We start from the raw sequence: 71,532 nt of genomic DNA on the forward strand, positions 1-71,532 counted from the left end.
CCAAATTTTATACTTCTTCAATTTGAGTTTAAGTCCAGTTAATCGATTTGCGAATCTCGATTTAATTAAATTAATTTTGTTTTGAGGGATTTTTCCTGAGTTAGTTAAGCTAATTATTATTTACGAAATTCTTTTACAAATTTAGGCTTGGGACAAAACTTCGGGTGTGACAATAATGCAAGTATAGGCAGTAGAATAGACCAAAAGTGTATCTGAATATATTAATAAAACATCTTAAAACATACAGAATTAATAGTTAAGTAAAATTTGGACTAAAAGAAACTTATATACCATAAAAGTTTAAAGAAGATTATCATACTACTTTTTTATTAGATCTACGCCTTCTAATAGCAATGAAAGTGTTCATTATATCTTTTTCATCCACTTTAAATAAAGTATCCCGCTCAATAAAGATGATCCCGTTTGGATCACTTGCGTGAATACCAATCGACAGAATTATCATTTTTTTTTTGGGTATTAGAGGTTTGTCGTCGTTTTTTTTTGGATGGTCCGCTCCCAGGCCACCCCTTGGCTCCGCCGTTGGATGTAGTTCCCACGGTAGGTTTACTGAACCCATGTGCAAATGGCAGTGCACCGGCATTCTGTCGATAGTAGCTCTGTGTGCAACGACGGAGCCAAAAACTGATCAAGCCTACTACTGAATTAGTCAGCTTTTGTTAGGGTTTCAATGCAGTTTGGGAGCCAAGCGCTCAAGTCTTGAGCCCATGTTGATAAAAAGGTGAAAATTGCTGTTTTGTTTGAATGAGTATCTTTCTTGTACATTTGACAAAAAAAAAGTTAAGCAAAAATTGGTTGTATATAGACTGAATAAAGTTAGTGGCAAAACGTGGAACTGGAAAAAAGTCAGCCTAGATTCTCTCTTTTATCAATGCATTGAGTTTAGCATAAATTCCCCTGTATCTTCCTCCACTCACTTCATCTGGTTCAAACTAACTACTAATATGCTCATATTATCAATGTGGTATGCATATTGTACCTAATTGCCTGTATTTTTCCTTCCTTCTTGTTCCGTTGAGATGCAGCTCGATTGGTTGAGAGACCATGAATAACCTTGGGAGCGCTCTAGAAAAATTAAGCGTAAATCGCATATGCCGATCGATGTAGATCTTAATAAAAACTGTAACAACTATCTTACCATGGACTACCTCAGTTCCTCCAGATCCCTCCCAAGCCCTATTTGATTGCTATAAGGCAGCACTGTGGGTATAATCTTCCATGTCGTACTTGTATCCTCTAAAATTATCATGGTTTGTTTTACGAGAATTCAAAGTCCCAAGTTTCTTTGTTGTTACCGAACTGGATCACATTCGTGTCTATTTATACTGGTTTTGTGCCTAGCATGCTAAGGTGGTCATGTCGAAGTAAAAGGTAAAAAGATATATTTGCGAAAGAATAATATTTTATGAATAAAACTTTTATATACGTGTTCTTAGCAATTCAAAAGTAAAGTCTGAAAAATATACTACGATAAAAAACTCAAAATCAACTCTAAATTTAAGATTAAAAATTTCTATTTTGGTTTATAAGCAGAAACAAAAATATAAGTCCATAAATTTCTAAAAAATTATAGACATAAGTCCCACGCTGGGTTTACTGAACCCATGTGCAAATGGAAGTGCACAGCCATTTTGTCGATGGTAGCGTGTGTACAAGGATGGAGGCAAAATCTGATGAAGCTTAGGACTAAATAATCCTGCTATACATACGATGCCTTTTTACGATGGTTGTGCGATCAAACGGCATGTAAAAGTCAGACGTCTTAGGGGTTGTTTAGATGGGGCTAAACTTTTTAGCTCTACGTCACATCGGATATTTGGACACTAATTTGAAGTATTAAATATAGATTAATAAAAAACTAATTTCATAAATGAATGGTAATCTGCGAGACGATTTTTTAAGCCTAATTAATCCAAATTAGAGCATGTTTACTGTAGCATCACATAGGCTAATCATGGATTAATTAGGCTCAATGGATTCGTCTCGCGAATTAGCCTAAGATTATGGGTGGGTTTTATTAATAATCTACATTTTTATAATAAGTGTCTAAACATTCGATGGGACAAGGGGCTAAAATTTAGCTCCTTGTCCCAAACACGGAAACACCCCCTTAGGACTAAAGAACCCTGCTGTTTGATCGTACTACTATCGTACGTAACCATCGTACGTATAGTATTTTTCAGGACTAGGTTTCGGGTAGGGTTTCAATACAGTTTCGGAGCCAAGTGCTCGAGCCTTTGAGCCCCAGGCCGCGCTAGTCCACTGTCCATGCTGATAAAAGGTGAAAATTGCAGTTTTATTTGAACAACGAGTACCTTCTTGTATATGTATATTTGACAAAAAATATGACTTATTTTTATAACGTTAATTCTGATTTTTCGAGTTGATAAAAAATGTTTTAATAAAAACCCGACTTACGAAAATCTTGGTTCTTTGTCTGTGAGTCTGTAACTAAGGACGTAAGTGGCAAGATCTTGATTCTCTTTGCTTGAAAATCCTCCCAAACACCTTGTAAATTTTTATTCAAATTCAAATCTTAGAATTTGTATTTTGTAATTCAAAATTCCTCCAAAACACTACCAAATATTCTCAAAAAAAAAATCCTCAAATGCTCCTCCAAAAGTTTCCAAATCCAGAGTTCATATTCCAATTTCAAATTTACAATTCCCCAAATAAAAAATTGCTAAAAATTCCTTTGTGGGCCAAATCCCCTCTTCATTCTCCTTCTGAGTCCAACTCATCCCTTTTACTTTTTCTCTCTCCCCCTCCTCACCCTCTTATTTTCTCTTTTCCTCCTCTCCTCTAGCCTACGTGACAGCCACCCCGTGGCCTTCCTCCTCTCTCCTTCTTCCACCTAGCTTGTGTACGATTTGAGGGGCCCACTTGCCAGCGTCTCCCTCCTCTATCTTCCTTCTTTGCACCCTCACTCCCTCGCGCACTCGACCATGTCACCTTCGTCTGACATTGTGCCTTGCCGCTCTGCCTCTCTTGCATCTTGATTGTTGTGCTGCCCAAGTTGCATACAGACTATATTTTTTATGTTCTATCTATGTACCGAGAGCTAACGAGATCACCTTTTTCAATGGATCTGGTCGCATGTCAAAATTCTTTCATATTGAATGGGAATTATCAAAAAAGAAAGTGTCCATAATCTGTTAGGTGTTGTGTTAACATCTTTTGGCCCATGGGACTCTTATGGTATTGGAGTCCGATGGGATGCGTTCAGGGGTCCTTGAACGATCCTAGACACTTAATATTTAGTAGCGTCATTGAGTTATGGTTGGGTTATTTTTAGATTATTTATTGTCTAAATTTGTGAGCTTAATCATTTATCTGCAATTTTAGATTGCGTTGTTCTTGTGAAGTTCTTTGATCGTCGTGAGGTCAATTACGTGACAGCGTGGTGGATAACGGATGTGTGGGCATAGCAGTTGCGAGGTAACGATCGACTCATACGAAGCCTCAGAATGTGAACATCTTTACGTCGCTAAGTAGAATCTATGGAAGATCAGACAGCTAATCTCGTATCACACCGAGTATTTCTCCATTTGTAAAGGTTTTTAGCGAATTGTAAAACTGTAAATATATATGGGGTACCTTTTGTTGGACAATCCTAAATTGTAATTGGGCCGGGCCACACATATAGAAAGCCCACGAGCCCATGGCCCAGTTGCCAACCACGTAGAAAGGCCCACCCCTAAAACCCCATCTCCGAGTCTCCGAGAGCGGGAAGCAAACCAACGAGGTAGGCGGCGAAAGTGAAAAAAAAAAGGAAGAAAAAAAATAATAGAAAACACGCGAAAATGGCGGAGCCACCTCACACCGTCGCTGGCGGCGGCGGCGGCTCCGGCGGGCCGACGAACTGGAGGAAGGAGGCGGACGAGAGGCTGCGGCGGCTCCACTCCCTCCAGTTCGGCGCGGACGTCGCGCTGGAGGGGGAGGCCGAGAAGAACAGGGACCCCGCAGCGGCGCAGGTGCTGGCGCTCCGCCTCCTCGGCTTCCTCGACTCCCAGGCGGCCCCCTCCGGCGACGCCGCGGGCCACGAAGCCTTCTTCGTCGCGCCCATCCGCGCCGCGGCGTCGTCCACCCTCGCGGCTGCCGTCCGCGCCCGCGCCGAAAAGTCCGACAGGTATAAAACCCTACCCACCGGCCACCACGCGCCGCGCGAGCCCCCCCCCCCCCCCCCCCCCCCCCGCATTTTTTGCCCAAATCATGCGTTGGGACGGTTCGTCCTATTTAGGAGAGACTCTTCGATTCTGGGTGCAGCGGTGCGGATGGATTTGCTTTTGCTACTATTCAGATTGTGCTAATATAGACCATTAGCTAGTATTTACCAAATGTGGTGCTCCAGTTATATAGCTCTAGAAATCTATAAGTTTAAGAGAATCTCGGTGAGTAATATGAACTGATACTTTGTGCACAAACAGACAAGCTAAGCATAGAGTGTCTCGCTGTTTGTGTTTGGCGGTTCTCTAGATCTTGCCCTTTTTGTTTCCATATATCCTATCAGTAAGCCTTAATAGTATGCTATGTATACATTGCACTCTGCGGTGGAATTAAGTGCTGTTCTTTCTTTTAGCATATATGTTCTTTCTCAAAACACATGCTCTATGAAGCAAAACAATGTTGACCAAAGTCACTTGTAATAGTGGGGATAGTAGTTTTTCAATTAAAGGGTGCTCAAAGGTGATGGTTTGTCTTCAACCATGATTAATATGTCGAATCGATACGCACCACAGAATTCAAATTGCATATCCTGTTTAGGATTCACTGCTAGCTATAGTAGGGAAACAACAATATGCTGCCTTAGGTTCACTGGACCTTGACTTGAGTTTATAAAATGTTCCTATACATAAATATGGCCAAGAACATTTTTTGTCTTCTGTTGCACAATGCAAGTTCGATCCAGATACAAGTAGGGTTCTGGTTAATAACAATTGTGGTGTTGCGGGGATTGTATGACAGAGCTAAACATGGAAGTTTGGAAGGAGAATGTCAATTGTGAAATTTCTGCAATATCGGGCGAAGTTTATTTAAATTGTGACCTTGGTTCTAACTTTCTAGGGTAGATGATACCAGTAGCGGATGTTATCAGGGTTGGGACTATTAAATGTTTAGAATGTGATTTCTTTTTTGTGGTGGTACTGGTACTTGCACGAAATGCATTGAAGATTTAGGGTAATCATCACTGATGAAAACTGAGTGGCTCCTTGGGTCTAATCTCAAACAAATAATTGTGTGTTGGACCAAAATACTTTATTTCTAGCTGTCTTCTGAACTGCTCAATTTTATTTCTGACACTCTGATGCATACTATCGTGAACAAATATCTCTATGTGGTGCCGGTCCTCACTTTGGATGTTTTCGACTTCAGTGCTGCGTTTAAGCTTGCAGAAAAGGATGTTGGTTGTGTTTTTTCAAAGCCAGGAGAAGTTAGTATTGAAAAGATCAAGTGTTCAAAGTATTTTCAAGCTCTTCTTCAGAAATCCAAAGGATATGCTGCTGAACAAATGGTACAATTCAATTTATGTTAGGCTTCATGTACTGAAAAAACCATCTTGTTTCTCACTTCTCTTTCTTCTCTTCCTTCTTCAAGGGCATCCAACCATCGCTCCATTCTTAATTCTTTTTTGCATCATTTCTGAAAGGTGTTTTAGTTCTTAAATGTGTTATTATTTTTATTGGAGCATCATATGGAGAAGCACATAGATTTCAGTGTTAATTATTTACCATTTGTCATTGTTTGCCGACTAATTTTATCATCTCTTTTCCCTTCCTGTGACATGAATCAAAATACAGAAGACAACAGTTTGCCATGAACCCACCATTGAGGAAGGTCCACTTGAAGAGGAGAGTCCAGCTGATATAGAAAATGAAAATCTTAGCATCAGGGCTTCAAAATTAGTGACACAAAGAAAATTAACATCATTGCTTAGCCATAAACCTCTGAAGGCAAATGGTGTGCCAGACGGGAATATGTTCAAAGCAGCGAGTAATATATCTAAAGAGAATGCTGTTGCTGAAAATGGAGTCAGAACAAATCATACTGATAACAGGCATACTGCTTATATGGATCTTGAAGAAGATGACAGACCCCGTGGGTTGTTGCATAATGCGAAGCGAAAGCATACAGGGTTCAGAAGTCCAATCTGCGAACGTCCAAATTCTCCGTTAAGTAATGATGAGGCTGATGCCCCTGTCAATGAGTTTGTTACTGCCAGGACAAAATTGGTACGCTCAGTGCTTTTGTTTCTTCTTATGGATTTTTGATAAATTTATTTAGAGTGCCTCTATTGATCTATGGTCCTGCAATAAAAAAGCACATATCTTAAGCACTAGTGGCACTGATAGGTAGGTGTATTCAGAATTTTACCACTCAGTTTTGCTCTCATGTATTTGACTTTTGTCTCTATTATTCTTCCCAACACTGTTTATGTGCTTTTAATACTGCATAATTTTGAACATAGTTAGCCTATCTTCTACGATCATTTGACAGCCGCCACTGTGTCAACCAAAGTCCTATGCGTTTCTAAATGGTCATCGACTGATGGCAGATCCAATTTAACTGCTCTATGTTTTTTTTTACTTTTCTATGTCCGTTACATGCACTACAATTCTGAACATTCTACGCAACACCTAAGAAAGCATCATTAGTTAACATTAGTTAATTTAGAGACAAATTTCTATGTATGGTATAGCTTGAAGCCGTGCTTTGTATTGAGGCATATTCTGTGCAATTTTTTTTTTTTGGTCAAAATGACTATTTGCCAGATCCCCATGGCGTATCATCTGTAATAGTGACTTGCTCAGAATCTATGAGATTTGTGAAGCTACAACTTTACAGGCAAACTTTTTTACCAAGACAATTATAATTTGTTTTTGATGCTACATACATAATATTTGTATTCTAATGAAACCATTTACCTTGCTGTGGTATCATGGGCATGTTGAATACACTGTTATGCAATTAATTAGGAGGTTTACTGTGGGCAGCACTCTGGTTAAAGATCAATATTTTGTGAGTTAATATGACCTTCGTTAACTTTGCCTCTATTTCCTAGGAGATGGATTCGGTGCAAAAGCATCGGCATAATGGTTCTCAAGGTGCTTCTGTATCCCCACAATGTGATAACAACCTGAGTAACCGGAATTATGGTGTGAGGCCAAGCTGGAATTCTCGTCGTGGACTACGTGGTAATTTTGTTCCCCCTATCAGAAACAATGGAGGATCTTCTGGCAACATGACCTCACGTATCGGAAAAAATGATGATTCAATGGGAGATTCAACAAGAAAATGGTTTGCATTTTCATCTTGATCATATGATACCATTTGCATTTACATTTATCTCTGGATTCTTCTAACAATTTACATGACACCTCCATAGCTATTTATCTTGTTGATGTTTATGTTTAGTGTGGCTGCATCTTATCCTTTTCTGAAGACTCAAATTATTGATATTAGAAGCAAAGTGCATGAGTCAAGGATACGTTGTCTAGACTACATTGCCATAGGGGTTTTTTATTGGGCAGTTCAGCATGCTTGTCTTTCTTCCTTTTGTTTGGTCCACTGGATTGCACCATTGAGTTGTTGCATTGATTTTTCTGGGTATCCTTGCAACTTTGTTGTTAGAACATAGCTTCAAAGACAATCTAGTTTGTTAAGGACTAGGTAAATTTCTGGTTGGCAATACTACGAGTCCCTTGACAATTTCAGTGTGAAATGAGCAGGTGGGACGGCAGCATTAAGTATGATGTTAGATATTTGCTAAATGTAAAAGTGTAAAAACTAGTAGTTTCTATAAATGCACCGTGTTTGATATTCCTCGACCTGCAAGCTAATCTTGAACTCCCAATGTGAGACAACCATGTGGAGTGTCCATTATTAAACTCTCTGTAGCCCTGATATAACTGTGACTATCCAGGGATAGTTGTGTCTGCATAACAGCTGTCTCTAGCTCTATGTACAATTACAGGTCCACCGAGGCCCTCTATGTCTGGCTACAATCTACTACACCTCCTGTAGAGTATGATATGTAGCGCTTTAAATATACTTTTGGTTTTCATATGATTGATTTGTTTCCTTTATTTCCATTTCCGTTGTAAATCATTACTCCTCAGCTTAAGATCTGCATAGAAACATGGGATTTTTTTTGCCACGAAGGAATGATTGCATCTTGCTTTTGCTCTGTGCATGTTGTTTTTGCCACTGGGGCTAGTACAATAAGTCGCAAACGTGAGATCTTCATACAATGTAAAGTCATTTGACATCATAAATGACTAATCTAACTTTGTTTGCAACTAGATGAGAATGTTACATCTTCTGTTAGCCCTATCTCCTATACAAAAAGCACTTTGTTGCACTCTCACAGCACACTAGTCACCATACTCACCAATTATTTGCTGGGATGCTGAACGAGTGAATGATGTCTTCCAAGTTTATTTGTCGTAAGGATCAGAGTGAAATGCTCTCAGCCATTGCTAGTATGCCAACTCACGAATTTGAATTCTCATCTTCTGGTTACTGATCCAGTTAAATTTTAACCTATTTCTGGAAGTTTGTTTGTCTGCATTACTGAAGGTACATAGTTGAAATGTGCTAAAAATAGAAGCATGGAAAAAATTGCATTCTAGTTTTGCGTAATCCATTCTAGTTTGTCTGATGTGCTCAACAAGAAGGATGCAAAAAATTGCTAGTATTATTTCTTCCATTTAGCTTTTTTCATCAATCATTCTAGTTTGTCTGATGTAAAGTATATATGCATAAATCAAGCCTAATCAATTGTCAATATTCCACATAATTGGTGTTATTTATGTTCAAATCTCACAAATGAATTTCACTATCATCAGTTTAGAAATGCTTTGTGGACCTGATGGTGAGCTTCCTGAGAAGCTGAGAAATCTGGAACCTCGCCTTATTGAGCATGTCAGTAATGAAATAATGGATAAAGATCCTAATGTTCGCTGGGATGACATAGGTACATAATTGCATTATAGTACATTCAGAACATTTGTCTTGTAGCTAATTCATGCCACCCTGCAACAGCTGGTTTGGAACATGCAAAGAAATGTGTGACAGAAATGGTGATATGGCCACTACTACGTCCAGACATCTTCCGTGGTTGTCGATCTCCTGGAAGAGGTCTTCTGTTGTTTGGACCTCCTGTGGGTATTATCCATCTGATTATGTTGCTCTTCCCCCATTTTATTCAATTTTAAGATAAGGGCATTAATTTCCACAGGGAACAGGAAAAACCATGATTGGAAAAGCAATAGCTGGTGAAGCCAAGGCTACATTTTTCTACATTTCTGCAAGTTCACTGACAAGCAAATGGGTCTCCTCTGGCACTTGTTTTAGTTTTCAACATAGTTCCATTTGTATCCTCTAAAGTCAAATCATGTTACATCTGGTTACATATGTTTAGTCAGTCATAAAGTTGCTGTGGAAACCAAATTTATTTGTTTATGTGCTAATAAATTTATCTTATTGACATTTCTCGATTGCTCATTTTGTCATCCCATCTGGTGTATGCCCTCTCCTTTAGAAAGTAGAAGTCCTAATCTCTGTCAAACTATGTCCTTTGCCCATCTTGTGCACAGTAGTTACCCTTTTTTCTTAGGAAAAACATTGGGACTAACAGACTGCTATGGCATACCTTTAGCATTTGGCGACAAATAGTGAAACATCCTAGTTTAAATTGATAGTGACTTTTACTTCTTCTGTGCAGATTGGTGAGGGAGAAAAGCTAGTTCGAGCACTATTTGGAGTCGCCTGTTGTCGTCAGCCAGCTGTCATATTTGTGGATGAGATCGATTCACTACTATCTCAGGTTTTGCTCAGTGAGTTGTTTTTGTTATGCACATACGTGTTGCATCTGTTGACACTTAACAGCCTCAAACATGCTGCAGCGCAAATCAGATGGTGAACATGAGTCAAGCAGGAGGCTGAAAACACAGTTTCTAATCGAGATGGAAGGTTTTGACAGTGGAAATGATCAAATATTACTTATAGGTATCATGTGCATAACAAATGAAAATATTGTGTAATATGCATTAATTTGTGCCATGGTCAGTATATTATATCTATGGGTTCAAGCATCAATGAAGTATGTTCCTTTTTACTTCCATGAGATGCATTATTGCATATGCTTTGAAGTTGTGTTGCCTAGTCAATGAGGTGGATGTTAAATGTGGGGTTATGGCCAGTGATGGAGCTTAGTTTGTGCTGATGTCCTGGTGGACAAATTATTGCAGGAGCAACAAACAGACCTCAAGAACTGGATGAAGCAGCACGGAGGCGACTTACAAAACGTCTATATATTCCTCTTCCTTCATCAGGTAATGCTCTATGTCTGTTCCTACAGGATAACTGCAGGAATCTCATTGTTCCATGGTTTATTTTAAAGAAGCACGGGCCTGGATAATTCGCAATCTTTTGGAGAAGGATGGTCTCTTTAAACTCACAGAGGAAGAAACAAAGGTCGTCTGTAAGTTAACAGAAGGTACTAATAATCATCCAACTTTCTTCATGTGGCTGCTAATTCTGAGGTGTGATGTCATCTTACTGGATATTTCTGCCTCATTGATTATTTGCAGGTTACTCAGGATCCGACATGAAAAATCTTGTGAAAGATGCCTCAATGGGCCCACTAAGGGACGCTCTTCAGCAGGGTGTTGGAATCACAAAGCTAATCAAGGAGGATATGCGGCCGGTGATGCTCAAGGTACTACTGTTGTAGTCAAATTAAGTGCTGGAATCTGGATAGCTGCGCACTTATGATTGCTAAAAAGACATAGGGCTGGTTTAGTTTGTGGCCTAAATTGGCCTTACCAATATTTTAGCAATTTCAATAGTGTTTAGTGTCTTTTTGGATTGACCCTAAGATTTGGCAAGCCTAAAACACAGGCCACTTTAATAGTTAACTTAGGCTGCATTTGGGCTCCTCCAACGGCGCGAAAAACAGGTTGGCTTATTAGCGTATGATTAATTAAGTATTAGGTGCAAAAAACTTGAATATGGATTAATATGATTTTTAAAGCAATTTCCCTATAGAAAATTTTTAGAAAAAATACACCGTTTAGCAGCTCAGAAAGCATACACATGGAAAATAAGGGAGTAGAAGTTAGGAAGGACTGCTAAACGCAACATTAGGTTATTTTGGATAAATCCAAATATAACTTGCCTTGCCATGCCAATGTCAAATTGCCAAAATTGGACATGCCAAAATTTAACATTGGCAAAAATTGGCAAGGTCGATTTTGGCCCCAAACCAAACCAGCCCATAATGATTAATGGTTGATAGCATTATCTATACTATTATATGTTTATTTTGTAGTCTTTTATTATGATGAATTATTCCCAAAATGTAGCATTCTATTTGTAAAAGCTTATCTGGAATTTTGGATTTGCAGGATTTTGAGACTGCTCTGCAGGAGGTGAGACCTTCAGTTTCCTCAAGTGAACTAGGAATTTATGAAGAATGGAACAGGCAATTTGGCAGCTTAGCAAATTAATTTGCAGGGAGATGTTTAAAGTAAGTAAAAAAACGAACAGTCATCCCAACAGATAATTAGGTTGATGTTTTTACCCAGTACATTGGACCTTCACTAGTACTTGCACCGTTGCACTTGCCTCTTGTATCTCATATTGAGTGTATGAGAACCAAGAAAAATATGAGAAAAACTAAGTGCTTAATAGAGATTGGTGATCTGTAACTAGTACTCCCATCGTTTAATATTGTAAGACTTTCTGACTATGTCTAGATTTCATGTCTTACATCATGAAACAGAAGTAGTAATATATAATACGACCTCCAGTCCCTAATACATGATGCTTTGGACAACCAAATTAATTATTTTGGCCTAAATTTGTCCTAACGACAAACTTTAATAACCAGAGGGAGTTTTCAAATAAAGATACATTGGTTAGCTTCTATACTCACATTCTAAACCATAGCCCATGATCGGTTTATTAATCGGTTGCTGCTTGCTTAGATCAGGTACTCATGTAGTGGAGTGTATAAGTATTTTTCAACTACATATAGAAAAATCTTTATGTTGCTCATTCAATCAGTCTTCAATTTTTACACTTTTGACTCTTAGCTGGCAGCCTTGATGCACTGTAGAACATCACAATTTTCCTCTATACTCTGTCTTGCTTTTTTTCTCTCTCCCTTTGAGTTATCTCGTAGACATTTGTAAGATAATCTGCTGCATCCTACCATGGCCAATCTAAATGCAAAATGTTTATTCTGTGGTATATTTGAGCTGATGTAAAGGTTGATACCTTGGGGGATCTTACATATGAATTGGGACTGTGCAAATCAAACCTCTTGTAATTTATGAAGCTCTACTGGCAGGCGCTACGATGCTTTTTCCCCTGCAAAGCGTGTGAAACATACGCCTGCGACGGAGGACATTGAAGCACCCCCCGCACCTGTGCACCTACATGCCTTCAAACTACCTCTCAGTAATCACTGACGCAGTGTTCCAAATCTCAGGTGAAATACTCCGAAAGTGGCCAAGGATTTGATTGTTTGGCTGTGTCCTTTTTTTTTTTTTTGCTTAATATCAAATATGTTCAGTTGGTGATGACTGATGTTGTATGAGTTGGTCTTAGGATCTTGGGGGCTTCAAAAGAAGCTGTGTACGAGTCACTGAAATTTTCATCATTCATTGCAAAGCAAGACACCAATGTTTAGTGTATTCTTCTGTTTAGAGTGGTATTTATCTCAATATATTCGGCTATTATGTTACTAACTTCGTTTCATATTTAATACTTTTTAGCCTTATCTAAATTCATTAATCGATGAATATATATAATTTATATATATGTCTAGATTCATTAGCATCCATATGAATCTAAGCAATGCTAGAAAGTCTTACATTATGAAATGGATGGAGTATTGTTTTTTTAAGATAATGAAATCTTTATCGATTTTAGTCAATCACATCAAGATATAAGTTCTAAGAGCACTGTCAATCTCTGCACCACAAAAGTGCACAAAACCAAAACGCTCTCATATGAAAACAAGAGAAACAAGAACCGGCTATGCTCCTGGTCCTGGGTGAAAAACTCTAGTCATCTAGTCCAATAGCAGATAAGATAAGCCGTCATGATAAAACCTTGCAAAGTAGTGTTTTGTAGGATAGTTCACGACCGGAGATAACCTGCATGGGAGACAAGAGCTTTCTCTTTTGGAAAACTACATTTATGTAAAAGCCAAATCGACCAATAAGGGCCGCCGCTCCTAATAGGAGAAGTGTCAAGACTCGAACATACGAGACACATTCCTTGGCGGACTAATCTTTCAAAATGAAATGAATTAAAGACCAACTGAACGAGTAGGATACATTCAAAAAAATAAATGTTATTATTATGATGTTGAATATAATTCGCATGTTAGTATATACGATCTTCATATTTCAGTAGATGATGTTGTTCTTTTTTTTTTGTCACGCATTTGACCCTTCGTCTTTTCAGAAAACTTACATTAGTATCATGTCTTTTGTTATAATTACATTTGTTACTAAATATATTTTAATTGTAAGTTACATTTCTATATATTTACACAAAATTTTGAAATAAGATAAATGGTTAAACAAGTGTTAAAATATCAATGGTGTCATCTATTAAAATACGGATGAAATATTTGTTTTCCTCTTTTCACGGTCAGTTAATTGTGTGAGGTTTGATAAAGTTATCCCATGCTAACTTTGAGAAAGTCAAAGTAGTTTTTTACATGGTCTTTAACAATCTTAACTATGAACTTTGGCTATTGAAATGCAAAGTTCTTTTTATTCTTGAAGATGTGAAATGTAAAGTTGTCATACGCAGATTTAAATGCAAAATAATGCCCTTGGGATGAAAGTGCGATACTACCGTATCCTTCATTTTATCTCTCAGCACATCATCTTCCCAAAATGTTAATTTCACTGCACACCGCCCCATTGACCGGTACTTAGGTTAATTAACTTGAGGGAAGACTCTACGAAATTACAATACTTAGCTAGGAATCGATTGTTATAAGACTATTCTTGCCTACCATGCATACAACCATCTACTGACACGTCAGCTTGGCCTGCTGGTTGTCTCTTTTGCGGTCCTTTGGATGTTATTCATCTTGGTCGTTCCTTCAGATCATGTGTCTGTTGATACTGTTGTCATTGTTATTGTGTTCTCCTCCTGGTTCTCTCTGTTGATGCGGTCTAGCATGTTTGTTAGACCATGCCACATATGTACTCGTCCTACACCCTACCTCACTGCATGTGGGCCATGTACTTCACTTTTCTGCTTAGTTGTGCAAGCGCTGTCGATTTCTCATTTCTTCAATGGTCGGCGGAGTGGTCACATACCTCGCTTCTTTGTTCGTGGGGCAAGTTGTGGGTCTCATCTAACATAGATTACATATAGTTATAAAGTTGTTGCTTTGATAAGCTGACCACTTTCTCATTAGGTGTCCGCGTGTCTCTTTTCTAATAGTGAGTGTATTTTAGTTAGGTAAAAAGTATCCAGATGGATGCTTCTTCTTCCTCTATTTCTCAATCTTCCTGCTATTACTCTCCCCCTCTTTTCTTTTGTTGTTTTCTTTCACTACGATACACTTGTTATTCTTTGGTTTGTTGGGTTCTGATCCCTTCTATGGTGTCTTGCTCGTCGTTTTTTTTATTTGCTCCGCTATTCGATCCAATGGCTGGCGTTGTTTATCCTCTTCTCCCTGCATTGTTTGGTTCTTCTATGCAAGGTTATTTTACTTATTTTGCTGCTCTTTTTGTATTTTTACCATCTGTTCAGTGCGCATGGTTTGCACACGGTGGATGGTACGTTTAATGGCTCCTGATTTAATTGCTCAGCAAAGGTTGGGAGTTGAGACTCTGCATGTGTGTTGTTCCAACATCTTATATACACATTCTAAAGATCCATACACTGCTTTGATTGGTCGGGCGCGGTATCGTCTAGTTACATCAATACCGAAAGATCACCCAGCCTCCTGCACACACGCCCCTACTGCTGCTGCTCCTCCCTCTCTCTGTCTCTCCCATAGGCAGCTGTACATCTTGAGTGCATGCGCTGCTTCTTCGTTGCCATTTTAGGTGTGTTTGGTTCATTTTGGGTGTGTTTTGATTCCGAATGAGATCTTCATCGAGGATCTGCTCCCGTTTGGTTAATAGCATCTGACTCATTCTGCCTCGGTGTATGCATGTGCCACTTGTTCGGTTTCTTGGATTTTTCTTGCTCTCTATTTTTTTATTTAACGTGGTTGACTTTCAACTTTACGTTTAATATTTTGTCGTATTTAAAAATTTACATAATTATTAATTTTTTTATTGTGGTTTGGTTTATTACGGAAGGCACCTTAAGCATATCTTATAATTTTATATATTTTAAATAAGATGAAAGTCAACGGCATCAAATTAAAAAAACGGAGGGAGCAATATTCTATTGAAATGTTGCACTGGATTTTTTGAGGCTGTTTCATTTATCTTTGAATTTTTACAAATATATTAATGTTTGTAAAATGAGGAACCAAGATTCATATGTAAAAGCTAAATGTTCCCATCGATGATTTAATTGTGTCCCTATATTTTTAGACTAGTGGTGAAACTTTCTTTCATTAGACATGAAACATCGTCGTCCGCGAAAACCAACAGTTTTATTCTGTCAACCAAAAATGTTTTAAAGTGTTATTTAATTGTGTTTCATCTTTTTTTATTGAGCCATAATATTTTATATGCGATAAAACACCGTCCAAATTTTTTTAGGTATCATTTGAACATGGTACGTAGGCATGTACGTAGCCGCTCCTTTTGTTATGCCCCAATATCGTTCCCATGGATCCTCCCGGATATGGATAATTTTCACCATTTCTTAACGTCTTGCATGATACCGGAAAGAAATGAGATTGTTGGTAAAAACAACCAGGACCATTTTTTTGATGCAACCGTATTTTATAATTGGTCCTGATGTTTTCATCATTTACTATCGGTATGTTTGAAGAGTTTTAGATTCTGAGAAACAACTATTTGGCAGCCAGCTTCTGACAATCTGGAAAAACTCTGAAACTCGGCTTCTCTAGCTTCTGGTTTCTTATTTATTTTCTAGAATCTATAACTACAGATTCTCTGAGAAGAGACTCCCCAAACATGCCCTATAGCTACTGGCTCTAGACTATTACCTGCACACTTCCATGCTTCTTCTAAATTGTGTGACTTATTAAAAAGGTGTTCTTACTGTACCTTTTCAGAGTAGCGTAGAAGTGTAGTAAATTTATATTCAACTATGTATTTTTATAAGTATATTAAATAATTTACTTGAAACTTTGGCAAGACATATTTATCAATTTATCTATTTTAATGATATATGACACACAAATTTATCGCAAAGTTATATATTTTAGTTCCAATTTTACCTTTATAGAATTTGTACTATATAAACTATCAGTGTAGTATAATAAAATCAGATCCGTTGGATCTAAAGTAATGGACGACTAATAATCATTCGATGGTAGCACCTTACAAAATCCTATTAAAAGTGTTTCTGTGTTTAAATTTCTTAGAGTACTATGTAAAATATGTTTTTACTTATTAATACTTTACTTAATTTATTGGTTTATGCCCTTGAAAAGTTATCACAAAATTAGAAATGGATCTTAGTAGTAGTGCATTGTACCGCTAAACTTACTATTAACTACTATGGTTTTGATTCTAAATTCAAACTGTACTGAATCTATAGATGAAAACCAAACCGAAACTACTAGTTGATTTGCAATTTTATTTACCGAGACCAAAAAATCATTAAATTTATCTTCTATAGGTTCATGCATGGCTACATTCTTTTCCATATTAAATATAAATGATGAAAGACTGTATGATTTTTAAGCTATTTAATAATAATAACGATGAAATTAACTACTATAAACTTAAAAATCTATTTCTGGAAAGATGAGATGATAAACTTATGTATATAAGTTTTTTTTTAAAAAAGTACACCATTTAAGGGCTGTTTGGTTGCTCGTATCATTCTAGCCTAGTCCATCTCTCCCATCCAGGATGGGCCTAGCCTAGCTATATAGATACAAGTGCAGTGTTGTTTAGTTGTTTGCATCATGTTAGCCTGGCTAGCACACGAATGTGTTTGGTTTGATTGTACGAGAAATACGGTTGAGTAGAGATTTTGTTTGGTTGGTTGCATATACCAATTGTATCAGACATAATTTTTTTTGGCTGAGATGCCAAATTAATTATTTTCGATTCTAAATTTAGACGACTCATTCTTATATATAAAACCATGAAAAAATAGTTAAAAGAAAAAAAAAAGGAAAAATGAAAGAAAAACCGGCAGTGGCGGCGGATGTTGGAGCTGGGCGCTGCTATGGCTACCGCCGATGGCAGCGGTGGCGAGTCTGGAGACTGTGGTGGCGGATTCGGAGGAACGCCGTTGGGAGCAGGGGCTGATCGGGATGCTTCGCTTTGGCAGCGGCGGCGGTCTCGCCATGCTTCGACGTTCGTCGGGGCTCGCCATGCTTCGACGCTCTGGCTTGCGCTTAGGCTTGCATGCACGGCCGGGTGCAGCGTGTGCACGCACTGGTGCATTAGTTTGCATCCGTCTAGCCTGGCCGACAGGGAAGCTCTAATCGAGTGTTTTCGCTCGGTCTGGCTGGGAGCCCTTTTTTACATGGGGCCTAGTTGAGAAAAGATGTAGACAACTAAGTAATGACAACTATATATGTTAGGTTTGGCGCATGTAACTGATCTTATTTAGTAATCTAGAAAGCGTGCATTTATAAATCCAAAATAATATGATATAAGCTAATAAAAGCAAGTTTACAATAGAGGTGGATGTTACCTTTAATCTTGTTAATGTAAACAACTTAGCGATGATTGTGCAAAAAACCAAACGTCGTATTTGTAAAAAGAAACTGTGACTAAAAATTTTATATATGTATTTTTAGCGATCTAAAAAGCCAATGCTGGTAACTATATTTCGGTTAAAAAAAATCCTAAAATCAACTTCAAATTTAAGACTGAAAATTTAAATATTGGCTTATAAGTAAAAGTAGAAGCGAAAAGATTTGAGTGTCATTAATTAAGAGTAAGTATAATAAAGATAAGTGTACTGGCTATAAACATGACATATATGATTGGATATTTATGTGCACGAGAAAAGTGAAGATGGATTACTGCACACGAGCTCTAAGAAAATAAGTCCTATCACTAATGCACGTGATATGCAATATATGTAAATAAAATTGTAATTGGAAATATATTAATAAAATATATCTATCGTGTATTGTGTTAATCCTATACGATATATCGAGGTTTCGGTTTGTGTTAAGATATTTACAGTACTTGCTATAAAAGAATCTAACTTATTCCCATGTATAGTTTTAATATATGCATCTGTACCCCGTAGTGGTGGTGATGAATCTGTTACTTACCACCGCCGACTTCCTCTAATTTTTTGGAATAAAAAATAGCTGAGACTTATATATTAAAATCATCTTTATTAACTCTATTTTAATTTTAACAAGATGCTAATGATATTTTTTAATATAATCCTATTACGCAGGTGCAATACGCTAGCATTTCAAATTTAATATTGGTAGACGAACGATGTACCTACCAATGCTAAATCACCCGATTGGAAAAAAAAGGACCTTTTTTATTGCGTTATGAGCTCACCAATTTTCTACGATTGTACGACCAGTACACGTACAGGGCTACAGGCCCCACACTGACCTCCCTCATCCACGTCAGCACCCGTGCTCGCCACGCTGTCCAAATGGGCTACTTGCGCCCTACTCTGCCTGCTCCCCTCGTCTCCTTCCTCTCGCCTCCTCCTCCTCCTCCTCCGCCGCCGCCGCCACTTAAACCCTAGCTCCCACACGAGCACCGCCCCTCCCCCCGCTCGCGTCGCCCGAATCCCTCTGCCTCCCGCCCGGATCCCGCCGCGTCGCAGCACCAGGCAAGCGAGGCTCCCCCTCCCCCCGTCGTCGGGTTTCTCCGCGCGTTTCCGGTTGGGATTTGACTTGTGTTGTCTGTTGTCTGTCGCTCTAGTGCAGTCGGTGCGGGGAGTTCGGCCAGCCATGTCGTCCGGCGGCAAGGGTGGGGGCGGTGGCGGCAAGGGAGGCGGAGGCGGAGGTGCGTGTCGTTGGATCGGCCGTGGAATTCATATGGCCTTGTGCGCATTTTTTTTCTTTTACCCTGATGATGAGGGGGGTTTCGTGGGTGCTTGAGTTGCAGGGAAGAAGAAGGAGGTGAAGAAGGAGACCAAGCTTGGGATGGCGTTCAAGAAGGACGACAACTTCGGGGAGTGGTACTCCGAGGTGAGCTTTCACGCTTTTTATGGGTTTTTGGTGAGGTTTAGTTAGCGGATTTGGGTGGATTTTGATGTAATGTGGGTGCCATGAGGTGTTCGTATGTGGAATTTAAGGTGGTGATTCTAGAAGCCTGACAAGATCTGGTAGGATGGTTGCAGGAGAGTTGGCACCTGATAGTTTGAACTTCTGTTAGTAATGGATACCATTTCTGCATCAGTTTGCATTGTTGGTGTGTTTGTTAGTTGTTGTTGCTAGTTTGCTACTCTTGGTTTTACGAAAGACTGAAACTGTTCTGGACCGATCTGCTCAATTCAAATGCTGTTGCTGGATAGAAAGTTAGCAGTCTTCAAGGGTATGATAATGTTGTATTAACTATAATGTCCTACCTTCTATTGGTGAACAGAACACATAGTTACTGCTTCTCATTGATTTATCCATTTGCTATTTGCCACCCAAAAGAATACATCAAGCTCAAATAAATTTTATTATGAATTCAGAATTATGTCATTTTTGCTAAGGGACTTATCGAAGTTTCTTTTACTGTTTGTTCCTTCAGGTTGTCGTTAACAGTGAAATGATTGAGTATTATGACATATCTGGTTGTTATATCTTGAGGCCATGGGCGATGGAAATCTGGGAATTGCTTAAAGTAAGTTTCTCCCATACCTGCTTAAATTCAATCAATCAATATGTTTTTAATTTAAATCCCTTTGCAATCACATGTAAGTAGTCATTGTTTCCTGTTGTACTCTTGTAACTTAAACATCTATTATGATAACAGAAAGTAATCTCTGTGTCCACAAATTGGTCTAGAGTTTTACCTGAAGTATTCTTTTTTTTCTCAAACATATGCATCCTTTTCCCCGACTGACAGTTACTACGAGTATTCCATTATCTAATCAACTTTTTATATTTTAATAGCGATGCCCTGTTGGACAAATATGTTTGCCTCAGTGTTAAATGTCTATTTACATTAATGGATTTGTGGATTCTTTGTTTTCTTTTGTGGAAGTGAGTGTTGCAATTGTTTATGGTGCAGAATTTCTATTATCAGTAACTTCTTGTATTTGTTTCTTTGTTTGTAGTTTATTAAGTAATAATGACATTAATACAGTCATGTTCTTTTTACTAAGTGCTATGTGATTTGGTGCAGGAATTCTTTGATGCAGAAATAAAAAAGCTAAAGCTGAAACCTTATTATTTCCCTTTGTTTGTGACTGAGAATGTTCTGCAGAAAGAGAAAGACCACATTGAGGGCTTTGCACCAGAGGTGTTTATTTTTCCTTGTTTCAGTATTTTGCCCATTAGAATATTAGCTTGCTTTTGTCATTTGAGCCTGTTAAAGTTTGCCAGGAACTTATGTTGAGAAACTATTTGTAATGATTCTTTTTTCCCCTGGGACTTAGCACTCAAATGATTTTGTATAGTATAATGCTGGGTCCTAATTCTGTGCGCTGTTTGGATTTGTCCATCCCATCACTCAGAATCCTATCTTCTTTACTCACTTTATTTTATGTCTTGAGAGTCATTATCTTCTGTTACTTCAGCTGTTTGCTTGATGCTTCCTGGATCATGGAGTCATAGCTTTCTCTTATCATTTTACTATAATTATCATTTACAGCCATGTCATGAACCAAAATTATGAGTCTCATAAACCCATCTCTGACTCACATGAAGGTTTATACCAGTAGACCCATATTAACAGCCCACCCTTTACAAAGTGGTGAACTGCAAACTTGAATCCTGAACCTGGTGAACTTTTAATCTGGTATTAACTCTGTTCTCAAATAGATGATATCCTACAATTTGTGCAGTAAACCTGATTTAAATAATTTAAAAGATGCAAAAGAGTATTAGGATTTGATATGCAAAAATGTTATGGGCATATTTGTAATGAAAAATACTTCATATATAATTATATTTTTATAATTTTCATTTATAAACTTATAGTTAGAATAGTTAGAAAATGTAATGATGATGAAACATGTGTACAGTAGACTGTTATGTCTAAATGTCAAATAGAAAAGAATGTAGATAGTAGCTATGGACATGCCACGAGGTTATGCTGATCACAACTGTTATTTGTTCAACTAGCATCTGGTTTAGGTTTGTTATGAACTGTTGACCTCTAGACTGTGTTAGAACTTGTTGTGGCCAATTGTGTACAAAATTACGAGTAACTGTCTTTTCTATTCACCTTGCAGGTAGCATGGGTCACTAAATCTGGAAAATCTGATCTGGAAGCTCCTATCGCAATTCGTCCTACATCTGAGACTGTCATGTATCCATACTTCTCCAAATGGATAAGAAGTCACCGGGACTTGCCTTTGAGGTGTAACCAGTGGTGTAATGTTGTGCGCTGGGAGTTTAGCAATCCAACTCCATTCATAAGGTACTCCATTGTCTCCTCCCTACCCTGTTTACTCTATTACAAGTTTTGCCCTCAATAGTGTCTTGCCTTCATCCAAACTAATCCTAACAACTTTTGTAATGGCAGAATATAGATGTCCATTTATGTGAAATGAGTGTCATGATATGCTTTCAAGTATTCTGTTTTCCAAGGTCAAGGAAAATGATGAAATAGTTCTAGGAAACTCTTTTCTAATTGTGCTAGGACTTGAAATGAGAGGGGCAAAGGAATGTAAGGAAATCTTGTTTTTGCAACTTTAATATTCATATGAATTTTTCAGGTTAGCTTGCTTACACGTCCAACTCTAACACGGTTCTTCATGATATCCATCCATAATATCAAATATTGGATATGTTCCTATACAGCCCATCACGTTATGTCAATCATCAGTTCATTACCTTAGCAATGAGCCAGTATGGTTTGAATTTTCTTAATGAATGTAAATACGAACATTATCATACACCACCTGTTTCTGTGAAGGGGAATTGGCCACTAGGGAGATATTCATCAGCTCTGGCTGAAACATTCTGTAACTATGATATGCAGGAGCCGTGAGTTCCTTTGGCAAGAAGGGCATACAGCTTTTGCAACTAAAGAGGAGGCAGATGAAGAGGTACTACTACTTATTTCTGCACTACTTTGATGTGGTGCTTGTTATAAAACCACAGTTCATCGGGGTTAACTACCGTATTGAGGTGGGATGGAATGCATGAATGAAAGGGATTATTAGGAAATGGAGGATACTGTTTCATTATTCTGTCTAACCTTAATGATTGCTAAGAAATTAGCTCGCCAATCAAGATGGGCTAAATTAACCTTAAGCTACTTGCCCAACACTAGCATTGTTGCTCCTGTCTTGCTATATGTGCCATCTTCATATTCCATGGAACTCCCAATCTGCTGCCATGTGCAGCCAGCTGACCATAACTTGCACAGGAAAGTGTTGTTCTAAATTGGCAACATCATTTGCTTTTCTTAGAAATGTTTCTGTTGTAAACTATACTTCAGTACTATTGGTCTGCTTGTGGCTAGTTTGAGCAACAACTGGCCCAAAATAATCGTTTCGGCATAAGTAATATGTCAATTTCATGACACTTCCTGAACCTTGTTTTCACATTTTGGAATATGAAAAAGTTTTGTGTATAATCAGTGATTGTCTGGTACAAAACTATTTTGTACAAATGATGGAGCAAAGGAAAGTAATGAATATAAAATGTTACTACTTATTAAAAGAATGATGAGTTATTTTAATCGATGACAATGTTCAGGTTCTCCAAATTTTGGAACTCTACCGAAGGATATATGAAGAATTTTTAGCAGTTCCAGTTTCCAAAGGGAGGAAAAGTGAGATGGAAAAATTTGCCGGTGGACTATATACAACAAGTGTTGAGGTATTGATATGAAATGTTTTTGGATTTGGTTTTTCCATAGTTGCCCTGATGAAGAAGAGTACTTATATCTCTATGCTTAGATGTAATAAAATTGCCATATCTGCAGGCCTTCATTCCAAACACAGGTCGTGGTGTACAAGGGGCAACATCACATTGTCTTGGTCAAAACTTTGCAAAGATGTTCGATATCACTTTTGAGAATGATAAGGGCTCAAGATCCATGGTGTGGCAGAACTCTTGGGCATACACCACCCGCTCGGTAATTCTCATGTGTTTGTAAAATTTGGAATGTACCTGGACTTCTTTGTTTTCCCTTTTCAAGTGGTAATCTTGGATTCTTGGTGTACCCTTTTCAAGTGGTAATGTCTTGCAAAAGAAATGAGACTTTTATAAGCCATTTACATTATTGTGAATGAGGAGCTAGCTTTGGTTGCTAAGCTCTGGTCATTTTGAAATACATGATGCATTAGTTTTTATATTATTTCCCTGTTTTACTTTAGTCTATATATCTAGTATATTCAGTTGCTGAGTTCTCTATCCAAATTTTGTGCACATTTATAGTACTGACCTTGTACTTGTTTTGCAGATTGGGGTGATGGTGATGACACATGGAGATGACAAAGGTTTAGTGCTTCCACCAAGGGTGGCACCTCTTCAAGTCATTGTTATTCCTGTTCCATACAAAGATGTTGACACAACAGCTATTGTAAATGAATGCAAAAAGACTGTCGCCACGCTGGAGGAAGCTGGTATTCGAGCAGACTTAGATACCCGTGAAAACTATTCTCCAGGATGGAAGTACTCCCACTGGGAGATGAAAGGCGTTCCTCTAAGAATTGAGATAGGTCCAAAAGATATGGCTAACAATCAGGTACTAATGTCACAGCACATTAATTACTGTAATACTTCTAGGACTCTTCATAAAGAAGTAATTATAATGCCTTTCATATCTATGATAGAAGATACATAACCTTATCATTAGACCAGTGCACTTACTGTTATTTTGCTCTTGCCCCTATGTTCAAAATGCTAGCGTTAGATGAAATGTAAATTGCTTCTTTGTTCTTTATTACCTATGGAAAATCTGATTACTACTAGTGACATCAAAACAAGAACTACATTTATGGTGAAAGCAAATAGCTGATGAATATAAAAATTAAGGGTACCTTTATTATCATGCATTTTCCTCTGCTAGTGGTGGGGGTGGTGGTCAGTCTGCCATCACAATGGGTTCTGTGCATGCATGTGTGCATGTTCCTTTTATCTGAACAATATTATAGATAATTACATTGTTTGCATATGCGATTCATACTAGAACTATTTGATAATTGATGATCAATCTGAAGTTCTATAAAATTATCTTGAGTTTTAGATTTTATACTTATCCTAGAGTTGCAACGCATGGGTTGGCTAGTTCATATAATAACATATTTCTCTCTTAAAATTTGTTAATTTGATTCAATTAAACATGACCTTTCACATCTTTTCCCATGACTGAATGATGCCCTTACCCATTTCTCATAGAGTTCTGGCAAGGATGGAGTAATTTTCATTTTGATTGTGCTGTTTAATTTGTTACATTTGCTGAAAATTTATTCCAACTAGTAAATGAAAGATATCCCTTTTCTTAGGTCCGTGTTGTGAGGCGAGACAATGGTGCAAAAGCTGATATTCCTACTGCTGACTTGGCTGAGAAAGTTAGTGTGTTACTTGATGAGATTCAGAAGAATTTGTTTGAGACAGCCAAACAAAAGAGAGATGCCTGCCTTAAGGTTGTCAACACCTGGGATGAATTCATAGCAGCACTGAATGACAAAAAGTTGATCCTGGCTCCATGGTGTGATGAAGAGGTACGTGAGAACTATATATGAGATCCCCGCGTCACCTTATTAATTTGTAGCACTGGTTAGCTATTAGGAATATTTCATTCCAGTGTGTTCATGTTCTCTTCTACAAAGTTTGATTGTTGGGGCAAGGCCACGCCATCTTTATTATGTTCTCTGATAGATCGTGGAGGGACAATGGGATGGTAGAGGGTAAAACCAGTGTACAATAGAGTTTGAAAGCTCTGGTTAGTTTAGTTCCAGTATAGGAGGTAAGTAAAGGAGTGAATTGAGATAGAGAGGAGATTGAATGAGAATGGCCATGTCTTTTCTTGGTCAAGGGCCACATCAATAGTTACCATAAAAACAGTTTTATTGTTCGCTAATCACTACCAAATGTATTCTATATTGTATTCACTCTGTTCCATATTATAAGTTACATTGGATTTGTCCAACGTCAAACAATTTTAAGTTTGACAAAGTTTTTTGGAAATGTACTAACATCTATAATATCAAATTAGTTTAATTAAATCCATTATTTTTGTAGTGTGTTTATTTTGTGCTGAAAATGTTGCTATATTTTTCTAAAAACTTGGATGGAGCAGTAACTAATGCTATGAACTATTTACACCGATACTATTGGTTACTAACATTTTGTACACAGCATCTGTATCATTCATTTTTCATGTTTTGCATTTCAGGAAGTTGAGAAGGATGTGAAGGCTCGGACAAAAGGTGATTTGGGAGCTGCCAAGACATTGTGTACACCATTTGAACAGCCAGACCTCCCAGAAGGTATGCTTTCTAGACTTGTTGCTAAAACGCCATACAGCCTAGGTGCAGATTTTTGTTTGGCCTTTTCTCGCATTCCTCGCAAGGTATGCTTCCATGCTCGCGTAACTAACATTGTGTGATGCGGTGCACAAAAATTCAGGAACCACATGCTTTGCTTCGGGGAAGCCAGCGAAGAAATGGTCATTCTGGGGCCGCAGCTATTGATCTGTTGATCTCTGCTGTGATCATTCATTCCTGCTGGCGAAGCCGTTGATTCACCAATAGACATGTATTGCACTTCATACTCGCAAAGGATGATTACACATACATCTATTTACCCGTGCAGTTTTGCTACTTGTCAGGAATCTTGACATGGGACTGTTTACCAAAGGAACATGTTTGTTTCAGAATCTTGTTTACCCAGGAACTTAATTGAGCTAGTTGTTGACGTTGTGTGGTCATCTTGATCGATTACTCGAAAATCTGAAAAACAAAATACTTGCGCGCTGTACGCGGAACCTCTCAAAATCATCACATGCGTGCGTCAAGTATGTAATTTCTGTTAAGTCATGATGTGTAATCGTAAACACAAAGCAGCATGGCATTATCATTGAAGATAAGCCAAAATCGAAATGGATTAGCTTGTTCAGTTGAATCGGCATGTGTGATTTGAACCGGATGGGTGATTAAATTTGATTAAGTCGAATTGAGGACTTCCTGATCCAACATAATCCCGTATTACCATCTACCAGAAAATAAACCCTGCAAGCGCGGAATTCACCTAACCAATTCAACAGACCAATATAACCAATTTTTTTTACAACATCATGCATTCTCTTGGCTGATCAGAGGAGCAGGCAGCATCAAAACTGCAACAAATCCGACTAGATCTTTTCACTTAGTAGCAGCATACAATGCACAGCCAGCATACATCTGCTCAGGCTTAAGACTATGGAATGAGAGCAAGCAAAGCTGCTGTTTTTGGCAAAAAAAATGCATTATTAATCTGTGGCGACATTCAAATACAATGAGATACACATCAGCTATAAGTTCTTGTCATACAAAGGTACTTTTGGCAGCACTCATACAGCAGAGGCTTGAGGGTTTCAGATCTACAAAGGCGCAAAGCCACAAACATGAAAATTTTTGACAGAGATACCAACAGAAATTCAACCTTATGCCTGAGAAAATAGTAGTGTCTCCTGCAAAAAAACAAACTATAACAAATAGTAGACCACGAGTTCCTTTTGGCCAAGATCTTAAGCTCCAGTTGAGCACTTCACAAGGGGATATTTACGCAACCGCAGGCATGTCCTTGAGCCATGCATCAAGCGGCTTGCCAATGGAGTAGACGATGAAGCCAATCTCCCTGAGCTTCTCTGGATCAACCACATTGCGTCCATCGAAGACGAACGCGGGCTTCTGCATGTTGTCAAAGATCCTCTGGTAGTCCAGGGTCTTGAACTCGTCCCATTCAGTGAGGATGCAGAGGCCATGAGCACCTTTGGTGGCCTCATATGCATCCCAGACAACACTCACCTGTTTAAATGCAGTAGGGCTGGTTGGCTGCAGGTGCCTTGGGTGGTCCCAATCAAACTTTGCCATGGAAAGGTCCCGCTGGATTTGATCTTCGGTTACCTGTGGGTCATATATGCTGATTTGAGCCTTGTCACCCAACAGTCCATGGCACACATCAATGGCAGGTGTCTCCCTGGTGTCACCTGTGTCCTTCTTGAAGGCAAAGCCAAGGACAGCAATCTTCTTGCCAGAGACTGTATTGAACATGGATGACACAACGCGGTTGACAAACCGGCTCTTCTGGTAGTCGTTGATCTTGATGACCTGCTTCCAGTAGTTGGCCACCTCAGGAAGGCCATTGCACTCGCAGATGTACACCAAGTTCAGGATGTCCTTCTGGAAACAGGAGCCACCAAATCCAACACTTGCGTTCAGGAACTTGGGACCAATCCTTGTGTCCTTCCCTACAGCATAAGCCACCTCGGACACATTGGCACCAGTGGCCTCACATAGCGCGGAGATAGCATTCACAGAAGAGATTCTCTGTGCCAAGAATGCGTTCGCAGCGAGCTTGGAGAGCTCAGCAGACCACAGATTGGTGGTGAGGATTCTCTCCTCAGGAACCCAGTGGGCGTAAACCTCCTTGAGAGCCTGAACAGCCTTCTTTCCCTCAGGGGTCTCCCGGCCACCAATAAGCACTCTGTCAGGCTTGAAGAGATCTTCGATTGCAGTGCCCTCTGCAAGGAACTCTGGGTTGGAAAGGATCTGGTAGTTGATGCCCTTGCTGTTGTGGGTCAAGATCTTCTCAATTGCTTCTGCAGTCTTGACAGGGACAGTGGACTTCTCAACAACGATTTTGTCAGACCTGGAGACATCGGCAATCATCCGAGCAGCACTCTCCCAATAGGTAAGGTCAGCAGCCTTGCCGGCTCCAAGGCCACGGGTCTTGGTGGGGGTATTGACAGATACGAAGATGATGTCCGCCTCAGCGACATGCTTCTCCACATCAGTGCTGAAGAAGAGGTTTCTGCCCCTGCATTCCTTCACGACCTCATCGAGACCAGGCTCGTAGATCGGGAGCTGGTCGCTGTTCCAGGCATCAATGCGAGGCTTGGCAATGTCAACAACCACCACCTCGATTGCTGGACATTTGAGGGCAATGACAGCCATGGTTGGGCCGCCGACATAGCCAGCTCCGATGCAGCAGATCTTCACCATCTTGCCTGATTACTGCGAACCTGTCATTATATAAATTCGAGTTTTAGGGGGATTGCATAGCAGCAAACAGGAAGAAGTGCACGCACTTGTAAGTCAACATAAGCAACTGGAGTCCATGTGCGCCGGCCATGATCTTGAAAGAAACATGTGAAGAGTGCAGGATTGCCAACTCGATCAGGTTCTGTGAAATTTAAACAACTATATCTAGAATGGAAAACGGCGAAGCCTGTGAAGACTGTCCATTGTCAAACTACTCATAGATGAGGACAGACAGAAACAAAATCCATTACCACAACAATCCTCTCACGACTCTTTAACTAAAGAAAGCAAAATCGACAGGACGCTAAGTTACGAATCCAAGACGTAAAAAGAACGAAACTTTGATACACGCATGGGTGAAAGCAAACAGAGATCTCTGATTTCCCAAGACCGTAAGCATCCACCTCCCGAGATCTCCAGAACAAACAGCTAGATCATGACACCACAACACACAACGGACGATCATATCATCCAAAGTTCCAAACTAGAAACGAAAAGCAGCAAAAAGAAAAAAAGCAACCTCGAGGAGAAGACCCTCACCAGATCACCACCACCACCACTACAGAAGGAAGGCCAGATCTTGTCGCTTCGTATTCAGAGCGGAGGAGGCCACAGCTCCTTATATGCAGCCACAGCTCACCACACACTGGATCTACCCGTCCCGGTGAATTCAAGGCAAAGGTTAATGGTATCTGAAACCACCACGGCGACAGCAACAGCAGGTTGTCACCCACAGTTAAGCACTACAAGTGCAAGCGAAGCAACCTGCATAAATATAAAGCGTTTGCCACCGGACACAGCGCGATCAAACGACCAACCAGGAATCGAATCGGTTGCAACCGCAGCAGATGAGGGAAGCTAGCTAACTAGAGTACTAAACTAACTAACTAACTACCCCCGAAAGCGAGAAAAGAAGCTAAAGCTGCCGCCTTTGAGTGCGTACGAGGCGAGCCGGCGTCAGTAGTGGCTGGGAGGAGGAGAAGGAGGAGGAGGAGGAGGATGGCGTCGATCGGACCGGGGTGCGCACCGTCGATGCGCACGGGGGCGGATCAAAGGCAAAGGGTCGTCGATGCGTGCGGATCGGCGGTGCACGGCGGCGGGCGGGTGGAGCTGGAGCTCGTCGCGGCCTCAACTCCCGTGGCCGTGGGCGGTTCGGGGTTCGTTGTTTGTCGGCGTCGGCGTCGGCGGCGAGAGCAACCGCCGTGTGCGAAGAGAATGGGTCGGCGGTGGGAGGGGAAAAAAACGAAGGACGGAGATTATTACTACTACGCTGCACATGTACTAGGCTGTAGGCTGTGTTCGGGGGGTGATGTTCGGGGGCTGATGGTAAATTAGTAAATGATTAATTAATTATTAGTTATAAAAAAATAAAAAATAGATTAATTTAATTTTTTTCGTAATTTTTCTATAGAAAATTTTCAGAAAAACGTACCGTTTAGCAGTTTAAGAAGCGTGCATGGAAAACGAGAGAATATTGAGTTACAAAATTGGGAAATCGAACGTAGTCTTAGGGCCCCTTTGCTTCAAAGAAAATTCATAGAAATTTTAGAGGATTTTATCTCTATAGGAATTTTTCCTATAAAGTCCTTTGAATCAAAATAATGAATCCTATAAAATCCTATGAAATTCCTATGGAATGCCTCTTTCCATACAAGTTTTGGAAGAAATTTAACAAGAGGTAGAACCTCATGAAAAAAATCCTTTGAATCTATATCTCTCCTTAAATTCCCGTGTTTTTCTTATGGTCTAATCAAACAGTCATTCATACGTTTTTTCTATGTTTTGCAATCCTTTGTTTTACATATACATTTCCGTCAGAATCCTATGTTTTTCCTATTCCTCCGTTTTTTTATTCCTGTGACTCGAAAGGGCCCTAATCATTTTTAATGTATCTTCCTTATATCATTCCTTATATCAAAGTAATGTTTATTTTTAAAAATTTATTGTACATGAAGTTTAGAAAAGTAATACGTGTAGGATAAAATAGACAATATTTTAGTCCTTTTGTTTTATATTGACTAACACACTGCCCATGTAACAAGATTTAATAAAAAAATCATTATTATATTATTAATATTATTTTTGCTTGTATCATGTCTTAATTACCGCATATATTTGGTCTATTCATTACATAATTTTTTTCATACGAAAGAAATAGAGAGCTAGTTGAGGTGATTGATATGTAGCTTTATACTTATTTTCTTTGTTTTTAAAATCAGGAAGTTGGTGGGTGAATGACAAATTCACTACCACCAGTTACCAGCAGTGGAAATGTTTATATGAGTAAAGATATGTGTGAGAAGGATAATAAATAAAGTTATTTTACGACGAAAGGAGTGCTTCAGTTTCACACTATAAAGAAAATGTTTTCTTACATATATATCCAATGAATTCTAATATATATATATATATATATCACTAATATATCGATGGGTGAATAAAAAGAAGAAATAGGAGCAGTAATACTCTCTCTGTCTTAAATAGGAAAATCTAGTGAATTAGATATATTCTAGTATTATAAATCTTCAGTACTATATTTTTTTTAATTTTGAGATAGAGAAATTATCATTTTTTAATTATAATGGGTGTAACAATGCAAACTAATCCTGAAGTACTGCAAATTATATGAACCTGAACACGGACATGATATTCTACTCCTCTAATCCAAAATAACAATGACTTTTCAGTATAAATCTACAGAGTTATTTCTCCAGATTCACGGATATAATACTTACTACTCCGTCCAAAAAAAAAAAAGATTTCTGGGTTTTGTAGTTTGAGCGTTTGACTATCCGTCTTATTTGAAAAATGTATTCAAAAATTAAAAAAAATTAGTTGTATGTAAAGTACTATTTATATTTTATCATCCAGTAACAATAAAAATATTAATTATAAAATTTTTTAAATAAGACGAAGAGTCAAAAATTCCATCCAAAAACTCAGAAATTTGTTTATTTTGGGAGGGAGGTGTATACATTAGGATGAAGATAGTGCCTTGTTATTTTTAGTTTTGTTCCTAAACTTAACTATACTAAACTTGCTCAAGTTTTAAAATAGAAAAATATACGATACAATCATTAGATACATTATAAAATCTATTTTTATATAGTTTACTTATTTGGCGTGGTACATACACATATTATTCCCTATAAACCTTGTCGGAACATTTTAACTTATAATAAACTAAAAATATACTTATTTCGGCACGAAGGGAGTGCACCTCCTAGACAATAGGGCTTTGTGATCAAAAGGAGTTAATTCTATTTCTGATCTTTTATTATCAAAATTTTACTTAGAACCACACTCTTTGATTGGTTTTTTCACATTGGATGAAGGCTACGTTCTTTTTCTAGTAGATATTGTTCTTTTTTACGTGCACGCTTCTCGAACTGTTAAACATCGTATTTTTTTAAAAAAATTGTATAGAGAAGTTCACCATTGTAGAGTAGATTTTCAATTATTTAATTTCATCATGTATAATATTAAATAACTAAAAAAATCAGGCAATCTTTCATTAAAAAAGAACACAACCAAAGTGTTTTTATATTGGCCTTTAGATCACCCCAATTCCCTTGTTTAGCCATGTCTAACTATTCTTTCAGAAAATATGGCTCCTCTTGGTGAGTGGGTTTATCAATGCGCTAAAGCTGATGTGCTTGTGATTATTAATATACGAATAAAGTGGTTTATGGTGGTCCAAATTGTAACGATTAAAACCACCTGTTCCAACGCGAAGAGCTCAGTTAATAGGTGGTTTGAAGTAAATCTTTAACAATAAATAATGACCCACAGCGCAGTCACTCTAAAATAAATAACAAAAGAGTCGTGAAACCTGAGAAAGCTTAGAACAAACCTCACATTGTCTTTTTCTTTTTTAATCTCATATAGATAACCTACGTACGTCCCTTGTGAGTGGTTTCTTTTCCTATTAAAAAGGATTTAATATGAAAATATAATAAAATTATTCTATTTGTTGCAAATATAGACCATTTAAATACAAACATTTTCTAGGTTGTTTAGTATATATCAATATTTAAAACAAAGACTATGATGTTTCTCAATAAATGATAAATGAATAGGGTTTGGAGGGTAGGTGGGGGATTAAATGGGAAAATTTTGAATGAGAAGTGATTGATGTAATAAATAATAAATATGAATAGTACCAGACAAGTTTATATTTTCAAATAAAGTGAGTATTATCTAAGACTTATTTTCTAGCTATTGCATGATAGCACAATGAAAGCAATTTCATAGAATAGAGCTAAGAGTATATTTTCAAGATAATATAGTAGAAGCAATTTGGATTCAGAATAGACCTATGCTGCTCATCAATCATCTGATTTAACCTCTTCAAAAATAAAATATAAAAAAAAGTATGAAAAAAGTGCAATACTGGAATACTTGCTCCACTCTTTTATTTAATGTTGTTTACTTTTAGGTCTATTCCTGAGTACCAAATTAATGAGTAGTTTATGATATATACTTGACTACCAATATCAAACTGCATGAGGAGAATGACCAAAGGAGGGAAATCCTATACAATATATATTTTTTGAGAAATGGTTAAAAAATGAAGCAAATAATATGCGGCAATTGTATCGTGAATAATCTCTTTACAGCAGGGCCTACCAGATATGGCTCTCTTTATCATCTCCAGTGGCAAACCATATACACACATGTAATCTTAGCGATCTAGAAGCTAAAAAATAATTTTCGGTGAGAAAATCTCAAAATTATCTTTAGACTTAAAAATTAAAAATTTAAATTTTAACTTATTTATAAACATAAGTAAGAATATGCGGGTTGTACGTCATCCATCAGCCTCTACCACCGACCGCTCACATCTATACGACTATACCATCCGCTGCTCACCTCCGTGATCCAATTCTTTTGTTTCAAATGGATAAATAGATGATGAATTTTTTGATATTGTGACAATATTTAATATATAAGCGAATAATAATTATTTCCAAGTTAAAATGTTATTTTACAAAAACATTATAAGAAATATATATATAGAAAGCATTTTAAAAGTCACATGGCTAATGAGTTTTGGAAGCATGCCCATAATAACCAGACGATGTCCTATGTGTTGCTGCGGAAACCATAAAATGAAATTGTTGTGGAGGCATTAAGGATGTTGGAGATAAATTTCCCTTTTATTGGAGAAATAATTACAGAAGACAAAACTACAATACTTGTGGTATGATAAACCAGCCAATTTCTTATGAGATGATACCAATGATATAACCAGAGGCAAACTCATGCCATCATAGGTTGCAACCAACCAAGCAAGATGCAGATGCAGGGGAACTGTTTTAAGCTCTCGAGGAAACATCCACTCGTCTATTGCATGCTATCCAAATAGTTATAAAAAATATAAAAAAATTGTGAAGATAGATTAATATGTGATATATCATTACACAAACATGCAAGTTAAAATATGATTGTACAATCCATAGCAAAAATAACAAAATATACGATTGTGAGTATGCGTATAACATTCATAGTTTAATTTGTTGTTTTTGTTATGAATTGTAGAAGTCATATTTTAACTTGTATGTTTGTGTAGTGATATATGGCATATTAATCTATCTTCTTAAATTTTTTTATATTTTTTATGATTATTTGAATAGCATTTAATAGACGAAAAGCTAATGAGAGGATGTCCTCTCGAGAATTTAGAGTCCAAGCTCAAGATGCAGCTACTTGTTTGATCAAATCGTCCGATAACCCTGGTATATACAGCCATGGCGCACACAGAATCAAAGAAATCCAAGAAGACCATGCTGAAGCAAAATAGCGACATTTGTCGAACAGTGATGCATTAATTAGAAAACAGTGATCAAGGCAACAAATGTCAGAGGATCTCAATCCTAGGGAGGCCAGTTGACAGTGCTGCCATTTGCTGCCAGGCGAAAACAATGCAACCAGAGCAAACGAAAACGAGCCTGCTGATACTTGGCAAAAAAAATGCATGATTAATATGTAGCAGCCACAAATACAATCGAATCGGCTGTAAGAATTCAGGTCATAAAAGATGAAGATGGCGCTCAAAACAGCAGAGGCCTGAGAATTTCAGATCTACAATGGTGCAAACATGAAAAAGAACCCAACTTTATGCCTGACAAAATGGTAACCTCTCCTGTATGTAAAGATGAACGAACGAACTATAAGAAACAGTGGCCAACCGGTTCCTCTTCAATGCTGCAACTTCAGGTGAAGAAGATGTGCAAAAAAAGAAGCTATTACGCAACAGCAGGCATGTCCTTGAGCCATGCATCGAGGGGCTTGCCAATGGAGTAGACGATGAAGCCGATCTCCCTGAGCTTCTCGGGGTCGACCACGTTGCGCCCGTCGAACACGAACGCCGGCTTCTGCATGTTGTCAAAGATCCTCTGGTAGTCCAGGGTCCTGAACTCGTCCCACTCGGTGAGGATGCAGACGCCATGGGCGCCCTTGGTGGCCTCGTACGCGTCCCAGACGACGCTCACCTGCTTGACCGCCGTGGGGCTGGTCGGCTGCAGGTGCATCGGGTGGTCCCAGTCGAACTTGCCCATGGCGAGATCCCGCTGGATCTGCTCCTCGGTCACCTGCGGGTCGTAGATGCTGACGCGCGCCCTGTCGCCCAGCAGGCCGTGGCACACGTCGATGGCCGGCGTCTCCCTGGTGTCGCCGGTGTCCTTCTTGAACGCGAAGCCGAGCACGGCGACCTTCTTGCCGGACACCGTGTTGAACATGGAGGACACGACGCGGTTCACGAACCGGCTCTTCTGGTAGTCGTTGATCCTGATCACCTGCTTCCAGTAGTTGGCCACCTCGGGGAGGCCATTGCACTCGCAGATGTAGACGAGGTTGAGGATGTCCTTCTGGAAGCAGGAGCCGCCGAAGCCGACGCTGGCGTTCAGGAACTTGGGCCCGATCCTGGTGTCCTTCCCGACGGCGTACGCCACCTCGGAGACGTCGGCGCCGGTGGCCTCGCAGAGCGCGGAGATGGCGTTCACGGAGGAGATCCTCTGCGCCAGGAACGCGTTCGCCGCGAGCTTCGAGAGCTCCGCCGACCACAGGTTGGTGGTGAGGATCCTCTCCTCGGGGACCCAGTGCGCGTACACCTCCTTGAGAGCTTGGACGGCCTTCCTCCCCTCGGGGGTCTCCCGGCCGCCGATGAGCACCCGGTCGGGCTTGAAGAGGTCCTCGATGGCGGTGCCCTCCGCGAGGAACTCCGGGTTGGAGAGGATCTGGTAGCTGACGCCCTTGCTGTTGTGCGTCAGGATCTTCTCGATCGCCTCCGCCGTCTTGACGGGGACGGTGGACTTCTCGACGACGATCTTGTCGGACCTGGACACGTCGGCGATCATGCGTGCGGCGCTCTCCCAGTAGGTGAGGTCGGCGGCCTTGCCCGCCCCGAGGCCGCGCGTCTTGGTCGGCGTGTTGACGGAGACGAAGATGATGTCCGCCTCGGCGACGTGCCGCTCGACGTCGGTGCTGAAGAAGAGGTTCCTGCCCCTGCACTCCCTCACCACGTCGTCGAGGCCGGGCTCGTAGATCGGGAGCTGGTCGCTGTTCCAGGCATCGATGCGGGGCTTGGAGATGTCGACGACCACCACCTCGATCGCTGGGCACTTGAGGGCAATGACGGCCATGGTCGGGCCGCCGACGTAGCCAGCTCCGATGCAGCAGATCTTCACCATCTTCTCTGCTTAGTGCTCAACCTGCAGTCATCAAAAAATGGTGGTTTCAGAGCATTGCAGAAGAGGCACTGAAACTGAAAGCGATTGTGTAGATCAAAACTAATGACTAATGAGCAGCATTTTTGAGCTAATATAATCTATCAGGAGTCACACTTTATAAGCACATTGACCAATATGTCGAAATAAACATGCTAAGGCCGGTAGGCTGTAAAAAATATACTCCCTCCATTTCACAGTGTAAGTCTTTCTAGTATTGTCTAGATTCATATAGATGCTAACGAAGCTAGACATATATATAAATTATATACATTCATCAATGAAAGAATTTATATAATGCTAAAAAGACTTATAATATAAAATGGAGGTAGTATATTGTCAGATTCTGGCAAACATATTTAGACTGAGAAACAAATGATCAGTTCTTGATATTAATATGTGTCTGTTGGTTACAAACTGCATCAGGAGAATGAAACAAAGATATCCATTACCGTAACAATACTAACACAAAGTTTTTCTAACGAATTCAAGTTACGAGCAGAATCACACATCTAATTTATCAACCCCAGAAGCGCTGCGGCAAGCAGTAAGAGAAAAGGCAACTGTTGTCCAAACAGGGTGAAATGAGAAGAATTTAATGGAATGAACTCATACTAATACAGTTACTGTACACAGCAAGGATGCATGTATGTGAAGAGCATGAATTCCAAGCAAATTCAGAGATCTACAACCGTAAGTATCTCGAGTCAGAAAACTAAAAAAGGAAACAACATAGTTTGCAGGACCATTTCGAACTACAAACAATCCCCACAAGTGATGCAGGAGATCATGAAAGCTCTTACCAGATGTCAAGAACTTGGAAAGATCTTGAGGAGAAGACCCACAGGAGAAGAGAAAATGGAGGGGCAGCCTCTTGTATGCAGAGGGAAGCTGCCTACAAGATGCGTTCAGAGGGAGGCCTCAACTCCTTATATGCCCCTCCCCAAGAAACTTACCAGCTCAGATCTACCCCCTTTTTGAAAAATTCACCGTGTCAAGGCTGGTCAGAAATCAGAATAAATGAGCAGGTGTGAGTTGGTCAAGGCAAAAGCTCTCCATGACATCCAAGAGGCCACCAAACCTCCACTAATCAAAAAAAGGTTCCCATGAGTCCATGACACACCACCAAACCTCTTTAAGCTAAACCATAAAAGAAAAAAGAGCAGCAGCAGCAGCAGCTAAATAAACAAAGGTTTCTATGTCATTATGGTATAATTGAACAGCATGTGATCAGATTTGCCTTCTTCTTAAGCATCGACAGGCATCTGTCTCTCTACCCCCTCGTTTGGTGTACACAGCTAACTAAAGGTCAGACATGGGGAACCTAAATGGCTGTCTACATGTAACCCATGAAGCTGCTACATGCACAGACAGCAACATGGCCTGCACAAGAATAACTTGGAACAAGCAATCACATTATCATAATCCGTAGTCAACTATAGCAGCAACCAGCAAATTATTGAGGTCGGTCAGAACCACACATGATGTAATTGTAAACCCCAGATACTGATAAAATTAAAAAACACATAAAAGTTACTGCATTAGATTGAGATGTAACAGAAACATGAAAAGCTGTATCCATCGGATGGAAGCAATAGAATGGAATGCTTCAAAGGTTGGACACTGTCAGATTCGGCAAGTTGATGGCTTTGATGCTGATGCTTGCGGCCAATGAGATGAGAATCGACCAACCAAAGCAAGCGCATCATAAATTTCGCGCTGTTCACTGATTAAGACGCGCGGACTGAATCTTCTACAGCGAAATTCCAGCAGAAAACACGCCTCCGTCAGACATGAAAACGCGAGGAATTTCGGAGTTTCAGGTCACTGCCATTTTGATCACTGCAACTAGCAGGCAAAGGAAGACTCCCATCTCTCTCTTTCTTTCTCGTGTTCTCACGGCGCAGGACACAGCTAGGGCTTGCGCTTCCCACTAGTAACCGAGTCGAGGGGGACGGGGTGGCGTGAGATCGGGGAGCGCACCGTCGTGGGCAGACGGTGGACGGCGGCGGACCTGGATGGAGGCCGCGGTGGTTGCTGGGTTTGGTGTCGGGGTCGGCGGCGCCGGTGGGTAATGAACGGCGCGCGCAGGGCGGCGGCGGGAGGCGGTTGCATGTGCGAGCGACGGAGTAGGCCCAAGCCCAACAAGGCGGAGCAAGAGGCCTAGAAGGCGGCCCTATGGCCCACTAGTTGAAATCGATGCGGCCAATCTTCCCAAAACGATTGATTATTTCCACGAGAAAAGAAATAAGTTTATCCGAGCTCTCTTATTTTATCAACGAATCCGTTTTTTTCTCCAACCAGAAAACCAGATATAACGAGTCCTCAATTGTCAAAACCGGTATAAAATAAATCGCAAGGTGGTTTGGACGGTTGTTTTGACTAACAACCTACATGGCTGCTGGTTTGACTCAGTACTCATTTGAATGTGACAATGACATGGCACATGAAGAAAAATATAGCAATTACAAAATAAAACAAAATACATGAGCCTACATGACAGTCAAATAATAAAATTAAAAAAATAGTGAGACTCATATCTCAGTGGGCCCCACTTTCTCTACCTCATCATCTCTCTTGTCTGTCCACGTGAATTCGCCGAAAATTAGGAAAGTTAATCTAGTGGAAGGTATTACCGTAAAGGACACATATTTTTGTAATTTGTATATTTTCCTTTTGGTGCCATGTCACGTCCGCGTAAGGTAAGGACTAAGTCAAACTAGCCACATATACGTTAGTTGCCAAAATTGCCATCCAAACCGTATTGAGATTTATTTTGCACTGGTTTTATCAACTGACAGATATGTTGTATATGGTATTATGTTTCAGTGACGAAAATAAACTCCTATAAAACTAAGGGACTTCATATGAATTTATTCCACGAGAAAATGAGAGAACACGAGGGATGTTACACGGATCCATCTACCTAGACGGCCCAGTTCTTTACGTGTACTATCGGGAGTCTTTTCTTCCAGACAAATGCACTCCTATACAAATGTGCACCTAATGTAAAATCTGGGACGTGAACCCAAGCCAGGAGGTGTCACCAAAATAATCTAACCAGGAGTTATGCTTCCGAAGTACTTCCGGACTTCGCAATGTACTAGATGTGATACATATAATATACGTATAGATTTATAGTCCTAAGATATATTGTCATCTATACTTATTCCGAAATACTATAGTACAGGATCCTGTTTCAAATGGGATCGACTACGGCGGCTGCGGCACAGCGACAACGATGGTGACTACGACGACAGCGGCTAGGAGCAACCAGCAGCGGTTAATGGCAGCTGCGGCAGCGGTGACGACTACAGAGGCGACGGTGATGATGACGGTGGCGGCCGGGAGAAGCTAGCGGTGGTCAACGGCGACTGCGGCGGCATCGACAAGGACGTTGGCGGCGGCCGAGAGCAACCAGCAACGGACCAACGACGACGATAGCGACAATGCACTCCATCCCCTCTGACAATCCAAGGATTCAACAACTTTTGGATGGTACTAACCTAGTATCAGATGTTACCGCACCTGTATCACCTGGTATTGGTGCGGTATCAAATCTGATAACGATGAGGTATCATGTTTGATACCTCGTTGGAATCACTCCGTTCCAGTATCAGATTTGGTACTTCAGCAAGGCCCTTGCCTTCTTAGCATGGCAACTGATGTGCATGGGGGTGGTCTAATCTTTCAGTGAGTTGTGATAACTACGATTTAAGAGAAACGTTAATGATCCGACTACAACTGTATAAGACATTATATTGCGCCTTAGTGATCGTGTTGATGTTAAAATGTGAACGCTTGACGTGTCACACACGAAGGTTTGGGAGTCACTTCTTAGAACCCTCCAGCGCATAACCTAATTTCTTAGAAGGTGTGCGGGCATACTAGTCAGTTTGATCATACAGCTCACAAGACAAACAGTAAAATAAGCTGATCGTTTATCGAGCCGATAGGTAAGTGAGAAACCAGCCGGTCGGATGTTTGATGTAGTGGAGTTTAGCCAATAGGTTGATCGATCGACTATTGAAAGCTTGGATCGGCTGAGAATTCGATACATATAAACTGAAATAGTTAAACAAACAGTGAATTCTTTGCTACGATCAACCGAAATCAATTAACATGTAAATCTCATAAGCCGATACAATATAAATAACTGCCGATTTAAATAAATCAAGCCGATTGGTATAAAAATAATGTAGTAAGACAATCGGCTACTTTATTGGTGCAAATATAATGAACATGTATATCGGCAAAGATCATCGGCTATAAACGACTGACAAACAACCAAGATCTATAAAATATCTAGCCTAAATTACTAAGAATAATCATAGAAGATCGAACCAAACCGAGATAGTTCAAGATTATGACTAGCAATGTCAGGATAGATATTAAACGGATCTAGATTGCTATCAAGTCGATCGGCCGGTGACTAATAACTTATCGTCTGGTACTCCGATAAAACAGTGAGCAAGATATGTCAACATGATATAAACTATTTGATAGATGCAATCTAATAGATCAGATCGAAACAAGACAATACCAAATTGAATATGTCAAATAGCAATTATCAAACCAACGTACATCACCCAAAGTGGTCAACCAGATCAACCCAGGATACAGAAGTAACCTAAGCTGAAACTGATACGATAACTAGCAATCACACAACTGGATTAGAAGACCGGACTAAACCGAGACAGTTCTAATCTTGCCGATACGATTACCATGGCCGGCAGAATGTACGACTTACCCTTTTCACCGGAAATCGAGATGATGCAGCCCCGTATCAGGTGCCAAGTTCCGCTGGTGATGAAACCTCGATGAGGAGGGTGACGATGCGTCGAAAATAATTGATCTATGTATTGAGAAGTAGATGATTTACAATGACCCTGAGCATACATATTTGTACCCATGGGTGGATAGTAGTCCATGTCGAACACGACACATGACTCCTAATAGATAAAAGAAATAACAAATGAGTTCTATTTGGATTCTAACTCTAATCTCTATTTGATACGACACTGTTTCCTAATAGATAAAAGAAAACAAACAAGTCCCGATTGGACTCTAACTCTCTAGAGGTAGAAAAATCCTAAACTAACTCTAATTAATAGATAATTTATGCCGCCATGCCTTGGTCTTTATGATTTCCGTTTGAATTCGAACTCTTCCGGATAGAATTTCTATCGGTGATTGCGCCTTTCCTTATCTGAATTCACTAAGGAATTTTACCAAATTTTGGTGTTAACAGATCGATACACCTCTCCTTAGTTTGTTTGATCTTGCTGATGCAAATCAACTTTATTCCTGCAAGCAAATCGAAGAAACAAGCAAGAACAAGATAAACGCAATCTGATATTGCAAATAGGAAGTGAATACAATGATATTTTGGGGTTTCGAAGAACAAGCAGACCGGCAGTCTAGTTGACACGCGCTGCAAGCAAGTAGTAATAGCTCAACATTAATCTAACAAAACCCAACTAACCCTGGAGGGGTACCTAACTATTTATCGAAGTAGGAGGAAGTCCTAGGGATCTCTATGGTCGTGCTCCACCAGGTTGGGGCGCACCACACTTGGGCCCCTATTGGGCCGGGATCCTAGATAAAGTTACAAGCCCATTGACCCAATAAAGGTGACATAATACCTTGTTTCTACGATTGCGTCCAAATGAGATGAAATTCAGATATGGGGCTGGATCCGTTGGAAATAAGACTCCAAGAGCTTTTCATCAAGTACTTACAGACCCAAAACGTAGGTCGTATGCAAAATTAGTGGCCGTTTGAAGTCAGCAATGTAGCGGGTGACTGAATCGGATTCCAACACATCTTGATCTTGATGTGAGCAATGGTTGTATCAATGGTAGTCTTGGTCAGATCAACAACAATTTGATTAGATAAGTATATCGCTAGCGTCATGTGACCATTTTTTAGTTTTTATTTAATTTTTCATTGTAAATTAAATCGATATTATTAGAATATGGCATGCCGCAAGCGCACTTAACAATAGGATGATTTCTCAAGTCATAGTAACCTTTAAATTCATCACTTGTTAATTTATTTTCATTTTTTCAATTTATTTGTTTATTAGAATTTATATATTTTAAGATATCATTTATATTTTAGAGTATCATTTTTGTCTTGACGAATATTGTCGGTACCGTCTTGGTATCAACCATTACCACCCTAGTATTGGTTGATACCAACCGAGTATCAAGTATTACCTTTCTAGTATCTGCTGGAATTAACGTGGTATCATATTTGGTACCGGTGAGGTATGAATCATCACGTTTTGAAACGGGATACCGTATAATATCATCCTTTTTTTTATTTTGCTACAAGTACTTTGTATTTGCAAGTCGGCTTGGTATGGGTTAGAATTAGACTAGGCACCAGATTCCTTTTTCACACAATTCTATGTGGATATAGGTTTTTTTCTTTAATGATTCTTCTCGCGTGGTAAGAAAATTTACAAAAAAAGATTTCAGCTACCATAGGGTGCCAAATGAAGCAGAAAATATTTAGTGTAAGGAGGGGTTGGTTGTTCTAAAAAAATTATGCAAACCAACTTCTTGAAAACAATTTTTAAGAGCCATAAAGTAAGTGGCAACAAAAAGAAAACGGATAAAAACAACTGTTATTAGTTTGGTAGGCACATAATGTAACAAAGTGATAGCTTCAAATGCTTATTAAACACTTCCTCTGTTCAATATTCAAGTCTTTTTATCTTATCTGGATTTATTTATTGAATATGATTTGTATATGTGTCTAGATTTATTAACATTAATATACTTTTATCTTATCTAGATTTATCTATTGATCAATGTATATGATTTATATACGTGTCTAGATTCATTAACATTCATATAAATCTATCCAAGACTCTATGGAATAGATAGGGTATTGACGTATTGTAATCCACACAATTCTCTGTCTCGTGTGTTTCATTCGTCCAAAGCTATCTCACCATCGGTCATTTATTACCCATTGCAACATAGGAGCAATTTTCTAGTATTCTGTAAAAAAAATCACATCTTTTAACAAGCATTTTTACACTAATTTTTTCAAGAACTCATCGTATAGAAGAACTGGGGCTAAAACAGGTGATGAAGATGCTAGTGTAAATCAGGTTCCTATTATTACTTCTATAAAGCAAGATGTGTATAAAGCCATGTCATTGGCAATTTTTTTTTGCCAATAGATCGCATTAGTACAAAGATAGCAATCATCCTTAATATATGGGTCTTAACCCATTTGGAAATTAATTCTTTGGAAAATAATAAAAGCCCATCTCATAGGATGACATGTGAGTATGGTTAGTGCCATCTTGTTTATTCCATGAGAGGAGAGCTCCTTATAAGGGGATGATGTACTAGCTATTTGAGACATGGGTGGTGAAAGGAATAAGTGAACACACACGCGCTCACCAGGCAGGAGCGTACGGGACGTGCACGCGTGAATGGTCTGCTAAAATTGAGTCCTCATCCTTATGTAGACACAACTATCTTTTGTAGTTTTGCTTTGTTGCATTTCGGTCGCGATTCAGTTTTGTTTTGTCCGAATATCCTGGTATATGCAACGACGCATTGTGAAGTCCGACTAAGGTACATGTGACTTATCCGGTTCGGTTACGTGAAATAGAGATAAAGCAGATATCCTGATCACGCGACCTATTACCTATGTATACCGAGCCACCGCCTCATCGCGTAACACGGAAAAACAATCTAGGTTTTTGCCTCCTCCTTTGTACTACGCCGTCACTCATAGTCTACTCCATCCCGCTCACCGGCATGCACTGGCGATCGGAAGAGCAGGTCTCTGGAACCTTCACCTTCGACGTCATGTACCAAGAAAATGCGACAATAAGGTTTTTGGCTAGCGTGTTGCATGACTACTCGTTGATCTTCCACGACAACTGGTCTACCTCTACGCGCCGCCGACAACATCTGATATCACATGTCGTTCCTTTGACATGTAAGGTTGCTCATCAAAATGATCAGCAACAAAATTAGAATACTTGGTACATGTTCGCCATGTTTTTTATATACGATCTATTCATGTTTTACTGCCTAAGTTACATGTATAGATATAGTATGATGTGAATATCATAATTTATATAGTTAATATCATGATATATTTATAGAATAAATTAAATTATTACGTGCTTATATATTCAACAAGATACGCATAATTGTAGGATAGTGGCCATGTATAAATACAACCAATTAGATATAATTTGTGCGCACTGTTTTCTACCACCTCCGTTTTATAATATAAGATTTTCTAGCGTATCCTAAATTCATATAGATATTAATGAATCTAGACATTTATATATATAAACAATATACATTGGTTAATAAATGAATCTAAGCATAGCTAAAATTTCTTACATTATGAAACGAAGGGAGTATTTTATCATGGAGAATTTCCGTAGCAGCGTGCACGGGAGGTCCTTAGTTTTCTCACTAGTGTATAACTAGAAAAGCAAACTGAAACAACTGTTAGGAGAAAAGTGGTGAGGGATTTGAGATATGAAGAAAAAGGCTTTAGTATGTGGGAATAACATCGTTGAACCATAGGAGCTTAATTAGATAAGGAAAAAAGCAACTAAAATCACATCGATAATAAAGTTGATATTTTTTGTTTTACCAAAACCATTACCCCCTGGGATTGGGAAAGTACCATTAATTCTTGGTTGTTCCATACTTCCATTGTTATCAATCAAGTAATTAATGGTTGGTTTGATGTCTTCCCTAAAAAAGTTATGGTCTAAAGTATGCCACATATATTCCACCAAACTTAATTCATACTTGACACTCTCAGTTTCAGTGCCTAGACATTGCAGGTAGCACATACCATTTTCAGGGGAGGTATTAATTCTCGTTAAATCTCTCTCTTCCTGGTAGCCTATCCATATCCCATAGTACAAGAGGAGGTCTAGAGTTTGCCACATTATAGTAGCTGGCTTTTCCCCTAATTGCAACTTTGATTAATCTTAATTTTTCATGTGCTAATCTGTAGGTGAGATGGTTTCGTTTGCAGATCGCTGTGCTGCATTTCACATCGTACTACGTTTTCATACGCATGACGTAATTTTGTCTCCATCTAAATGGATTGATCGATGTGATGCACACCTTAATTAATTTATGCAGTTTTGCATCCCTTGAGAGGCTAAAGCATTATTGATATATATATATCGATGAAATGTTGCAAAATTAAATCTGGTTAATATGAATTCGAATGTTTATACTCAGTAGTACGGTTGTGTTCTCTTGACCAGATTATTTCTCAACTTATGCACGCACGCTTCCTGAACTGCTAAATGGTGTATTTTTTGTAAAAAGTTTCTACATAAAAGTTTATTGTTTCACCTTTGTAAAGTAGATTTTTAATTTTATATTAATTAATTTAATTGTGTATAGTATTAAATATCTATAAAGATTTATATAATCTTTTATCAGAAAAAAATACAACCCATGTGTCATTAAGAGCGTAGCTAAAGATCAGGCGCCTAATTGTGTGGCATTCCGTCCCAAAAATCAGGTGGTAAAATGTTGCAGTTGACCAGCAATAAATGCTGAAAGAAATTAGTCAGTGACATTTAAAAGATATGGGAAATACAGCAAAATACAAGTTGAAAAGTTATGATCTGATACATGAATCAATAAAGGCGCATACATACATACGTATGTACGTACGTACATGCACAGAAATGCATAATAGAGCATACAATCATCTACTCAAGCAATCTCTATCACCCATCCATCATCCATGTTTATATGTATATACACATACACATACACATACAGAGATATACATATATACGTAGTTAAGTAGGGCTGGTAATTTTCCCGGCTGGGCCGGGACCCCGCTAGGGACCTGCCCCGATGGGAACGCGGAGAGAGACATTTTCACTCAGCACATAAATAAGGCCAGGGCCCGATTAATTTTGGGAGCGGGGAAGGGGATAGAAATCCCCACGGGGAGCCAAAGTCTAACCTAGCTCCCTAAAATAGCCCAACAGCCTAAAAGCCCATACAAACCCTAATCTACCCCACTCACTCCATCTATAGGTTATAGCCGTTGCCTGCTCGCCTCCCTCTCTAGGCTCCGACCACCGCCTGCCCGTCTCCTACAGTCGGCGCCACTGCCTCCCCTCTAGCTAGCGCTGCCGTTGTGCTAGGGCACCGTCTCTTAGGATGTCACCATCTCTTCCCCACGCTGGCAGCCAGGATGCCGCCGCCTCCTCTCCCACGCTGGTACCACATGTTAGTTTCTCTTCTTCCCATAGTCCCAATAGTCAGGTGACAGGGCCCCAATTAGGTGATAGGGAACCGCTGGCTAGGGGAGAAAATCAAGGGTTGGGGCTAGGGCCGTTCTTGTCCAACCCTTTCCCGACCCGCCCCATTGCCAACCCTAATACTTAGATATATACATAACACACACATACATAGATATGTTAGTGTGTGTATATACATGCATATATCCATGTTGATATACGTATATATATATACATATACACACACGTACACATATATACATATATGTATGCATATAAAAATACTTAATGGAACATACTCTTTGTCTAATATGATGCACACATATTAAGGATATATGAACAGCTAAAATTGTATGTGTACATGAACGCATGTTCTCTATATATATATATAGTCTAGCTGCGGTGAGTTGCAACTCACGGGCGGCTCCGTGAGTCGGGGTCCAAAAACATATCAAATCATCTCTAAATTTCGATTTATATGGCTCACTAGATTCTTCATATCAAAATCTTGTAGCACACAATTTTTTTTTATTTTTGGAGATTTTAAGTATTTTTTTGAGATTTTTAAAAGTGACTGTACTTTATCAATAATATATATATATATATATATATATATATATATATATATATATTTGTATGTGTATGTATGCATATATTTGCCACATGATTATGGTCCAACTATAATTAATTATGCAAATGTACAATAGTTACTATTAACATGTGGTTTGCTGCTATTCTATCAAATTTTATTTAAATAATCAAATTAATAAATGCTTGATAGACAAACGGATTCGGCGTCTGGTTTATACGTGATTTAAAATGATTTAAAACATCTTATTTATACTATTAAATTGAGCCATAGTGTTAACACGGGTATAGTACTGGTTGTATACCATTGGTTTGTCTGCTGGTCGAGTATGTAGTCCAATTGTTGTGCTGAAAAAAAAACAGAATATTTTTGGCACATATAACTTTTGTTTGGGCAAGTCGATATTTATAGATTTTTACGTGTAGTAGTATGTTGAAAATAAATTGTTATTGAGAATATATACAGAGCGAGTTAAAAATCATATTGTATATTAAATTCTACACCTACATCGTTACATGTACAGTAGAAACTTCAAATTCGAGATAAAATGATCAAATAGTGCAGATTATGGAAAACTAAATCCACAGGATATGTTGCAGAGTAATTTGTAAGCGTTGCAGAGCAGTTTGAGTCAAATATAAAATATGCAAAATATTTAGTATGAACTATATATAGATATGTATACATACAGACATACAATAAGAGTATTCATATTAATTAATTTAAGTAAGAAATGACCACTGTTACTGTGAAATTATAGCTGATTATCACGTTTTGTGTTTCTTTCCAAAAAAAAAAGTAGCGATATTGACATATCAATCAACTGAGGGCAATTAATGTGGTGTTCATCGCATTATTTATATATGTACGGTACCAATGGCTATCGTACTATTTACTAATTAAAACTTTCGCTGCTATAATGATTGTGATCTATCCACATTTACGTAGGTATGGATCATTTACTAGAGCATGTGAATAGGTAGTGCATTACTAGGAGTAAGTAATTAATATAATGGCAGACTCCAACTATAAGCACAAGTAGATAAAGAGAGAGAACTAAAAATAAGGGGTGTTAGTTCTCATTGAAAGTTAGATAGGAGAAAGTTGGTAGGTTCAATCTTATAGATAATCTATTGTACATATTAATTTGAATATGGATATAGTTTGCTCTACTGTTAAACTTGCTCTAAAAGTAACGCATGTGTGCATGGATTAGTTGGAGATGAATTGCTTTACCATATTATACTTCCATATTTAAATTTGTACAACAATGTTGACATTATTTGATCTTTGCTGGGTGGACTGGCCATTGTTTTCCTATTAGAATATAGTAGTAATATTAAGCAAAACTATAATATTATAAAACTGTTTACAAAGAAAAATCTGCCATATGATTTTTATGTTTGCTACTAATTTGTTAAAGTTTGTTTATATAATCACATTAATAAATGTTTGATAAACAAATAACATTATATGTTTGGTTTATATGATTGCATTTGAAAGTGTTTATGATATCTTATTTGTATTATAATTCGTAGTGTTAGCACAAGTATAATATTGAATATGAAAAGAGTCTGCTCAATGGCTCTTAATTACAGTCTTAATTCTGTTAAAAACAAAATGTATACACAGGTTCATAGACTCCTGCAGTTTCTATATGTATTTTTCCCCTAAAACTTACTCATTTTTTAAACTATAACTTGAACCAGAAAATATTATTTTTTAAAATACCTTGAATAATCTAGATGATTGCATTTGAGCCAAGAAATCTTGAATAATCTAACCTGTTGAACCAACCAGCTGAGCTAGAGTCAACTTGCAAAAATAAAAAAAAACAAATACCTTTTTTATCCATAGGCTTGGTGGCTGAGTGTCATAAATTAGAGTGAGAGCAGCATAATTGAGCTGTTCAAGCTTATAACCACTAAAAACAAAACCATTAGGGCTTGAAATATAAAAAGATCTACCTAGCTCTGCACATTATAAAAACATGACCAAAGTCAGGCCTGATTGTGAAGCACTAATTAGTGCACATGATCTAGGTGTTAGGTCTCCCTAATCTCACAAAACAAAGACATCCACAAACATGCAAACAGCTCATAATGCGACGTTGCATCCAAAAAACATTGTACACGCAGACAGGCTATGTACCACAGATACACACATTAGATGAAAACAAATCCACATTAAATAGTCACGGATGAACAATCACAACATCGACCCCTGGCGATGGTGATATTTTTACATCATGTCCATTTTTCAGCAACTTCATTTACAGGGAACACTTTGAATTCCATGATGGATGGAATGCCCCCATGTTCCTCCAATATATACTATTGAAATTGTATTAAAATTTTTGATAACATTGGTACTAGCTGGGCCTTGTTTGATACAGATTGATCCGTATACAAGCTTTTTTAAATTTGGAGCTTGATGTTTTTTTAGCTCCAAAAGGTTATGGGTCTGAAACTATTTAATTATTGCATTGATTAATTTGGCTGAATCATTGTGTTCCTATTTTAGATGAAATCTAAAACTTTAAATCACTTTAATTTAACTTTGAGACTCTAGATATACAACATGAATCTAGGATATGAGATATGACAAACATGGACTATATAAACGAGTAATTTTACGGTACTTGAGTAGAAACTGGGAGGTACTAAAATTTTAGTGTAAAATACCAAATTTACACTAAAATTTTGGTATCTCCTACTACTTATAAATCTAACATGGATCCCACAATATTTGAAGTCTAGTTAAACACAATACTCACAACCTGGAATATTTCTTTCTTTTGCATGTTTCTCCACTAGGAAGATAGTGTACTATATACCTGCATTCATATATAGTGATATATGTCCAAATATGCCCATGTTGTCAAATTATTTTTTTTCTAAAACAAATCTTTCACAATTATTGGCATTATTGCATACCACATATGAGGGGTGCATGAAAACGTGTAGAGGGTGACATCCCCCACAGAGATCTGAATCCATTTCCATGAGCACAAAAAGTGCTGATTTCACATTATTCATCCCCAAGTAGTAGCATTTCTGAGCAATCACGGCTATAAATATAATTATAAAAGAACAAAAAAAAACACTCTCTAACCCCTAACCCCAACAACTATGTAAATGCATGTCCCTCTCAAAATCCCCATTTAAAATTGACTCACCAGTGGGCCCCACCTCACACCATACGATCAAGCATGCAAGTGAACACATGCTTTCACACACTAATGGTGAGCTCTCTCTCTCTCTATATATAACACCAAATAGGCAATAGACAATGGTGCATGTAATTAAGTAACACACACACTCACTAATACTTGATCACCACCAACAAATAATAGCCATTATATATCTCTCCTACTATTTAATCCATCCATCCTTGGATGTTCTGCAGCACCATGGATTTGGAGTGCTGCAGCTACTACCTGCAGCTGCCATTGCTGACCTGCTGCCTCTTCTTGCTCTACTCCATCTTCAACGTGTTTGCGGCTGCTCGCTCCTGCGGCTCCGGCGATGATCAGCTCGCTCCGAGGAGCTACCCCGTGGTCGGCTGCCTGGTGGACTTCTACCGCAACCGGCGCCGGCTGCTGGGCTGGTACACGGCGCTGCTCGCGGCGTCGCCGTCGCAGACGATCGTCGTGGACCGGCTCGGCGCGCGCCGCACCGTGGTGACGGCGAACCCGGCGAACGTGGAGCACGTGCTGAAGGGGAACTTCGGGAACTACCCCAAGGGGAAGCCGTTCACGGAGGTGCTCGGCGACCTGCTCGGCGGCGGGATATTCAACGTCGACGGGGAGATGTGGTACCGGCAGAGGAAGATGGTGAGCCACGAGTTCAGCGCCCGCGTGCTGAGGGAGACGGTGGGTGCCGCGCTGGAGCGGGAGGCGCGCGCACGGCTCGTGCCGGCGCTGGACGCGGCGGCGGCGGGGGGAGGCGGTGGCGGCGGGGTGGTCGACATGCAGGAGCTGCTCAGGCAGTTCTCGTTCAACGTCATATGCAGGGTGGCGCTCGGCGCCGACGACGATGGAGGCGGCGTCGAGATGGCGATGGCATTGCCGCTGTCGAGGCTGGCGGCGGCGTTCGATACCGCCGCGGCGATCAGCGCCAGGCGTGGCGCGGAGCCGGTGGCCGCCGCGTGGAAGGTGAAGCGCGCGCTCGGCGTCGGCTCGGAGCGGCTGCTCCGGGAGGAGGTGAAGGTGATACGCGACGCCATCATGGGGTTCGTCCGTGGAAGAAGCAGCAACCGCCGGCGGAAGCAGCCGTTGCAGGCGCAGGCCCGCGGCCGCGACGACCTGCTGTCGCGGATGGCCGCGGCGGGGTACCCCGACGAGGCGATCTGCGACGCGGTGGTCAGCTTCATCATGGCCGGGCGCGATACGACCTCGTCGGCGCTGACGTGGTTCTTCTGGCTCATGACGCGCCACCGCGACGTCGAGCAGGAGGTGCTGGACGAGGTGGACGCGTGCATGGGCAAGGACAGCGGCCGCGGCGACGTCGTCGGCGTCGACCTCGAGGGCTCCCGCGGGGCGCGCGTGCTCCACGCCGCGCTCTGCGAGACGATGCGGCTGTACCCGCCGGTGGCGTGGGACTCGAAGCACGCGGCGGAGGACGACGTGCTCCCGGACGGCACGCGCGTGGGGCGCGGCGACCGCGTCACCTACTTCCCCTACGGGATGGGCCGGATGGAATCCATCTGGGGACCCGACGCCGGCGAGTTCAGGCCGCGGAGGTGGCTGGCGCTGCCCCGCGACGGCGTGTCGCCCTTCAAGTACCCGGTGTTCCAGGGCGGCCCCCGGACGTGCCTGGGCAAGGAGATGGCGTTCGTGCAGATGAAGTTCGTGGCCAGCGCCGTGCTCCGGCGGTTCGAGCTGCGGCCCGTGGCGGAGGGCTCGCCGGTGTTCGTGCCGCTGCTCACCGCGCACATGGCCGGCGGCCTCAAGGTGACGGTCACGAGGAGGAGGCATCGTCAGCAAAATGGCACGTGCGAGAGATGAAGGCATCATATCTATGGGGAAGCCGATTAGTTCATACATAATCCATACTATATTGTATATGTACAATCCATTATATTATGTATATATACCTTTGGTAATTTTTTAAATGAATAGATATATGCATTATACTGATTTATTTAAAAATATATTACTAGTTTTTATTGTTTGAAGTCCTGAATATATATTTTTTGTCCGCCCAGTGATCAAATATTTGAAAATTTTAATTCCATCAATCAAATTCATTCACTACCGTCGGATGATAATCTAAATATATAGACGCAAGTCAAAAAATCCCATACATGTCCTCTCCCCAGCCCCATGCATTACGAACATGTTGGACAAAAGAAAAAAAAATCAAGCATTTAAAATAGCAAAAGTGTTCTTTTTATCAGTATTAAGTTGGGGTGGGATGGATCAGAGGAGCGGATGAGAGGAAGGAGATTATTGAGCTAAATAACAAATTCTAGGAGGATATTCTAGCTAGCGCCTAGCGATGAAAAATGGTAAAATATTGTGTAATTAGATGTGGTAATATGCCAAGACCCTTGAATCATTAAAAAGTTTTAGCTCAAAATTCTATACAATTTTAGCCCTCCTTATTTTAAAGAGAAACCTAAAATTTTGCTGGCAAAAAAGTTAGGTTAATTTCCAACCCTAAGTGTAATAGATGTCATTGATGATTTCGCTAGATAGATGGACGGGCCTAATGTAGCACGATTAAAGTCAGGTGAGTCCGATGGTCAGTGTTTTGAATACCTATAGCTAAATTGTTTATATGAAGAAAAAGCTCACCATGGTTTAAGCATGATCAGTACACTACAATACTGATGACTCAATTTTATAGATCCGCCGCTAGATCAACAAAAAGAAAAGTCGCTTATTACCAGGGGTGATATATTGTGTACTTCTGCAAAATTTTATCATACTCCTAAATTTTATATGGTTTTGTGTACATCCTTTTTTTCTAAGTTGGAACACTTTTATCTTCGTTTGCTAGTGCTCATCTAGATTTTTATTCCATTTTTCTGATACATACATGTCATGACGAGGGGGTTGGTAATAGTTCTTCAGTTATTCAGAAGGTCTATCATCATCCTATTTAGTGTTCAACGAGTGCCATCAAATTGTTTGGTGAACAAAACAAGATGTCTGCAAGTGCATTTTCCGTATATATGCATCGAAGAACCAGTGCCGGATCTAACCACATGTAGAGGGAAATTTAATTATTTGTGACTTGCTACAGTCTCTTATTTAAGGATTTGTTCTAGGTCGACTTACTTCTGAGAGTGAGAAATACTTAAATATCTGGTTGCTTTCTTTCTCCATGAATATCTTTGAAAACCATTTCGGAAGATAACCCAGGAGATAGCAAACACTTTTCAAAAACAACCCGGCAAAAGGACTAGGCTAATTATACAGTGGTTACAATGTATACGTAGTTGGAGATAAAGGAAACCTGGTCCCCACGCCGCTCTCCCCAGGGCGGCACGGGCGACTATAAAAACCTAGCTGCCGCCACCCCACGGCCTCCTCTCCCGGCCTCGCTGCTACCTGAGTGGCCACCGGCAAAGCTAGACGGTTGCCACGATGGCGGCCGTAGGACTCTACCCTGGCCCAGGCTACGTCGGATGGGGGCACCGAAGGCAGCCAAAGGGGAGGGGGGGCAAGGCGGCGGGCCAGAGGGCGTATGGCGTTGGCGAGCCATAGAGTTGAGGGCGCGAGGTGGCAGCGGGCCAGAGCGAGTGTGTGGCATCGGCGGGCCAGAAGGTTGACTGCCACGACGGCGGCGTGCTTGAGGGCAAGCACCGGTGGCGGCGGCGGGGAAGGAGGAGGAAGAGGAGGAGCCGGTGAGGCAGCTGACGACGGCGGAGGCAGCGTGCAATTGCTTCCTTGTTGCCTCCGCCACGCGGACACAGGGTTCCCCTTCCTCCGCAATTGGCCTCTGCGCCCTCTGATCCGCCGGCGGCCTGACACCAACTCCCGTCTTTTTCCACCAACCCAGGCCGTCCGTGACCTCCAACAACCACTGGATTTAGAGGTTGTGCACATGAGGAAGGTTCAAGCAGCGTCAGCGGCGGTGGTGTTAGCGTGACGACACACGAGGGAAGGTAGAGGCAACGCCGGTGAGGTGGTGCGGCGGTGGCCTAGGCTTCCGTTTGTCAATAGGGCAGCTACAGTTGCTGGCGTGAAGATTGGTGGGTGGTGATGTTGAAGGCTTGTTTGGGGAGGGTTGTCTGGGGTTTTGTCAATGACCGGCGGATGCATAGGTCGGTTGTGTGGGGCTAGGCGGTTTGCGTCGGCGAAAGCTTTGGTAGGCGTCAGCCAGCCGTTCCCTCCTTTGATACATCATCTTGATGTTTTTCCATTCCCCTCACCTTTCTCTAGGTGAAAACCTCGCTCCATCTTTCAGGCAAGCAGTGGAGGCGTTCACGTCGTGTCCTCTCGGGGGGCACCGTTTTAGAGAATCTTGCATGTGTACCGTTGGCCGCTAGAAATCCTTTGCGTCGTCTCTCAAGCCTAGGAGGCGAAAGATGGAGCGACCAACTCCCTTCGATGTTCTGCTCGGTGGAGTCGGAGCTGCTTTGTTGTTGTGGGGTGCAGCGAAGCCGGACAACGAGAATACTCTTAAGTCTATTTCTAGGCCGGGGTGTTGGTCCTTTCTAGGTATAGGGTTGGTTCTCCATAGCTTGGGCTGAAGCATTTTGTGGGAAATCGGTGTTGGTTTTGTTATCTTGGAGGCACATTTGGTAAAGAGGACGCACGCGCCGTGGAGTCGGAGCTGCGATGTCAGGAAGCGACAGGCTTGACAACGATGACATGGGTTCGACGTTTTCGAATCCTTGGTACCGCTTTACGATATTGTATGTATCGATGCCTTGGTTGTGTGTGAGTTGTCCCGGTCACAGGTTTTTTTAATAAATGGCAATTACGTAAGTCTAACCACAACAAAATAAATAACAATTACGTAAGTTTTTTTTAATAAATGGCAATTACGTAAATTTTTTAAATAAGATGAATGATCTAATGTGTGCCAAAAAAATCTATGGAGTCATATATTAGAAAACCAAAATGAATATTTTTGAGTATAAGAACTTGATACTTATAGGTACATATAGATATAAAGTTTTACACTAAAAATTTTGACGTACTTTGTTTTATTCCATAAAATTTCTCATAGTCAATACAGATTATAACAAGAATAAAAATTAAGGCACACAAAGTTATTAACAGCGACATAAAAGAGAAAAACGAGTAGTCCTAAATGTCACTAGCTAGATATACAGTAGCAGCTCGATCGGTCGTTTCCACACGTGCGTGTGACCGGCCACTTGTGTGTGAACATAGAAACTAATAAAAAGAAATTCGGTCATCTTCTCCATACTTGGCGTGAACGGTTTAAATTTAATTTGTATCTTGTTCCTTCGTAGTAGGTTCATCGATCGATCAATCTCATGGTCACTCGATCATAATTTTTTTCGCGTGAAAGGTGAGAAACACGTGTCATAAATCAACACAAGATTTTGTAATGCACTAGTGCTGGCTACTTCGGTCCCGTTCTTCACCCCTTCTTACTGACCCAAATTCTCTCGATTTTCACACACACTTTGAGAACCGGTTAACGGTATGTTTTTTAAGAAATATTTTATAGGAAAGTTACTTTAAAATTCATATTAATTCATTTTTAAATTTTAATAACTAATTAATTAATTAATTATTAATCTATTATTATGTTTTTCGTGTGGATTACTAATCTCCAAACGAATCTGATCTTCATCCATCCCAAAATAAGAGTCAATGCATTAAAGTTTATAAAACAAGACAATTTCGTCAGTACTTTATCCGTCACTTGACAAAATGCATTTAATTTGTATCTTCTCGTTTGCTGGCTTTCAAATAAGATTATTTTCGCAGTTATTATATTGGAGTTAGTGCTAGTAAGGAATAATTTTATTGGAGTTCATAAAAGTGAAAGATAATTATGTGAGATTTGATAATCTTCAAGGTACTATTTCTTTTATTTTATATTGGTATATGTGGGATAACTAAGAAATAAAGTTATTTTTGAGACGATAGCTACTGCGTGAATATATGCTTGTGTGCCGTACGTACTTAATCGCGTCGTCGATTGCAAAAGTCGTGTTGACTGACCACGTACTTGCGTTTATGTGTGTTGGGAGTCACGGTCAATGTACGTGCAAAGCGCCAGAGAAAAAGGTGATGGTTAAACTTGAACACACGCATGCTGGTCCAGTAATATTTTAGAGGCCTAACAAAAATCACCACTATAACTTAACGTTGATATTATATTCTCCCTCATTTTTATAATTTTTATATTATAAGTTATGTATGATCACGTTTCATTAAATCTGACATCAAATTAGTTTTATTAAATGTTTTATTAGATATATTTTAATAGTATATATTTTGTTATATCTGTCGCTATATTTTTCTACAAATTAGTCACAAGTTAATATGAATCTACGAACAAAACTACTCCATCTTTTTCTACTATGAGATGTTTTGATCTTATTTAAGATTTATTTATATCCATTAATATATTTTTATATATGTGATCAGATCCATTAGCATATATATTAATATCCGAAACCAATGTAATAAAAAATGATGGATGAATAACAACTACATATATATATATATATATATATATATATATATAAGTCCGTACAACGTATATATATAGATCATAATTTACCATTGGCATAAGCTAGCAAAGTTGATGGCGATGAATTTTGTATGATCTACGAGAGGGAAACTAATATAGGAGCTCAGATCAATTTGATGATGATGGTGTATTATCGATGGTAATCTAGTCTAAATATAAATGAGTTGTGACTTGTGACACTTTGGCCTATAGACTTCTAGCTGGTGTGCCCAGATTCGCAGTTCACTCTTCACATTGCGTCTGTGGACATTTTACGCTCTCTGTGTAGAGATGTGCCGGAAAGGACGTTCGAGGTTTTAGATCTAAATCTTCCAAATTAATGATTCACACGTGCACATGGTTATATATTATATTATATTAACATCCTTCCAACCTGATATATATTCGAGCTATAAAGTTCTCTCATGCAATTATTAATTATGACAATATGTTTATCCAATATCCGGCCTAGCAGAAAAGACGGCTTAACATTTAATCATGGACTGTGCGTTCTCGCGAAAAGACTTTCTAGCGTGCAGGGCTCGTGCTACCACTAATGCGAAATTTTAGGGGAGACTTTCTAGCTTGGTGGACTACAACAAGGAAGAAAATTATTAAAGATCCTAGACAATATTTTGACGAAATAATAGTTTTCATGCTTTTGGCTTTTGGAGTATTTGTTTACAGAGAAATGATAGGATTTTCAATAGTATCTACAAAACGGTGTACGATGTGGTCGACGAGGTCATCAATTTGTACCGAGAGAGGAAGAGAGCTTGGGCACGAGAGTAGTAGTCAGTCTGTTTCCTTAGTTTTCTGGAGTGAACGCTTATGCGCTTGACGCGTCCGTCGGTATGGTAGTGTGGTTGTATTAGGACTTGCTTTTTTTTTTCTCTCTAATATGAATTTGGCAGAACTACTCCTGCGGCCTTCCTCGAAAAAACAATATCTTGACTCTCTCCGTTAATTCTCTTCATTTTGTAGTCGTTAATCAAATTAATATGTGAATGAGATAAGCAACGCCTAGAGGGACATAGAAAAATAAGAAGAGAGAGAACAAGAAAAGTGGAGAATGGGTGACAGTGACATATTTATAAATGAAAAATGTTATGCATAAAACTTATATATATATATATTTATTAATTTATAATGATCTAAAACCCAATGCTAGAAAATAAAATCACTTAAAAAACCTCAAAATCAACTCAAAATTTGAAGTTTAAAATTTGAATTTTAACATAATTATAAGCATAAATGGAAAGATGTGAATGGTAGTCCGAAGAGGTACCAAAGTTTGATGGCCGTTTGAACGCACCACTAACAAAAACCTCATGCTATTAATGGACATATAGACATTTTTCTACTTAGAACACTATATAATACTAGCTCCGTCACTAAATGTTTGACGCCGTTGATTTTCTTATATACGTTTGACCATTTGTCTATTTCAATTTTTTTAAAAATTGTAAAGCTATATATATGCATAAAAGTATATTTAACAATACATAAAATGATATAAAAATAATTAATAATTATATAAATTTTTTGAATAAGATGAATAGTCAAATGTGTATAAAAAAGGTCAACGGTGTCAAACATTTAGGACCGAGGCAGTATAAGTTTTCAGTGTATTCGACTTTTGCATGACTTTTGAGATGTCCATATATCCAATTTTGCCATTGCAAAGTATTTTTTGCAATATTACACCAACTCAATATATATCAAGATATATAGGTGTGTGCTGACACTGCGTACGTAATCGGAATGTATGATTATTTTCCTTTCTTTTGCGATTAATAAGATGGAAGACAACACCAAAGTATATATTAACCTTGGAGTGTCATGCACCACAACGTACATCCAAGTGTTTCATATTAAGTATGTTGAGTTATATCAACGACCACAATACATACGAATCATGACATATCTCTTAAATTAATGCCTAAACTGGTTAATTAGTATATGGTCTCCCCATAACTAAAACGCACGTTTCCATTGTGCTTGGAATTATATAGCCCTATTATTAGTAGACTTGTAGCAGTCACACTCAGCTATTTGCTGCATATGCTTAAATAGTACTAGTAGTCCATTAGCTAGCCTTAGCCATTAAACTTGACTAACCCTAGATATTTAACAAGGCGTTTCCATACACGCACTAATTACGCTCTATCAGACTATCAACTGTTCACCTTTTCTATGCCAAGACATTTCTAAGGCTAGTCCCAATGCATAGTTTCATGACATAGTTACGAAGACTATAAGCTAGGTAACCGAGCCAGATAAATTTCATGGGGATGAAACTCCTCTCTTATCTCATGAAACTCCCTCATTTAATGACACTGCCAAGTCAGCAATTTTGCTGATGTGACAGTCTATTTAATATGCATGACACTATATGAAACATGCATTGAGACTGGCCTAATAACGCCTCGTATTCTCATTGACTACTAATGATCCACGAGTATTAGTTTACTACAATTTGCCACTTAATGTGCCCGCCTCCAATAAGGTCAGTCTTAATGCATATTTCATGGGGATGTCATGCACATTAAATAGAGTTTCATATCAGCAAAATTACTGACTTGGCAGGGTCAGTAAATATAGGAGTTTCACGAGATGAGAGAGGAGTTTTATCCAATGAAACTCCTCTAGCCCGGTTACCTAGTTTACAGTCTTGGTCACAATGCCATTAAACTATGCATTGAGATTGGCCTAAGGCTTTTTGCAGGCAAGTGCCGCCTGCATACGTAGGCTTATATAGGCCACCAACTAAGGCTAATATTTTTAATTATTTGAGTAATTGCAATGCTTTTGTGTCCAAGGCTGCTAATGGGCAGTGATCCAGTCCAAGACCATTCTAACCCAACTCCTCGTTGAAGCATCTAGGCCCCCGTCGTTAATTTTGGTAATTAATGACGAGGGCTAATTGTGAACTAACCATTACACTTGAGATATATTTGTGTTTTAGTTTAGGTTCACTCATGTGTGCTCATGGATGATCATTGACGGATTTAAATTGATGGCGCAAAGCAAAATGGAAGAAATTGGTAAAACTAGCGCTTAAGTTTTTAAATTGATCGAGGTGATGGGGTGATCAAGTTTTACTAGTTTATTTTTAGTTTTGCCGTACTATTAAGAGGGGTAATGACCTAGCAAAGAGTTGATCTTAATTGGCACATTAGGTCATTTGTATAAACACTTCAAACATATTTTTATTCTTGCAACATTCACTGGAGTCGGCAAGATATAAGTCAGTCGGATCGATGGTGATAGGGCAGTATGACCTCTGGCACTGACCGGCCACACCGTGGTGGTCTAACCGGTTGGTTCGGCCGGTTTGACCGCAAGCACCTAGGCGGTCTGACCGGCCCCCTGGAGGCCAATTTTTGGCCCCTCGGGTTGGCCGATATAGAGCCGACGGAGCCGCAGTCGGTCAGACCGAGCTGATGGCGGTCTGATCGAGCTGAGGTTGGTCTGACTGGCCACTCAACTCCTGTCTGACCGGCCTGGCCGATGACATCATTTGTCAGAGCTCCAACGACTAGTTTTCTACCCGTTATACAGTAGCACGGTTAGACGGGCAGTACACAGAGTTGGGGTATTTCGACCCCAACGACTAAAATTTGTTGGTGGGGGTATAAATACTCCCCCACCAGCTGCAAGGGAGCTCTCTTGGCTACCATTTCAATTGCTTACACCCCTTGCATCCCTCTCACACTCATTTGAGCATAGGGTTCATCCATCTAGTGTGTTAGAGGGAGTTCTAGCCAAGAGTCAAGTGCATTGCTTCATTGTAGAGCTAGTATGACACTTGATCATCTCCACGTCGGGTCATCGCTTGTTACTCTTGGAGGTTGCCGCCTCCTTGACGGCTTGTGGAGGAGTTGCCCGGTGATCTCTCCAAGAAGTTGTGGAAGAGGCCCGACACCAGCTTGTGAGTGGCTCGGTGTTCACCATCTCCGGAGTGGAGGAAGAACAACCCTAGTGATCTAGGCTTGGGTAGTCCTCTCCTTGGGCCGGCTCCCGCTTTGCCCACCCCTTGACGAAGGGGGCGTGCGGTGGCTTTGTGGTTGAGCGGTGGAATTGGGCTCACCTCAACGGGGAGTAGGAAACCGGCGAGTTTCCGAACTTCGGTGAAAAATTGCTTGTCTCATTGTCTCTCTTACTTGCCACATTTACATTTGTGCAATTTACATTCCTAGAGATATACTTGTGACCATTTCACCATAGGATTGCAAAACTGACTTAGGAAGTGTGGTTTACTTTCCTAGTGATATAATTGAGCCACTATCACCCTAGGATTGCAAAAAATAACTTGCTTGTTTAGTCTTGCTCTCCACCAAGCCTAGCAACTTAGGTTAGTGTTGATTAGAGGTGATTTAATTTTTAATCACCTATTCACCCCCCTCTAGTCAGCATCTTGATCCTACAAGTGGTATCAGAGCTTGGTCTCTCGTGTTTAGGCTTTACTGTCTAGAGAGAAAAGATGTCGGAAGAGATTCATAATGTTGGTAGGGCTCCTATGTTTAATGGCACAAATTATTTCACTTGGAAAATTAAAACGTCTACTTAACTCAAAGCTATGAATGCTAGTATTTGGAAGGTTGTATATGAAGGATGTGTCATGCTACTTGACTCCATGACACCCACTCAACTCGAGCTACGCAATGCAAGTTACAATGCTCAAGCCATGAATGCTTTGTTCAACTTCTTGTGCCAAGAAGAGTTTGATAGGATAAGCAATCTTGAGACCACTCATGAGATTTGGGTCAAGTTGAGTGAGATTCATGAGGGCACAAGTGAATACAAGGCTGTCAAGCTTCATTTTCTCAAGGTTGAATATAAGACATTCACCATGTTACCTCATGAAAGTGTGAATGACATGTATGGAAGACTCAATGTCATTGTAAATTATCTTAAGGGGCTTAGAGCAACTTACACCGATCTTGAATTTGCCCAAAAGATGCTTAGAGCTTTGCCGGAGAAGTATGAAATGCTTGTCACCATGCTTATCAACTCTGGCATGTACAAGTTGAAGAAGAAGGAGATGGAGGAAGCCTCACCATCCAAGAAGTGCATTGCTCTTCAAGCCCAAGTTGAAGACAAGGGCAAGGCAAATGAAGCTCATGATGACTTGGAAGGAGAGATTGCTCTTTTGGCTAGAAGATTTAATGACTTCTTGGGAAGAAGAAAAGAAAAGGGAAGGGGCTCTAACTCAAATAGAAGAAGAAATAGAAGACCAAACAAGACTCTCTCAAACTTGAGATGTTTTAAGTGTGGTGAGAAGGGACACTTTGCTTGTAAGTGTCCTGTCACGCCCAGAAATTCCTCACACGAATTTCTGAACTTAATTATGTATTAAATTCCCTGTCCAGGACCAGCCAGGGTACACAAAAAGACAATGTTGATTACATTATCATCGTTCTTAGAAACAACTGAAAATTACACTTATTCTAGCGGAAATGCAGCGGAAAGAAAAAGGTAGACTAGCTCTAGCGGGTACGGCTCCAGTCCACAGGCAACGCTTCGACGGCGGAACAGCTCACTCCTGAGAGGCACCTCCATCGGACTCGACTTCAAGCTCTGGGGTGGGAAAGTTAAGCAAGGCTGAGTACAAACCACCGTACTCAACAAGTAACACGGACAAGGGGGAAATAAATGATGCATAGGGATTAACAAGGACAGGCTAAGGTTAGTTGCAATAAAACAACAGTTAAACAAATAACAGAGATTAAAAAGAAATACAGGTAATTAAATACAGTAAAGGATAAGTAAATAACAGTTGTAAAATACCACAACACTGTCCAACGTTACACCACGTTGCAACAGGCCCAACCACTACTCAACGTTACACCACGTTGCAGTAGTCCCGAGTGAGAAACCAATTACTCAAGTTATTAAAGGTTCACTAATCACAGTGAGGCTGGGAGCTCGCCCGTAACCGTAGGCACGGCTATTCGAATAGTTTATACTCTGATCAGAGGTGTACTACTGTACCCACAAGACACGACTCCACTACACTTGAACGTGCGCCGACATACCACCATGGTATACCGGAAAGGAGACCGTGATAGGACCCGTTACACAACCCTCCCTATTTAATCCTACCACACTTCAGGTTTCACCCCCTCCTTTACACCAAGTCGGGCAGTCCCCTCTTGTGCCTTGGCAGATCCGGAAGCAGCAGAGGCTTTCGTTACACCACGATTGCCCGTCCATACTCCATCACGCCTACCCTTGCCACGGTACGTCAAATAGTTCGAAGTCATGCTTCAAATCCCACCTTACCCATTTCGGCATGTGGTTAGCACTTAATTACTTTCAGGGTTTCCCGTGAACCGGTCCTTAATTACCATGGGTGCGACTCTCAAAACCATGCACCCACAGCCCACCATTATCAATATTTTAGTTGACATTAGCCCGAACCGGGTAATGAATCATTATCTCAGCTACTCAGAACTAAGCATGATTAATTGTGATCCCAATGAGCTATTTGTTCTAAGCACGGCTAAGATTTAACCTAAGCCTAACTCTAATCAATTTACCCCTGGTCCAGCAACGAATAAAGTTGGATCATCAACGGCATAATAATAAGGTTTACCCGAAGAAAATAAATACAGTAAATACTTTAATCAAAACAATGCATATTTGAATTAATAAAGCGGGAAATTTGCAATAATGGGTTCAATATGATCAAGGATGAGTGTCACTTGCCTTGCTCTGGCCCTTGGGGAACTTCGGCGATGAACTCGAAGTAAACCGGCTCTTCGGCGGGGTCCGAATCTAAGCGACAAAGCACAAAAATAAATAAAACAGGCACAAACTCTACTGAAACAGCAAAAGAAACTATTTTTAATGGATTCTTGACAATTTTATGAATTTAATGAAATTTGAATGGACCTAAATGGAGACTAGATGAATTACTTATGAATTTTAGAAGTTTTCTGGGTTTTTAAGCTAAACAGAAAAGTCCTAAATCAATTATTGCGCAATTAATGTGGCTGCTGACGTCAGCGAGGAGAGAGGAGGCTGACGGCTGACAGGTGGGGACCACCTGTCGGTGAGAGAGAGGAGGAAGGAGAGACTGACACGCGGGCCCGGGGAGGAGAGAGAGGAGGAGGGGCGCGGGGAACGGCTGACGGGTGGGGCCCACTCGTCAGCGAGAGGGGAACAGAGAAGAGGGGAGCAGAGCGCGGCTCGGGCGGACGGCGGCGACCGGCGGGAGCTGCGGGTGATGCGGCAGCGGCGGTGCACGGCGACGGCGACGGCGACGACGACCGGCGTCCGGCGACGGCGCGACGGCGACGACGGCGGAGGCGGCGACGCACGGGCGCACCCGGCAGAACAGCGGCGACGGCGACTGGCGAGCGGCGAGCGCAGGCACGCGCGGGCGCAAGCGACGCCGGCTAGACGTCGGCGACGCGAAGGCGACGACGACCGTAGTGGCCGGCGGGAGGGGCGAGCTTCGCACTGGTCCGGCGACGGCGCGCGACTCAGCGGCGGTCGGCCGGGAAGGGGGAGAGAGAGGGGAGGAGGATGGGGGTGCTCACCGGCGGCGGCGAGAACGTGGATGGGTCGGCGAGGTCGAGGCGGAGGTGGCGACGCGGGTGGGAGCGGAAGATCGGCGGTGGCGACGGAGATCGACGGGTGACGGTGAGGGGGCGAGACGCGGTGGCGGAGAGGTTGGAGGAGCTGCGGCGGGCGCGAGGCGTCCACCGGCGACGACGGGAGCCCGGGAAAAGTTGGCGACACCGAGGCAGAGACGATGACGCGGCTAGGCGGCGACGACCGGCGTCCGGTGGCGAGATTGCGCGGCGGCGACTCGAGCGACGGCGGAAAGTGAGCGACGGCGCGCGGCGGCTCAGGATTTATAGGGTGGCGGCGCTGGCTAGGGCGGGGCGGAGGTTGGAGACCGAGTCGAGGACGACGTGGTTTCGGCGGCGGCGGTTGCGGCGGCGGTGGTTACGGCGGCGGCGCGGAGTCGGACTCGGCCGGCGCGGCGCGGGCGCGGGCTGGCGCGAAGGTGGTGAAACGGTCACTGACAGGTGGGCCCCACCTGTCAGTGGCGCGAGAGAGGAGGGAGGCGGCGCGGACTCGCGGTGCGGGCGCGGCGCGGGAGCTGGGCCGGAGCAGCGGCCCAGGCGGGGGCGCGCGCGGGCGGAGGAGGCTGGCTCGGCTGGGCCGGCCGAGGAGGAGGCAGTGGGCCGGCTCGGCTAGGCCGGCCCGGGAAGGAAAAGAAAGAGAAAAAGAAAGAGAAAGAGGGAGGAAAATTGGACTTCGGCCCAATTTGAGAAGGAAGGGAAAAAGAAAGGAAAAAGGAGGGAAAAAGGAAAACCCCACTTTTGCCGAGTTTTAAATTAATTTGTTTGGTCGAATTTTATACTTCTGGAATTTGAATTTAAATCCAGTTAGTCGATTTGCGAGCCTCGGTTTAAATAAATTAAGTTCTTTTAAAGGGATTCTTCCTGAGCTAATTAAGCCAATTGTTATTTACGAATTTCTTTTTACGATTTAAGGCTTAGGACAAAACTCCGGGTGTGACATGTCCCTCCAAGGATGAGGATGGAGACAAGTCATACAAGAAGAAGAGTGGAGGTTACAAGCTCATGAAGAAGCTCAAGAAGGAAGGAAGAAATATTGAGGCATTCATTAGGCAATGAGACTCAAATGAGGAGAGTACTACCTCATTCGGGTCCGATGAAGAAGAAGTTGATGATGACGCAAGCTCCAAGAAAAAGATGGTCGTGGTTGCTATCAAGGAGGCTCCATAACTCTTCGCTCCTCTTTGTGTCATGGCAAAGAACTCCTCTAAGGTAACATCCTTTAGTGATAGTGAAAGTGATGATGATTGTGATGATGTTTCCTATGATGAGCTTGTGAGTATATTTGAGGAGTTCCATGGTTATAGTGAAAAGGAGATAGTCAAATTCAAGGCTCTAAAGAAGGATCATGCTTCTTTGAAAGTCTTGTATGAGGATCTAAAGACTTCATATGAGAGATTAACCATTTCTCATGAGAAACTTAAGGAAGCTCATGACAACCTCCTTTCCACTACACAACATGGAGCACCTATTGATGTTGGCATATCATGTGACTTGCTTGATGATAGCACTACTTGTCATATTGCTCATGTTGTATCATCTAGAACTTCCACCTCTTGTGATGATCTTATGGATGTGTAGCTCTATCTCTAGTTCTTGTGTGTCCACTCATGATACTTCACTTGTCATTGAGAACAATGAGCTCAAAGAGCAAGTGGCCAAGCTCAATAACACTCTTGACAAAATTTTAAAGATGCTTTAAGGGCAAGAACACTCTTGACAAAATTTTGAGTGAACAATGGTGTATCCTTAACAAGGAGGGATTTGAATTCATTCCAAATAAGGGAAAGAAACCTTCTCACCATGTCACTCATTTTGTCAAGAGTAATGGTAAGTATTGCACAAAATTCATGAGGTTGGACACTTTGTAAATGATTGCCATGGTGGCAAGCCTCCTAAGACATGCTTGTTTGATTCACATTATATGCTTAGAAAGGCTCATGATGGTAGGATTGTTACCAAATATGTTGGTTCCCCTATACTTAGTGGTAAAAAGAATGCCATTTGGGTGCCTAAGGCTTTGATCTCTAACCTCCAAGGACCCAACCAAGTTTGGGTACCTAAAAGAGTTTGATTTTCTTTTGTAGGTGAACTACCGCACCGGTGGGAGTCATTGGGTGCTTGATAGTGGATGCACTCAACACATGACCGGTGATAGGTCTATGTTCACCACATTTGAAGTAGGAGGAAAGGAAAAGGAGAAAGTGACATTTGGAGATAATAGCAAAGGAAAGGTAATTGGTTTAGGTAAAATTGTTATTTCAAATGACTTGTGTATCCAAAATGTCTCTCCTGTTGAATCTCTCAATTTTAACTTGCCCTCGGTTGCTCAAATTTGTGATCTTGGCTTGTCATGTAACTTCTTTCCATATGAGGTTGTTGTTTCAAGTCTTCATGACAAGTCTTGTGTCTTTAAGGGTTTTAGATATGGAAATCTTTATTTGGTTGATTTCACTTCTAATGAAGTAAGCTTGAAAACTTGTTTGATTGCTAAAGCTTCATTGGGTTGGCTTTGGCATAGGAGACTAGCCCATGTTGGTATGAATTAGTTGAGTAAACTTTCAAAATGTGATTTAGTTGTTGGCTTGAAATATGTGAAGTTTGAGAAGGATAAGCTTTGTAGTGCTTGTCAAGCAAGTTGCATGCTCTCATGCTTCTAAAAGTATCATGTCCACCTCTAGATCATTGGAGCTCTTGCATATGGATTTGTTTGGCCCAACAACCTATAGGAGCATTGGTGAAAATAGTCATTGTCTTGTGATTGTTGATGACTATTCTCGCTATACTTGGGTATTCTTTTTGCATAACAAGTCTATTGTTGCCGAACTTTTCAAGAAATTTGCAAAAAGGGCTCAAAATGAATTTAATTGCACTCTTGTGAAAATTAGAAGTGACAATGGGTCCGAGTTTAAAAATATCGATATGAGGACTATTGTGATGATCTTGGTATTAAGCACGAATTTTCCGCCACTTACTCACCTCAACAAAATGAAAGCTATGAAGAACATGTCTATTGGTGACATCAAGCCTAATGAAATGGAAGAAAAGCCATCCACCTCCACTCAAAATGAGCCATCCACTTCTGCTATGCCAAGTCAAGCTCATGACGAAGTGGAGGAGGAAAATGCATAAGATCCATTCATGCCACCAAGGATACCCACCTCTCTTTCCAAGGATCACCCAATTGATCAAGTTTTGGGTGACATTAGTAAGGGTGTTCAAACTCAATCTCGTGTTGCTTCTATTTGTGAACATTACTCGTTTGTTTCTTGTCTTGAGCCAAAACATGTAGATAAAGCTCTTTGTGATTCAGATTGGATAAATGCCATGCAAGAAGAGCTCAACAACTTCACAAGAAATAAAGTATGGACTTTGGTTGAAAGACCTAAAGACCACAATGTCATTGGGACAAAATGGGTCTTTAGGAACAAACAAGATGAAAATGGGTTGGTGGTAAGAAACAAAGCAAGATTGGTGGCACAAGGATTCACACAAGTTGAAGGTTTGGATTTCGGGGAAACTTTTGCTCCCGTAGCTAGACTTGAGGCTATTCGCCTCCTTCTTGCATTTGCAGCATGCTTTGACATAAAACTATTTCAAATGGATGTGAAAAGTGTCTTTTTTAATGGTGAAATTGTCGAACTTGTCTTTGTTGAACAACCTCCCGGTTTTGAAGATCCTAAAAATCCTAATCATGTTTATAAACTCTCAAAAGCTCTTTATGGACTAAAACGCGCTCCTAGATCTTGGCATGAGAGATTGAGAGACTTTCTTTTGTCAAAGGATTTTAAAATTGGGAAGGTTGACACCACCCTTTTCACAAAAATCATTGGTGATGATTTCTTTGTATGTCAAACATATTCGGTTCTACTAATGAGGTGTATTGCAAGGAATTTGGTAATATGATGTCTAGGGAATTTGAGATGTCCATGATTGGAGAATTGAGCTTCTTTCTTGGACTTCAAATCAAGCAACTCAAGGATGGGACATTTATGAGCCAAACCAAGTATATCAAGGATCTACTCAAGAGGTTTGACTTGGAGGATGCAAAGCCAATCAAGACTCCCATGGCGAAAAATGGACATCTCGACCTTGATGAGGGAGATAAACCGGTAGACTTAAAGCTTTATCGTTCTATGATTGGTAACTTACTTTACCTTACCGCATCTAGGCTGGATATCATGTTTAGTGTTTGCATGTGTGCACGGTTTCAAGCCGCTCCTAAGGAGTGTCACTTAGTGGCCGTGAAAAGAATTCTAAGATATTTAAAGCATTCCTCAACTATTGGCTTGTGATACCCAAAAGGTGCTAAGTTTAATCTTGTTGGCTATTTCGACTTGGATTATGCCAGTTGCAAAGTGGATAAAAAGAGTACATCCGGTAGTTGCCAAATGCTTAGTAAATCCCCTGTGTCATGGTCATCGAAGAAACATAACTCCGTAGCCCTCTCTACCGCCGAGGCGGAATATGTTTCGGCGGGTAGTTATTGTGCCCAATTGCTTTGAATGAAACAAACTTTGTTGGATTATGGCATATCTTTTACCAAAACTTCTCTCCTATGTGACAATGATAGTGCCATAAAGATAGCCAACAACCCGGTTCAACATTCTAGAACCAAATATATTGACATTTGCCACTACTTTCTAAGAGATCATGTTGCCAAGTGGGACATAATCATTAGCCACATAAGAACCGAAGATCGACTAGCCGACATCTTTACCAAGCCTCTTGATGAAACCCGCTTTTGCAAATTGAGGAATGAGTTAAATGTCATAGATTTCTCTAATGTGGCCTCACTTTGTGCATCATGTTAGTTTCTTGTTCTTTGTAAGCTGCTCCTCATGCTTCAAATTTATTGCTTCTTGGTTGTTCTTTGCCTCTTGGAGCTTATCACATTAAGGGGGAGTTTTGCACTCTTGCATATGCCCCATTTTCTGTTGTATGTGAGAAAATCAACTAACTTGTGCTAGTAGTGCTTTCAAAATGACCAAGTCAACATAAGTCAAAACTTTTGCAAAATAATTGAAATTTGAAAACTACCTCTTGGAAAACATTTCAAAAGGTTCCTAATATATTTTCCAAGCCTCTCTTTGCAAGAAAGACAATATTTGATTGAAAATGCTCTTTTGGCCATCTCTTGAAGAAACTAGTTTCTTAGTTTTGGCTAAAATGTGTTTTCATCCTCAAAATGAAATTGAGAAGGATTTTGAGAAAAGTGCCAAAACAAAGTTGGTAAAGAAATCGCTTTCAATTGTTTTTGGTATTCAAATCGTTTTCAAAAACAATTTCCTTCAAAAGTTATTTGCAAATCTCTTTGGTCCAAAAACCCTCTATAGACCATAAAAGGTCGCCTTCTAGCACTTAAATGAGTTGAGTTGCAAATCATCATAATCTTCAAATCTTATGGATGGTTAGCAATATTTTAACTCATACATTCAAAAAGAAATTGCTCCAAACTTGTTTTGGATTTTATTGTTTGAGGGCAGTCAAACTGTGCAAGAGCTGTGTACAGTCGGCTGGGGTAGGCGGTCTGACCGGCCGAGTAGCGTTGGTCAAACCGGCCCAGCAGGTGGGCCCAGGGTTTTAACCCCTCCTTCTCCCCGACCCATCTCTCTCCCTTTCAGTTTTTCTCACCCCAAAACCCAAAAATCCTCTCTCTCTCCCCTCTCAAACCCTAGCCTCATCCTCCCCTCAAATCCCCTCGGTTTGACCATGGATTTCTCTCCGGTTACACCGTAAGTGAATCTCCTTCGCTTTCTCTCTCTATTCCATGGATTGCTTTCGGTTTTTGTTGAGTTTTTGATCCATGGCATGGAACCCTAGGTGAAGCACGGGGTGTTCTTCGATTTGCACAATTAGAGGGTAGTTTCTTGGTGTGAATCCCTCTGTTCAACCGGTAAATCCCTCTTCCTCTCGTGATTAATCTCATATTGGTCTATTTCAATCTCTAGGGTTAAGGGTAGTTCTCCCCCCTATTCCAATCTAAATGAAATAGGCCATAACCTTTGATGTTCCCTTTCTACTTGTGTACTATTTTGTTCCAGTAAATTTTAGACTCAAATCATGTAGTTGTGGAAATTTATTGGATGCTTGAACTTGGGGGAGGTGGTCTGCCTGGAGCCACAAGCGGTCTGACCGTGGTTCAGCCGGCGGTCTGACCGGCATGTGCACATGGTCTGACCGACCGGGAGCCGTCGGTCTGACCGACCACCTGCTGGCGGTTTGACCGGGTTGATGCCATCGGTCTGACTGTCCTACAGGCTACAGGCTGACCATCATCCACAAGGTATAAGCGCAAATTTTCACCGCTTCAAATTTGGTTATAAAATTCTTGTTAATATCCCATCATCCTTTGTTGTGTGATAGTGATGTCTGCTTGTACTCGTTGCCAGCCTGCTCAAGACCCTGTCAGTGAATCAGATGGACAGTGTGATGAGTCTAGTGCAGAGCAGTACGTGCAAAGTGATGAAGAAGTTGAAGAAAATATTGAGGGGGAGAGTGAAGAAGAAGGTGGAGATGATGGCAGTGGCAGTGGTAATGAAGAGGATGAGGATGAGGATGACGAGAGTGACGAGATGGAAATTGATCCCTTCATCTAGTTTGTGGTGAACATAAGGTATCCTGCATAGTATACCATCTTGAGGCATCATGATCAGTTCTTGAGGCCAAAAGACACCATAGATCCCAGATTCCACACTGCTTTCCAGAAGACAGTGTATGAGCAGATCTATGTTGGGAAAGCCTTTGCGGATCATAGGAGAATTTCTTGGAGAGATATCAATGAAACACCTGAATTTGAGAGCTTGCATGATCTCTTCAAGCTAGTGGGCATTGACTGCATTGTCACCCTCAAGCAGGATTACAATGATGACCTGATTCGTTAGTTCTATGCCATAGTATGGGTAGCAGGAGACTATAGTGAGATGAAGTGGATGTCTAATACTCTTCCTTGTTCTATCTCTCGGAGGCAGTTCCGGAGGCTTCTCAACATCCGCTTTGACTTTGGAGATGACTTGCATGAGGAGCTCAATCACAATCCACTCTCCATGGATTATCTCTCTCGGTTCTATGAAGATGGAGTGAGGTACACACATGGCAAGGTTGCCGGTTTGAGGACCATTCCCAGTGTGGTCAATAGGATTGTGAGAGCCACTATCCTACC

General features: G+C 40.5%; 5 protein-coding genes across 9 annotated transcripts; 3 read left to right on the top strand and 2 right to left on the bottom strand.

Moving 5' to 3' along the window:
• The first annotated feature begins 3,750 nt into the window (after positions 1–3,750).
• Positions 3,751–12,754, top strand: LOC102708485 (ATPase family AAA domain-containing protein FIGL1). Its single transcript, XM_040529714.1, has 14 exons — positions 3,751–4,147; positions 5,392–5,530; positions 5,817–6,248; positions 7,079–7,314; positions 8,865–8,992; positions 9,061–9,179; positions 9,257–9,349; positions 9,743–9,844; positions 9,924–10,026; positions 10,269–10,352; positions 10,421–10,516; positions 10,611–10,738; positions 11,427–11,548; positions 12,374–12,754. Exons 1-13 carry the CDS (start codon positions 3,822–3,824, stop codon positions 11,526–11,528), a joined length of 2,088 nt encoding a protein of 695 aa, XP_040385648.1. The 5' UTR covers positions 3,751–3,821; the 3' UTR covers positions 11,529–11,548; positions 12,374–12,754.
• Positions 12,755–18,822: 6,068 nt separating this feature from the next.
• LOC102708201 (proline--tRNA ligase, cytoplasmic) lies at positions 18,823–26,386 on the top strand. Its single transcript, XM_006663919.3, has 13 exons — positions 18,823–18,978; positions 19,076–19,154; positions 19,257–19,339; positions 19,890–19,982; positions 20,487–20,603; positions 21,538–21,725; positions 22,290–22,356; positions 23,012–23,134; positions 23,241–23,393; positions 23,721–24,005; positions 24,766–24,984; positions 25,659–25,752; positions 25,892–26,386. The coding sequence occupies exons 2-13, from the start codon at positions 19,100–19,102 to the stop codon at positions 25,954–25,956; spliced, it is 1,542 nt and encodes a 513-aa protein (XP_006663982.1). The 5' UTR covers positions 18,823–18,978; positions 19,076–19,099; the 3' UTR covers positions 25,957–26,386.
• Positions 26,387–26,709: 323 nt separating this feature from the next.
• Positions 26,710–29,753, bottom strand: LOC102707729 (UDP-glucose 6-dehydrogenase 5). Of its 4 annotated transcripts, XM_006663918.3 has the most exons (3): positions 29,534–29,753; positions 29,047–29,198; positions 26,710–28,487 (listed from the first exon to the last, which is right to left on the bottom strand). In XM_006663918.3, exon 3 carries the CDS (start codon positions 28,465–28,467, stop codon positions 27,025–27,027), a length of 1,443 nt encoding a protein of 480 aa, XP_006663981.1. In that variant the 5' UTR covers positions 28,468–28,487; positions 29,047–29,198; positions 29,534–29,753; the 3' UTR covers positions 26,710–27,024. The 4 variants fall into 4 exon arrangements, with proteins under 4 accessions (XP_006663981.1, XP_015698744.1, XP_040385248.1 ...); XM_015843258.2 differs by lacking the exon at positions 29,047–29,198; XM_040529314.1 differs by lacking the exon at positions 29,534–29,753 and having other exon boundaries at positions 29,047–29,391.
• Positions 29,754–34,374: 4,621 nt separating this feature from the next.
• On the bottom strand, positions 34,375–38,303 carry LOC102707448 (UDP-glucose 6-dehydrogenase 5-like). Of its 2 annotated transcripts, XM_040529587.1 has the most exons (3): positions 38,217–38,303; positions 37,037–37,319; positions 34,375–36,218 (listed from the first exon to the last, which is right to left on the bottom strand). In XM_040529587.1, the coding sequence occupies exon 3, from the start codon at positions 36,195–36,197 to the stop codon at positions 34,755–34,757; it is 1,443 nt and encodes a 480-aa protein (XP_040385521.1). In that variant the 5' UTR covers positions 36,198–36,218; positions 37,037–37,319; positions 38,217–38,303; the 3' UTR covers positions 34,375–34,754. The 2 variants fall into 2 exon arrangements, with proteins under 2 accessions (XP_040385521.1, XP_040385522.1); XM_040529588.1 differs by lacking the exon at positions 37,037–37,319 and having other exon boundaries at positions 38,217–38,299.
• A 12,207-nt stretch (positions 38,304–50,510) lies between these two features.
• Positions 50,511–52,122, top strand: LOC102715166 (cytochrome P450 94B3-like). The gene has a single exon (XM_040529214.1). The coding sequence runs from the start codon at positions 50,511–50,513 to the stop codon at positions 52,104–52,106; it is 1,596 nt and encodes a 531-aa protein (XP_040385148.1). The 3' UTR covers positions 52,107–52,122.
• Positions 52,123–71,532: the final 19,410 nt, after the last annotated feature.

Source organism: Oryza brachyantha, chromosome 12 (genome assembly GCF_000231095.2).
Source record: "Oryza brachyantha chromosome 12, ObraRS2, whole genome shotgun sequence".
Lineage (NCBI taxonomy): Eukaryota > Viridiplantae > Streptophyta > Magnoliopsida > Poales > Poaceae > Oryza > Oryza brachyantha.

Bases quoted from the DNA above. Each gene is read 5' to 3' on its own strand.
- LOC102707448 (XM_040529587.1), bottom strand. From the start codon at position 36,197: ATGGTGAAGATCTGCTGCATCGGAGCTGGCTACGTCGGCGGCCCGACC.
- LOC102708485 (XM_040529714.1), top strand. From the start codon at position 3,822: ATGGCGGAGCCACCTCACACCGTCGCTGGCGGCGGCGGCGGCTCCGGC. The intron at 9,845-9,923 runs GTTTTGCTCAGT...AACATGCTGCAG, and splicing joins TCGATTCACTACTATCTCAG to CGCAAATCAGATGGTGAACA. The intron at 10,517-10,610 runs GTACTAATAATC...GATTATTTGCAG, and splicing joins CGTCTGTAAGTTAACAGAAG to GTTACTCAGGATCCGACATG.
- LOC102707729 (XM_015843258.2), bottom strand. From the start codon at position 28,467: ATGGTGAAGATCTGCTGCATCGGAGCTGGCTATGTCGGCGGCCCAACC.
- LOC102708201 (XM_006663919.3), top strand. From the start codon at position 19,100: ATGTCGTCCGGCGGCAAGGGTGGGGGCGGTGGCGGCAAGGGAGGCGGA. The intron at 19,155-19,256 runs GTGCGTGTCGTT...CTTGAGTTGCAG, and splicing joins CAAGGGAGGCGGAGGCGGAG to GGAAGAAGAAGGAGGTGAAG. The intron at 24,985-25,658 runs GTACGTGAGAAC...TTTGCATTTCAG, and splicing joins CTCCATGGTGTGATGAAGAG to GAAGTTGAGAAGGATGTGAA.
- LOC102715166 (XM_040529214.1), top strand. From the start codon at position 50,511: ATGGATTTGGAGTGCTGCAGCTACTACCTGCAGCTGCCATTGCTGACC.